Here is a 54,448-nt window from a genome sequence, read left to right as displayed (position 1 = left end):
GAGTCACGTGTAGCAAGAGTGGTTGTCTCCTCAGGGTGCTTGAATAGACTTCTATGGGCAAAACTTGTCTGTTTGCATGTGGTTATAAACATGTTAATATGCTGCAGCAGAATTTGATCTTCACAAAGCCTGCTGTGTTACTGGGTGAAAATCTATAGGAGACCCAGAGGTGTATTAGAATAATGTTATTTTTTCCTGTCTAAATAATACTTTACAGGTTTTCTCATGCTCTTTGTCCAAGAGACTCGTGCCTAAAGAACCTTCCATTTGTTTAGAAACAACAGATGTTTAGACAGAAAGGAATTTGCTTACAGTCTATGGTAGTTGACATGACACAACTGACTTATGTTGCAGCACAGTTGGGACCAGCAAGATAATGTGATGAGAAGTTACAGATGATAATGATGTGACTTAAGTCAGGGTGTGCATCAGGAAAGAATAGATTCTGTGTTCTTGTTTTTCATTTGTTTATTTGGTTGCTTGCTTGCTTTGAAGATTGACATGGCACAGGGTCTTCTGCTTATCAACCTGCCTGTGTAGGATTTATGACAAACTTCAAATCTTGCGTTCATCCTAGTAGCTACAGTTGAATACCATGATAAATAAATGCTTGGGAATGTTATTGAGCTTCTACCTTATATGCTGAAAGGTTGCAGGCAGAAGTCAGAAGCTTTTAAAGTTTTTCTACTAGGCCTTCCACAGTGTTATCTCTGGACGAACCAGTAATTAAATGCTTGGAAGCCAGGACAGAAATATGCATTTGTTTTTCTTCTACCAACTAAGGCAGAATCAGTTCTGTCTGAACCCCTGTACCGATGACTGATGATAGCTCAAAGTACCAGTTTTAGGATGTGTTCCTAAATTTGCTTTTTTATCACATCTACAAACAAAGCAGAATCTCTTGACCCTTGATTAGAATAGTCTGAATCTACTGTACCTGAGGCTTAATTAGATAACAAGTTTAATGGCTATGTAGGAGCTATATGGTATCGATATGGCAAAATATGGAACTGTTAGCAGTGTAAAATAATACCAAGGCTAAAATGTAAAATCTCCACTATTTAGTAAGATGAAATGGCTACTGAATAAGCTGAAAATGAGATGATATCACCAGGCTTGTCTCCTTCCTTAGCCCAAGTTTCCTGGCTTGTAATGAGTTTGCCCTTTCCACTGTGCTTAGTGAAGTTTCTGTCCTGCTGTTTCTTTTTGCATCTCATTCCTTCTGACTTTAAGACTTATCTTTGAAGTAATGTAGTTAGTTTTGCAGGCAATATCTGTGAAAAAGGAAATGGAGATAAACTGCATCTGTGTATTTGCTCTCATGTTCACATATACAATTATACATAAAGCACATAGTGTCGATAACAGTACTTCATAATAATCTCAGTGAAGTACTTTTTTAGACATGTTCTTCACAGACCTACTATCTATCTAGAAAGTCTTTATCAAGTAAACCTTCTTATTTGATGTGCGGTAAATGGCAGTTCTGAGCTTGGGATGAGGCAGAACAGGATGGCATCTCACCAGGTCTTTTACTCAGCTTATTCACTGTCCTGGTTGGCATCTGCTTTTTCACTTACCTTGAACTGATTTTTGACCTGCATTTCAACCTGTCCAATTTGGCCTTTGCTCAGGGGCGTAGGTGATATCTGCCAGTAAGTTTTCATGGCAACTGTTTCTTGCTGTTTGGATGGAAGATACATGTCCTAGTTTAGACAAGTAGGTTGGTATGAAAGATTCTTCTAAATTCTGTTTTTTTTTCCTGCCCATTGTAGGTAAACAATTTATCTAGTCAAAAAATAACAGTCACAGATGGCATTTGCACACACTAGTATTGCTGGGGAAGGTAAAATGGCCATGGTCCTACTGGTGCTGGGGTGTGAGTAGACGACACAAGGCAAGGGGTGGGTGAAAGGGAGCAGTCAAATGAACATGCAGTCACCCATTAGAAGGAGGAAAAACAGAGTGGTGGGAGTGATAGAATACAAAATCTTTCACAAAAGGTACTGTAGCTTTTTTATATCAAAACTTGATGCAGCTCTGGAAGGTAATCACTGAATAAGCACAAACTGGGTTCATTAAAAAGGACAAATGGTTTAGAAAATTTGGCCCAGGTGGTATTATCAGAGATCTGAGTGACCCAGATTCTCTAGCCTACAAAAACAGGGAACAATCAAAAGGAGAGAAAGAGATAACAGGATAATTGTCCATAGTTTTAGATTGACTGAACTGGCACATGTTGGCAAACTGCTCTTATCCTTTCCAGTGTCCTCCGAGACTGCTGTTTGCAGACAAAATGATCCACATTTCAATCAGTTTTGTGAATGCTGTTATGGTGCTGACATCCTTCAACACAATCAAAATCCATTAATAAACCTCTCTCTTCATTATGAACTTTTAAATGGATTTGTCCATCAGAAAGATTCCAATAACAGGGCTTGTCTAGAGACCAAGTGGAATTGGTGTTAGCAACCATAAACTATGCAAACCTTTACATTAGGGAGGTAGAAACTTTAAGCCCTCCCATCAATCTGTTTTAGCGGTTTCATTCCAGACAACATTGTTGAGGACATCATCTCACCAGTAGATTGAAAAATTGTCTTGTTTTCTTACATTTCATTTTTTCTTTACTCCCAAGAGGCCTTATGAATGCTGGCTGGACGCAGCTGGAGCTGTGATACAGGTTAGATGAAAAATTATTTTTGCGTTACAGAAATGCTGCCTACAATATTAAGGTCACACCGTCCTAACTCGATTCTACCACAGAGATGAATACAGATTCTGATGCACTGTGCTATGCTGCGTCGTACTAAATTAACTGAGGGCAGTTTGCCCCAGGGTCTGCCGATTCATCTGTTCATCAGAGCTCGCGCTGAATTAACATAAAACAAAATCGAAAGATTCTTCCACGACAAACAGCCTGCTCATTCATCTGTTGTTTCGCTGCAGTGCTGCTCTTGTTACCATATTTGATTTAGTTTGTGTGCGTACTAGCTGTGGAAAAAATAATCAAAATGCTTTGGGGTATGAAAGGACAACAAAGGAAAGAGCTGCTGCCTTTTGGGGCAATCAAAACACACCATGTGAGATGTATTTGGAACAACTTGCAAATGCTGTACGTTAGAGCTAAAGAGGTTTTAATTCTCACTTAGAAGTGTGAGCTTTTGTAAATTAATTTACAAAAGAATCCTGTGCCATGAATTCCTTATCATATATTCCCCTTTCAAAATCCAGTATTTCGGATTGATATCAAGAGAATAATGATATCAGATCTATGTTCCGAGGAGTGCTATTTGCTAAAATGAAGAGGTATTCAGTGCATTAACTTGAGCAGTGATCACAGTAGGTGGGATCGTATAAGCACTTATGAGGAACAAGTGAACTGTCATACGGTGGATTAAAACCTTAATTTCTATTACTAGTTTCAGTTCCAGTTCATGTAGAAATAATCTTATTTACTCTGCAATTTTTAAAATACTTTGAATCAATAATATGACATTCAGAAATTCTCTACTGTTGTGTTTAAACTGCTGAAGTGTTTTCTTTTCCAATAGCTTTGTAAGTTTAGCACTGTCAATTGGAAAGACATAGTAAAGTAGATCAAAGTATGGAGGTTCCCTGAAAATTGTTCCTCTTTAGCAAAAAGTAAAATCTTATTTATATAATGACAACTGGCAACTAAGGTTCTGTTTTAATTGGCTTGTGAGAATATTCTGACAGTATAAAGATCAATGTGGAAAAAATTAAATTGCCCTTAAAGCCTTGCTTACCAGGGTAGGGGGAGCACGTAACCACCCAACCAGTGTTTTGTTCCCAACTGTTAGTAGGCACTTAGCAAGACTCTTAGAGATCTTTTTCCCTCAGTGAAATGAAGATTAAGCTCTCTCTTCTAGGTAGAGAGGAATACCTATTTTGCTTAGTACCACCTCTGCTGTATTTCACAATAGTTTATAGCCTCTGACTTTTACTTTCAAGGTAATAAGGATGTAATTTTAACAAGTAAAAGTGACAAATGGTACAAACTGGAATTTATTTAATTCATAATGTACAACAAGGAATATAAGAACTTCTGTTATTTCTCAGTACGAAAAAAAATCCACGGTTTTGCTTACCATGGCTATAAAACTTAACATGCAGTAAGAAAGTATAGAAAGTATACTACTAAAAGCCAAGTCTGAAGACTAGTTACAAACCATCCTTATTCTGCGCAGCTCAGCAGACTGTCACACAAGAATGTATGAAAACTTCCTTTTCTACATAAAAGTCAGGAAAAAAATCTTCACAAATGTTTATTAATATTAAATGCAGACTTATTTGTTAATAGATCAGATAACTAGTTTAAAGTTTTCATACCAGCAATATCCTGCTACTTCTGTGTTCTCAGTGGTATGGAAGTGAAACATGTTTTCTAGCTGTTTTAAGATAACAGAAGCTAATGAGGACTCCCAAACCTTTCCTGCTACTCTACGTAGCATAGGTTTACAACAGGAATGCATTAACTACAGTTTACCTATTTAGAATAAAATATTTGGGACATTAGCAAACTTTAAGCTAATTTAACACGTTCAAAAATACATCATCAGAGCATAGCAAATCGCTCTTTTAGTTGTTTGATGAGTTGTTGTGTATCAACGTGGCCTGGAAATGCTTCCTCTGATTTCTGAGAAGCCATGTAACTCCTCTGAAAATCTCCAACCTGTACAATAGACAAAATAGTTTTGTAAATACAAGTATGATGCAAACATTGTCATACAGTGCAGTATATTTCTGATGCTCACTAACATTTAAATGTAGCTGGTCCTGAGAATGACCTCATACTTAATTCAAGAGGTCAAGACAGAAATGTGATTGATTTATTTTTAAAGGGAGGGGCACACCAAAACAGTACCTTCGTATCTTACCTGATTTGGAGAACAAACAACATACACTGTGCTCACTACTTAAAGGGGAAGACCTGATTTAAATTTCATTGAAGTGCTGTCTTATTAATAGAGAAAGAGAGAGCCGATCTGGCACTTGCAATGGTCACAACTTCATGTGACTTCCTGCTTCCTCACAGACAGGGACAGCATCAGAGATCTGATTAGGTGTATATTAGTCCTTTGCTGTTTTTAGAACTATGTTTGCACACAGTTTACAACTTTATTTTTTTTCCACCGGTTTTTGGGAAGAGGGAAATGTGTGCAAGGAGAGCATCTTAGAAAGTGGGTTCAAAAAAAAAGCACCAAATGTTTGGGATCCCATCTAGAAAAACTGATAGCTTCTGGATGGGAAGTGAGACCTTCATTGCCTGTGTGTCAGTCTACACACAGTTTTAGTACAGCAATAATTCTGTGAAGAGAAGAAAAACAGTCCTGGCCAGAGAAGTTCAGTCTTGCAAACCATCCCTTACACTGGATCTGTTATCACACTGCATTAACAGCTTGCATTAAGATCTTGCCATCTGTCTCCTACAACCAATGCAGTTCTTCTGGGCAAAAAAAAAATACATAACGTTTGCAAACTAGGATTTACTCCTTAATCAGTAATTATAGAATGCAATTATTAAAGTCTTCCATTTCACAATGAAGGTATGTTTACAAATTAATCCTCTCCTTGATGCATGTAGTTAAGGAGTTGTGCTGCCACACAAACGGACTCATCACGGAATCTTGAAGTTGTGGGCTCAAGCCAAGGAGGATTGTTCCCTCGTTTTAGGACATTCTGGAACAAGTTTCTCTTTATTAGTGGTACTGCCAGACACCGTTAATTCAGTGTCTGAGACCTCATTATGAAAAAAACTATCAGCACTCAAAATTCAGTGGTCATCAATCTAAAGAACAGAAGTTCCATTTGAGATCACTAAAATTATGAGTTTAATAACTGATGTTCTTTCAATAGTCAACGATAAATCATTTGATACTGTATCAGTTCATATTCTGAAAAAGTTGCTGACTGTAAAGATGTGGAAATATTAATGGATCATTCATCTTCCATGCATATTTATACAATTACACCCTGTATCTAGTTGGCTCCTCTTGAAAGCAAATATCTGAACGACTACTTTTACACAAACCTTCTGGGGATTAAAATGAAAATGTAACTTAAGTTTTATCTTGAGTTTATGCATTTTGTTTTCTTTTATCCTACTTATCTAGAAAGAAAAACATAAAAAACCCAAACCCACAAAGGCTCAATATTTAGATTTTGAGGACAGGACAGAGCCTTACCTTCTCTGAGAGAACTGCAAAATTAAAGTGGGGCTCATACATATGAGGTGCTAAATATGAAGCAGTCTGCAGCAAAGCTCTTGCCTGGGTACAGAAACAAACAAAAATGTCAAAAAATCTGTGAGGGAAGGGAGGATGCATAACAAGAATCTAATACAATCTATATAACTCTTGAAAGAAATAATTTGGAGATCTCTTTTATTAAGCCTTAACAGACACCCAAATATTTTGCTCAGCCTAAATTGCCCATACATTTTGAAGAATATGGTAAATAGTCTCTCCTGTGAAAGAAAGAAAGAAAAAGGATCTCTGGGCCTAGGATGTACTTTTAAACAAATCACTGAAGGAATGTGAAGCTGTAAAACTTGACTCTGGTTAAGTACTGAACAATTTACTTGCTAGAGTCAGTCCTTTTTCTGACCAGTGTTAAAAACTAATAAAAATTAATTACCAGCATGCATTTACATGCTATAAATTCAATAGAAAATTTGGATCAGCTTGGGAGCACATTCACTGTAACACAGAGAATATGGAAATAGATCAAATCTTTTAAAAACAATAATATCTGTATCGTGGAAAGGAAGTGAGCATAGAATTCATTAAAATTCCCTCAATCCAGCAGCTCCATGCACGTGCATGCAATAACAGCATGAATCAAAATTCATGGAGCAAGATGTCTTCATATTTTTCCATACTTTTTGCTCTGAACAATTCTGAATTTTTATTATGCATGTGATGCAAGAAGAAAATTTTAGGCTGTAAAACAAAATACAAAGCATTTGATTACAGTGTAAAGGCTCTTTAGTCCTAGTTGTTACCAGTGACTTTCTCTACAATGGATAGAAGATATACCCAGGATTTAAATGTCAGTAGTATGACTGGATATGAAACTGAAACCAAAACTGAATTTCATTTGTCACTGAAACCATCCAGTGCTGGGCTCATTTCAATGGTGATCGCCAGTCTACCTGAATAAAGCTAATTTCAGTATGATTTGCTCTTAAAAATGTATTTTAAAAAGTCATTATAGTACATTGTCACTCTCTGATGTTTACATGAGTCCCACCAAAATAGTCTTGTTCCCAGGCAGAAAGGTTAAATTGTCCCCAGCAGTTCTAATGGTTCAGCTAACAGATACTATCTTTCCCTGTATGCATATAAAAGTGATTGCTTTCAGCCAACTGTGTTTGTCAATTACACACTTAACTGCAATATAACATAGCACACTCAATTTAGGTAAAAAGGACCACCAAACTTACTGACATGGTCAAGTATAGGCAGGCCAGAGGATGCATTCTGCTTAGGTACATCTTTAACACCAACCTGTTCAATGTGACCTTTTTGCACTTCCAGCACAGCCAAGTTGTTGTAAGCTTCTGCATAGTCGTTATTGTTGATTAAGGTCAGTTTGAAACACTGGTAAGCCAGGTTCAGGTCTCCTATTCCCTAAAAGTAAGACTGCATTTTAATTTGTCAATATACTGGAAACAACACGCATCTGTTTTGCTGTCTTGGTTATCTTTTCATCCATATGTACTACCATGAAATGCAAACTGCAATACAAGCATGCTGATCAGAACCATGTGTGCTTTCTTCCCAGACTGTCCCATTTGCTTCCCATTCTTTATCCAGACAGCACTGTTCCTCTCCAGTACAAATTTCCACACTTCAAGTGAGATTCAGTTCATCCAATTTAACTTAGATGGCAACAGTATCACCTAAAAACCATACAATATGATACCTTTTATAGCAAGGTATAAAAAACAGAGATGTCTCCAGGCAAAAATCATCCTGCTTCTCAGTCTCTTCATGGATTTGAAAAAAAAAAAAAAAAAAAAAAAAAAAAAAAAAAAAAAAAAAAAAAGCTATATAAAGCTACTTGTTACAAGATAGAAAAGGGAGATTAATCTCTTTGTATGGAGCCACTGACTGCTTTAGTGCTCTAGTTTTAGGACAAGACTGATACGGCATTAGGTTAAACCTTCTAACTGTAAAATGCTGAAAAATACATGCCGATCAGTTCAAATTTCAGTGTTTTAGGCAGTATAAATTATTTCATTTATCTCAATTGCTGTACAAACAAGTTGAACAGCTGAGTTTCTCTCTGGCTTAAGTTAAACAGTAATTGACATTTGGACAGAACCTGTATGAGAAAGCTAACAAAAACGCTATTTAGTAACCCTACCCTGGGCAGCTAAGCAAATATCTGACACAGCTTCTAGAAGAGCATCCATAAAAATGCACACTTAATGCAAATTAGTGCACAAACTTAACACATTTTATTACATAATTTCAAAATATTTCTGTTGCCTACCCTAAGAGGATAATGTGCCTCCTCAGCTACCCACTGCTCAGCATTTTTGATGACCAGAAAATCAATCTAATGCTTTATGTCATGTAAGTTACAGCCCAGAGAAAAATATCTTGAATTCAATTTTTATGTCAGACTAGCTTGTATTGCAGCTAAAGCCCCTGAGGGCTGGGACATATTGCAGATTTTCAGAAAGAATGGAAGGTTGAAGATGGCTGGGGAGGGAGTGTCTTTCAGCAGGAGTAAATTCCATTCTGTGATCATGTACAAAACTTCTTTCTTTTATCTCTTCTTCTCTCCTGAACTGCAAATAAACCCTTAGTCTAGCCTATAGTGTACTTTATCCAGGACAATATTGGTTTTTGTATTTCAAAGTAGGACAATGATTCTTTCCAAGCTATTTTCCAGTTTCTGTAAAATAATACTTTTTCAGAAGAACTGTTAATATTTTTCATACCACAGCCAGGTGTCCCAAGTTGTACCACACATCTGCTGTCTCCTCTTCATTTTCAGCCAAAAACAGTGCACGTTCAAATGAAGTTAGTGTCATATCGTACTGCTGGGCATAGAAGCAACAGAGGCCCAGATTGTTAAAAAGCTGGTAGTTATAAACACCCATCTGCAGGAGCCGTCTAGATTGAAAGAAAATATTAACTTATTTTTATGACCAATTTAAAATATGAGTTCTATTCTAAATGACAAATCTTCTCCTTACTCCCTATTCTGAAACAGCATGATAACCATGTAAGTTAACTTTATCTTGTGCTCTCAGATGATTTTGTTGCAGTCCACTTGGTAAAGGTTTAGTGAAGGGCAGCACAGAGCATTTCTGCTTAGTAGAATTATAGCTGTACCAAACGGTCTTCATGTAAATTAGATAAGTTCTGGCATTTTGACAGTGTCATGTGATCTGACTTTACTGTAAAAAAGGGCTGTACACAGACTTTCTCCATTTCCTCTTTCCAGTCCCTTAACCTCAATCAGACTGTAATTTGCTCCAGCTGCTCTTCATAACTCTTCAGATTTCAAATTTTTGCTCGATTCCTGTCCCTCAGTGCTGGTAATCATTACCACAACATCTAGTATGTGAATACACACTGACCTTACTTTTGAAGCATAAGTCAAGTTTTGATTCAAATTGATCTTGTTTATTTGTCTTTTAGGATGAAGGTGTTTTATAAAATTCTGCTAATTTATATTCATAGGGAAACACATATGCTAGGAGGACATGGGTTTAAGAGGGCTGATGTCATTGGTATTACTGAGTTTCCAAACTCAAAGCATAAAGTGGCACAGGGTACAACAGAAATGACGTAGCAGAGCTTGTACTGACTTCAGTCTGCTCTTAGAATTAGGAGCATGAGTCAGACTCCTTTGCAATCTGGCAGTATTAAAATAACAAACAGGCAGCATTTAGATGTCTTTTTATTGCTTGGAAGAAAACACAAGGGAACCTCAGTCCACATTCAAGTAAAAGGTTTGGTGATCACAACTACCCATGCATTCAGATAGTTTTTCAAAGCCCTCTACTTCTCCAAAGGCTGAACTGGAAGCCCATATGCTCCCTGAAAACAAATGGAATTGAGAATAAGGCACAATGTTCTTAAACTGCCTCATGCTGAGAGAGATCATTTCTGGTCTATTAATCAAACAATCAATGATTTAAATAACCTCTTGATACCTCTATAAGCTTCATGTGCAACAACGAGAAATTTTTGAAAGAGACATAATTACCACTAGCAGAAAAGATATATAAATTGGTGTGCTGATTTTATGGTGATCTTTATCCAAAAGCTTTATCAATGTCCATCTCCTAGCATTCTTGTTTTGCTATCAGCATTACAAAAGCCAACCCTATCAACCTCCCACGCATCCAGTTCCTCCTCCCTCCCCACAAGAATAGATACCTATAGAACCGCAGAGCTACCTCAGGCTGGTCTGAATAAAAACGGTTACTGCCAATGCATGCAATTGCTTCCACATGAGTATTGTCTTGTTTTAAGACCTCTTTATAGTACTCTGCAGCTGAAGATATATCGTTCATTTCCTATATAAGGTAGAAAAATCAGATTAATTTTACTCTTATCAGCAATTTTTATAATAAAATTTACCAGAATGTCTATCTACTGAGTGCTTTATCTGTGTCCCGCACAGTACTTAACTGAGATTAATACTGTGTGTTCTTACAGTTCACTAATTGCACAATGCTAAATCACTGATCAGCAACTTCCAAAGTGATGCACATCCATAGGAAGAATGCATCTATCAGTGCTAGCTGTACTTGTCATATTTCTATGCCATTGGTACAAATAAGGTATTTTTAAGGAAGAAAGACTGGTTATAAGCTCAGCATGTACAATAGGTATTTGCTAGTTTTTGTACAGTGCCTTAAGATACAAAGTTCTGTCCAGTTGATTTCCCAGTGTGGAATCATACAGAAAACTTACTTCCCCAGTCAATGTCTCAATTATTTTCAGTGTTTTTTAAGTCAACTCATGAATTGCTTTGAACTTAAACGAGATTATAATTGTATATGAGGAATTAGTGTGTGCCCTTGAAAACAGGAATCATGCATTTATTACCAAAACTTGGACTTGCTAGGATATGCTAATTAAAAGCACTATATTTTATTTCAAAATAGCTTGGATATATGCTAGTTGGCCAATGAATCAGGGTGGAATCTTTGCTGTAAACAACATCGCTGTTTCTGACGAATGCAAGTCACCACAGAACCTTGTTCCATATTAGAAGAAAATAAAGTAGTTAAAAACACACTTTTGTGTTTAGAGAGGAATATTTTCTACCTGCGTGCTGTAGACAGATTGTCTGGAGAAAGAACAAGCTTCTATTTAACCTTACCAGTACAGTTAGCCATTAAAAATATATTTCCTGCAATTAAAGGAAACAATACTAAAGCTGTACCCATACAAATAATGCTTTTTTAAAACAAATAAGGTCCATAACTCTTTCTGCAACCAGAAGGTAGTGGCAGACAAAAGAAAACTCTGATTAAGGTTCCTGATGCATGCATTCCATTTATGACTGTGTAGTAAGACCAGCCCTCTGCTGCAGCACAAATCTTTGCTAATAAAGCTATAATCCTGCACTCAGGCGTCAGTGTAAAACTATATCCTGTCAGCTGTAGGCTTCTCATTAATAATTCCTTAAAGGGTTATGCAATGTTATGTATATGGTTCTGCAAAATCATATCCATACTGAAAACTGTTTAACAATTCAGAAAGACTCCAAAATTATGCAGCTGTTTTCTTCCTTGCTGAAGGACAAAAGGGATTTAATATGAAAATGGATTAATGCTTAGGGGTTAGATGAAAATGATGAGAATAGGAAAGAATGCTAGATATGAGTGTAGAAAAAAGAACACCTTGTGACTTTGTTTTACACATTGATTTGGGAATAGAATCATTAAATCCACTGCTTAGCGTGAAGGTACACATTTCAAAAATGCAAAACATGTGGGTATCAAGCTAAACTGAAACAACTCCTTCAAAGCTAACCCGACTTAAAGTTAACAACTATTTCCTTAACTAAGAAAAAACATTCCAACTGTTCTCACTGGCTTAATAAGTCAACAGTGACTTATGGGACAATAAAGACAGCACTTCTTAGTAGTCTATCTCACTGCTTCATCCTGCCAGCAGGCTGTTGGTGACTCAAACCGTTTTAGTCCTATTTAAAATACCTGTATATGAGCTAGACCTGGATACCTGGAACACTTGACTTAATGTGGTTTTGCTTCCGCATGTCTGAACACATGAAAATAGGATCTCACTGTTGTGATGAACCACTGAAATAAGTGTCCAAGTGTCCCTGAAACTACTTTGGAATCTTAGATTAGATTTTTGCATTCATGATACTGTAGATCAGTGTACTTAATTTTTGATGCCTTTCCGCTTATTTTTGACTGTTGTCTCTTTTACTTGCTCAGGCAGCTAACCTTGGCCACAATTATATAGTGCATGCATACCTCGTAGATTCTGGCAATTCCACAAATAAGAGTCACTTCTCCTGGAAATCGTTCTAAACCTTGCTTGAAAAGGTTTAGTGCTGTTACAGGCTGATCCAAACGCAAATACACCTAAGAAAATAAAGTGTATAAAAAATTCAAATGTCTTTTTATACTCATATTCTACAAGGGAGGTTAATTGGAAGGAATGAATCACATTAGCTGTGATTGTGGATAATACTACAGAAATAAGTCAGCTAATACTGAATAAAGATAAAACAGGCTAACTAAGATAGTTAAATTTGAACGCATATCAACTAGACATTAATAATTAATCTGGACATTACTAATAAACTAAAGAAGTTATTTATCACCGTATCAAAATAATAAAACTTTGACACTGAGATGCAGGCATTACCTTGAATATATTCATGTTTAATATAGTTTTAAAAATGTATATTTGGGCTTGAAAGTACTGGATGTTCAGGTTGATAGTGCTGAAATAACAAAATATTTTACTTAGTCTAATTAGACTGCACTGCACCAGGCAGTGATGCTGTCAAATTTTCTTACTGCTCTGCCAACTTTTCCTCTCATAAATAATAAAATCCGTTAGCAGCAAGAGGACATTTCAGTCCCTGTGATTTTGGCTTCTATGCTGATTATGACCACATTTGATATGGATAACTTTGTGTGATAATTAGGTAGAAGATGTCAATGTGTTGATGGGGACCACCTCTGCAGCGGTCTGAGAGTACAAATCCAAAGCCCTCCTGTTGCGGGATATCTTAAAAAGCAGCTTCAGCAAAGGTACCCCCCCTCCCTTTCCCCCACTCACCTACTTTGGGAAACTAGATGACTACAGTGACTAATCTCTCTCCCACTGAGTGGAAAAGTCTTTTGAGTGCTCCTGATGGAAAAATATTACATTTAGTACTAACACTTGATATAATTGCTGGAGGTTTTGTTTGTTTGTTTGCATGTTTGGTTTTTGACCTAATCTAGCTATGGAGCAGAGCTATCTTCATATTCTTACAATAGGAACTGTAAAAAGAGGAGGAGATAAACTCAATAAGACATGTTTCTTTTCAAAATACTTTTTATCTTTGTTTATGAAGTACATTTTATCTTTTACCCTGGTATAAAAATCCTATTCCCAGCCAGTCTGGGTCATGAAATACTTTGTAACTTCTCAATAATCTTGATTTGTTTAAATGGCCTTTTTTAGTTTTCAATCTTAGTTTCAATCTTCTAACCTTTCTTTTATAAACAGCAATTCAAAGGAAAGTTATCTTTCAAGAAAATCTGAAATAAACTGTTGCTAACTGTTGTTACAGAGAATATAACAAGAAAACTAATAGGGACTGTGGTATTGGTCAGTTTACACTGAACTCGAGGTAGTCCTATTAGTCTTTTAATAGCTGCTTAACTCAAGATTTATCTTTTCAGTATTGTCAGATTGAGATATAACTCAGTGTCCTACTCTATTGCCTGTCCACCCACAGTCACTAACTCATGCTATGTGATGCCTTCTACTTGAGCTAGCTAGTCCATGGAGTGGGAAGTGTAAGTTCAAACCTGCTCTTACATGAGCTAGTGGTGAGAGGTGGCAGTACATATCACCCATAATAAATCACTGTTTGTTAGTACAATCCACTGTTGGTTGAATCATTCTGTGTAGATAATGTATTTTGCAGAGCGGCTCCTGTTAGTGACACAATTCTAAAATGACTAAACTCAACTGAATAACTCAAACTGCTGTACTGAAGACAAGGCCAGATGTAAATGATGGTAATTTACATCCTAAAAGTAAACAGCTCAAGAAATATGAAGGTACAGCAAGTATCATAATATGAATATCTGAATTATCTGTTGCTAATGAGGATTTTTAGTTGGATTTGATACAGCTGCCTTGACAAGAGCTGACAGTGAAACTGATTTAATCTCTTTTTAGGACTAGAGGATGAAAAATGCAGGTTTAGTTTCTCAGAGGCAATCTCGCTTTGAATGTCTTGGAAAATGCTTGGAGTATGATGTGTGAGAGATCTGCAAACAAGTAATGCTGGGGCTCAGCTGTGCTATTTGTTTTCTTAAGGATTTTAACGTCTTTATTTAAACAGAACATTCTCTGCTTCGAGGTCTCAAACTGCTTTCTTTAAGCTCAGTTTGTTTTGGTTTTGCTTGTGAAACTATGATTTTGATCTTTACTTTTCACTTGCTGATTGCATTGGTTTCCAAGGAGACCACGGATAGCTACACTATTCCTCATACTGAAACTCCAAAAATTATTTAGCAGTGTAATCCTCACTGGACTTTAGAGCAAAGAACAGAGTAAGGTACTGGAAAGGATATTTTTTTTAATGAAATCTGGAAGGTTCAAAATCTTTTTCAAACTATAGATTTCAGTTTCAACTGTAAGCATCTTTTGTCTCAGGTCTATGCAGAGATCATACACTATAAACTCAACAGTGTTATCGAGCTCAATACTCAGCTCTTCTGGTGCATAGATAAGTTTTGATTTCAATTCATTCTGAAATAAGCAAGTGACTTACTTTTGCCAAATACAAGATTGTATCAACCATGTCCTGTTGCTTGAGAGCTGACTTAAACTGTTTTTCAGCTTCTCGATATAATCCTAACCTAAAGAGACAATAGAGAGTTGTAGAAAGTTGATTTTTTGTTGTTTTGTTTTTCTTTTTTTAAAAAAAAGCTTATTAATTAATGAAGCAGGGCACACCAAACCAAAAAGGAATGGCCCCAAACCATACTTCAAGGACATGCAAACAAAATTCATGCTGTTGAATATATAGAGATTATAAAGACAAGCATTTAAAATTATTCACAACATCATAACTCTAAGGAAGACGACAATAAGCAATCCTGGTTGTCTGATATAAGTGCAATGACTGTAAAAAATATTTTTGACTCAACATATAAAATCAACATTTTTTTAGTATTAGTCATTCATTGCTCTTTCTTGAAAAAAAATAAATAGAAAACCATAGATATTCCTGTCATGAAAATTTATATTGCTAAATTAGAACATTATCAGTCTTTTTTCATCTACGGTTGCCATATGTTTCCCAGTGAATACAAAGAACGCTACTTAGCATTTTTAATCTCACTAACAATAGTTCTCTCTCCTCATTTATGTAAATACTCTTAAAAATAATGCATAGTCCTACGTGAAACCTACTGCTTTATAAATAGCAGTGGAGACCTCTGCTTCTTTGGACAGATAATTGGAAGGACAGTAGGACATTGATTGCTGCTTTTCTTACACAAGTTTGCAGAGAAAGTGAGAATTTCTGGGTCTTGTTCAAGTCCCCAGATGGGACTGTATCCTGCTGTATATTGTTAATAATAACAGTATGATAACACTGGTTTGGGTTTCCATACTTCTGGAACAGACTTAACAGAGGGCCTCTCTGTTACTATCATCTCATAATCCTGCATTTCTACTGCTTGAGTCTTCCTGCCCGATACAAAGCTGTCTTGTTTAACTGTTACTTCTTTCAACACCCATGATCATTCTATCTACATTTGCTCTCCTTAAGCTTTCTTTCAAAATATTTCAAAATATTTTTCAGTTTGTTTTGAAAAAACAACGACTTCAAAAAACTTTAATGAAGTCGAAGCTGCAAATGATATGGTTACTTAAAGGTACTCAATACTGGCACTTTTACCTTCAGCGGCAGACCATAACCTCATTGTATTAAAGTACAAACCTTTCTAACTAAAAATACTGAACTATTTTTGAATCTTCAGCACACAGCAGCTCAGGTCCTGCACTTCTGCTCACTGATTACTACAGAAATGAACAATGGCTTACCTATAGAAGCACTTCCCAATTTGGACTTTCCACCACCAGTCCTTGAACTGTGCATGTTCAGTGGCAAGGGCTGCCAAATCTAGAGCCTTCCAAAACAAACCCATCATCTTAACGTTAGTATCTTCAGTGTTTACATAAAGAAAAAAGAAGCATGAAACAAACAACAAAAAAGACTTTTCTAAAGAGAAAACACTGAACAAACAGTCCTGGTAAACCTGAGGTGGGTGCACAGATTTGTTTACTATTATTACGGTATGTTACATAAAGTAGCTAAAAGGATGACTTTTTTTCCTAATAGTTTCTAGTAGTGCAAGGAGAAAATACAAAATTAATTTGATTAGAGTTCTAAATTGCAGTTTCAGACCTCCAGACTTCCCCTCTTGGTTCACAAAAAGTTGCTGAAAACAAGTAGAAATACACTAAAGAAATTGTTCTGCCAGTTTGAAATACTGCAGAAATTGTCATCTCATTACTAATACCAGGCTGCCTCCTCTTCTTGGAACTGTCAGATGCATACAGTGGGTAATGATTCTTCCTTTAAAAAGTCTACGATGTAAATAATAATTACACTGTAGTAAAAATAGACAAATAGTCTCAAGAAATACCTATTGATAAGGGTGGAACTCTAGAATGTCTTCTACCTGGTACACTGGAAACGTAGCTGTGTTAATTGATGTGCTGTCATTGGCCATCACATACAGAATCTGTGGCTTTTTGTGTTTTAGCAACCAACAAAGAGTGGCAAAGTCAGTGAGCTGCATCAACTTAAACACGTTGCTCTCTTTTGCCTATGTGAAAAAGAATATTTTTTGTAGCAAGCCAGTTTAAGTTGTTGCACTCATAATGTCCTCAAACTGAGAGACAGTTGTCACTTCTGTGACAGAAGTGAGAAAACTGAGGAAGGCTTACAATTCTGAAGTCACTATTTGTTTCAGGTATGTGGAATCCCAGAAGTCCTCAGATGGCCGAGGGTGAAACATCATTTTGTTGAGTTTTGAATTGGTAAAGAATGTGTGCATCTGTCAGATACCACACCTGTTTCAAATAGGTCACAAGCAGTCACATAAAACAAATAAGGATCATACTATAAATAACATACTTTAAAGAGCCTTCCTTAGAGCGCTCTGGTGACAAGGATTCAAGGAGAAGGCCTGAATTTCAAACAGCCATGCCTTCCATAGCCACACATCCAGCCTTCTTCCTGGTACCCTAATTATTTCTGAAAACTATTTTATGCAAGGCTAACATTTCTGGCTGCTAGTGGAGAGTAGGAACTAAAAGTGCTTCAGGCGTAGTAGACCATAACAAGAGTCCTCTTGCTGTTAGTGCAGACCTTAGAATCTTACTGTGATCTTATTGTTAGCACCAAGAAACAAAGCTCAACCTCATTCTGAAATTAGTTTCTAAAACTCAGTAAGTCTTGTTTTTATACTTTTATGTTAAGGAAATTGGAAAGGAGTAGGAATATCCTATTCCTGGTCTTTTTCATGTAATCACAAAACCCACAGATGTTATCAACATTTCTGAAGTGTTTGCCAAAAAAGTATTTATGCATGTCAGCATCAGATTTCTGCACACCAGTAGTAAGACTTTCTGATGGTATTACAATGAATTCTTTTGACAACGTGGCCTTTGAAATGTTAATTTGTTAAAACAGACTTTCAAAATATTTCATCTTCATTCTGATGTGAACTTCTTTTTCAATTACACAGTTTAGGTACAAACCAATGTTCAACCTGCACAGCGTGTTAATTTAAAAACAGTAATAACAGTACTAAGTGTTCAAGCTGACCTGAAGCCCTGTGCATTTCTGAGTATTGGTACAGTCATACTAATATCTAGTAGTGAAAGACAGTGAAGACTGTAGATTGACAGATAATGTAACCTACTTTCATGGATTTTCACTTGTATGTAGCAGGAAAAAAAAAAAAAAAGACTGTCCAAATAGTTTTAATTGATTTTAGGATAAACTTATAAACTAGTCTATATCATCTGGGAACACTGATCAGCTGAGATTGTGACTCTTAGAGCACTTACCATATTTATTCATGAATGCAGGAGTCTCTATTCAATAGCCTTAATCCTGAGAAGTCTTCCATGCTATATTTAGCATGACCATGAGACTTTTTAAAAAGTCTAAATTTAAGGCTAAATTAATTTTTTTCAATGATTAAATAATTATTCTCCTTAACTAAACTATGCTATATTACTACAGCCCTACAAGCTGTATTATGCTATGGTACTGCAAAATTAAATCAGTAAACTTATATTTGTTTCAACCTCAGTAATTTCATTCCTGGCATAGCGTATGCACTGATAAATTATATAAATGGAAACAATAGGAGGCATCTATTGCTTCTTTCACATGCTGTTGGATAGAAACAATTCTTTCAGCGTTTGTTATTGACTGAACTTGTAGGCAACCTGACACAGGATAAACTAGGAATTTAAGTCAATTTAAAACAATTTCTTTTGATGAATGTCTTCTGAAATTCCGTGGTTTGTAAATCTTACATAATTCCATTATAAATAGATTTCTATCAGAGAGCATAAACTTCAAACTATTACAAAGAACTAGAGTGTATCACAGGTCTTAATTTCTGGACCCAAGGACATATTGTACATTCTTTGTTCTTTCTCAAGACAAATATATTGTTATCATCACCCACCTATGAATAATGGTAGGATACAATGTCACAGCCTACTGCTGAAACAAGTAGAAGCTGAGCTATTTCTGGACAAGTTTTTTAAACTGCTCTTCTCTAACTGCACGTAGATCATAAAATGGCATTTAGAAATAGTCAAGGAATATAGAAAGTGTATGTCTTCAAAGCAGGACAAGTCAAGAACAATAATGGATAGGGTAATATGAGTTTCTTCAGAGAAATATTTAATCTTTCATTACAGTAGATGAAAGAACTTTGAATGCGTTTTCAAGAGCTGAATAAGCTCACTGCTCTCCTTCCTTCCCCCAAGTTATGACAAATGATAGATTATAGATGTACTTACTGTTAATTTAAACTGAGTTCCTAGCATTATTTGTGTGGCTGAATGCACACTGATTAATAATATTTCCAACTGAGATCGCCACAACATTTTTTTTTCTTTCTACAGACTGGTTGAATACTAAACAGAAGCAAATATATATATAATATAATATATATATGAAAATATAATAGAACTGCCGCCTTTGCTTTTTCAGTAATGCAGTTGAAAACACATTGTTTCAGATCAGCAGGGTGACAAAGGAACATACCCTCGCTATTACACCTGTGTTTTATTTATCAAACTGCAGGAATTGTCTTCAGATTCTAGCCATGCAGATAGACTGCTAGTAGAGGCTTTTCCATCACTACAGTCACATTGAGCTATGTTCCCAAGGTGTGATATAAGCTCTTTCCATGCTTTTTCATATCATTTTATGCAGAAAGCTTTTTTGTCCAAAAGTGCAAGAGATATCACTGAATGTAAAATGATCAAGTGAGATTCCAATCAACTTTTAAACCATTAACACATCTACTGAATCCAAAATGATCACAGTCTTTTAAGGGAGAAGGGAGAAAACATATCAGTGAAATGTGTTTGTTAGGAAGGGTGAATAAATAGTGACACAGCTGAGTTAAAGCAAAAATTATTTATTTTTGAGTTTATGAATATTTTGTACAGATGAGATTCAAAAGGAAGGGAGGACAGTTTGGAGAGCTGTACTGTATTGTAAATAGTAGAGAAGAAAGTGCAGAACAGAAGAGAAATTAATTAAAGCATGAGAAAGCAAACTGAACAGTCCCAAAAAAACTTTAGTAAAACCCACTGCAAACTAAAGGCACCTTGTTCTGTCAACTAAGACATATTTTTGTTCATGGACAAGATGATATCATGAACCAAAAGTGACAATCTCTCTATCATTATACAATAAACAGTGGTGACTAAGCTGACACTGACACTTCTTTGCTTAAAGATTTACTGTAGTGGCTAGGCAACGTATAAAACCACAGTCAAAAATCTCTTATAGGTCAGTCAGTAATCCTGGAATCTCAGCAGAGTTTTCAAAGCACATGCAATAGAATATAAGAGCTTTATTTTGGTGTGCTTGGAAAATTACTTGCATTAAATGAATTTATCTGACCAGTCTAAGGATCCTGGCATGTCCTTAAAGTACAGGTTATGTTCTGTGACCAATTCTTAGTGAACAGAGTTCCAAGTAACAAAGAGGATTCTAATTATTAGAGGCATAAAAACAGGCCCTTGATGTGGAGTATGAGAGTATGTAAATGCTAATTGCAGTTTCTCTCTGATGTATCTGACAATTGCACTTACTGGTTCGACCACGTTTTGGATTAACAGTGCATTGCAATTCAATCCTCTTAGAAAAATGCTATGCAATAAATTGACAGTGTACTGCTATAATCATTTGATACTAGATTAAAAGCTCCAAACAGCAGTACATTCGAAATTGGTTTTGATCTGCACTGTCAACAATGAAATATATGTATGTTATGAACTGCTGAAAATGACACTATTTAATTATTTAACTTCATATTTAATCACACACCAGTTACTAGTCCAGCAGAATGCACTCTTTACTAGCAATTCTCTGATAGATACTTCAAACAGGAATTTTGATTCTATTTCAACTTGACGTATATATCCATAGAGTACAGAAATATTCTGCCACTTTATTTATTCAGTAAACCAATTATTTCCCTGGATGAGCTGCCAAAAAATATCTGCAACCTTTATTTCTGAAAGTTTAAACAATATGTACTCCAATTTGATCTTCCTACTCAGTGCAACAACATGAGAGGAATAGCAGAAGAAAGTTTTTGGACAGCATAAGAGGCAAACTATATCATTAGGAAAACTTTTGGAGAAAAAATGTTATTGACAATGGTATGGATGATGTACTCTCTCCCTTGAGGCTACAGAACACCTCTCTGCTATGGAATTACAGTTCTAACATAAGGGTCCAAACTGTTATGGATATTTTATTTTTCTGTAGTTAATACATTTCATTTCCACTCACTCAAATACATGAGCAACAATCTCAGTGGTTCCAAATGGCAAACAGTGCTCATGACAGTAACTAGCAACTTGTACTTATCAAATATTTTCACCTCTTCTTGTAATAGGCTATCTATGTCCTATCACTTAATGACAGGACTTGAATGTTCTGATGCTTCTAGACAGTTCAATACCCTGATGTGTGCTACTGCTCAGACTCCAGTAAATTCTGCAAATGTGAAATCATTAAATATGGGAATCTTGCCATATTGATAGACAAGGGATCTGATCTAATTTTACAATATTAGAAGCTTTTGCTTTTCAGAAAATAAAAAGAGAATAATCAGTACTTTGGAATTTTCGCTTCTGTATTAAGATATGATGTACTACCTGGATCCTTAGGTTAATAGAATAGAATACTAACAGAAATAACTTAATACTTAAAAACTGAAAATGGAATATATGAATTACTCACATTTTTTACATCATTTTCATGGTGAAAGATATATTCAAACAGTGCCTGTTGGAAGAATATTTAAAACAGTTATAATTGAAGGTAAAAAATATGAAATGCAATAGTAATTCAGAATCTTGATTACACCATGTAGAAAATAATTCTTTGTGCAAGCAATTACATTTACACATTTTAGCAGCTGAAATAGACATTTCACTAAGACCTGAACAGACAAAATCTGTAGATTTTCTACATTGTCATTACAGGAAATTATTTTACTCTTGCTGCAAGCATTCAGTGTTTTAAGCTTTGGTCCTTAAAACTACCTTAAAAAATAAAAATAAAAAAAATAGCTGTAACTCGAAAATGAATGTAAATTTGAAAACCTGTTACCATTTTCATTACTTTTGGATGGTAGAATCAAAAAATGATCTAACAAAGACTTTTTGCATTGTTTAATTATGTGCTTCCATACAGCTAAATCTAATTAAATTAAATGTATATTTGTTAGAAATGTAAGCTGAAAAAATTATGTCTTAAGAAAAAAACAACCAAAACACTCTATAAGCTATGTAATTTGGGGAGCTGTAAAAGAAAAAATGCCCTTTTACTCATAAATGATAAATGCTAACAATATCACATTTCTGAAATTCATACACACCATAATTATAACAAAGCTTTAAAATGTAACATTTCTGTGCTATGCTAACTGCTAGTAATACTACAATAATTGCAAGGCAATATAACTTCATTTTTGATTAGCCCTTTATAAAACTAAATGACCATTCCTACCTTCCAGCTGTACTAAACTGGAATAGTAACAGGTAACAGATAAACAGAGTTGGTATTTGAAGTGAGTATAATGATATTGGAAGAAACTGGATTTCTGAAGGGAGTCTTGAAGCCAGAATAGTAGTGAGGCAGTAGTGACTGAGTAGAGTGATTTTTTTTGAACGCTGACCCTTCTGAGAATGCAAATCTCAAGTCTTAATTGCTGCTCAGAGTATCAATTAAAACAAAAACCTAAACTTCCCTAGATGAAAATGTTAGCCCAGATCCACCTTCAGGAAATGAGAAAATTACAAGTAAGTGGTCATGTCTGTTGAGGAAGTAAACCACAACTTTGTTTCTGTTCAGAAATGCATCTGCACAGACGATCAAAAGAAATGATTACTAAAAATGCATTTACAGGAAAATTAGAATAGACGTTTATTTATAAGGTAAATAGAAGTGAAAATAGCAAAAGAATGGAAAATTAAGAAGTAGCAGCACACCTCCTACACTAGTTCAATAATAAGGAAAAAAATCAGTAAAAGTGAGTGAATCTGGAAGTGATTAAGATGGTATTTTCTTGGTTGGCTAGCATAAGTAATTTACTGTGGCTATCTATCTATACTCATGACCTTCAAACAGATTTAAATGACTCAACATTTATGTAGATGAAAATAACTAGAATTATCTTAGTAACTCAATTAAAACCTCAAAAGTTAATGAAGATAAAACTTCCTATTTCCTAGCAGAAACTAACTGCTAACTGAGACTGAATAGTGGTTCTCTCTGGGGACATGTGATAAGTCCTATGTCTAATACGGCGTTTCCTGCAATAGTCCTAAACAGGGCTGATGTTAAGGCAGAGACAAGTGACTTAACAAACTTTGTTTGTCCATTCCTTTATACTTCAAAAGCTAGGAAGAAATAGTCAAGAAATTTAAAATTAGATATTCTACTTTTAAAAGAGGTATGAAACATGTACTTTCCAAACATAAGGAAGAAGTATATAGGAGAGGTAAATACCAGCATGAATACAAAGACTAGTTATGTGAATTTAAGAACTGGAAGATTTATTGTCTGCTTGCACCTCAGAGAGGTGACAGCTCAAAGAGTTTTAAAACTTCAATCAAAGTTTCTCAGCACAAAAGTACAGTCTGTAGTCTCACCTCCTCCTTTGGCTTTAGCTTTAATGCTGTCTTATTCTGTTAAAAACAAGGTTATAAATCCATGTAGATCCAAATTTAAACTTAGATCTTACATTCTGTGCGAAACATTAATGTCATAATGTATTAGCTTTGTAATACTCACAAGTACACTTGCTGCCTATGGATGTTTCCATGAGGACTCTTGATTTATATTTTCTGGCTTAAGCTTCTTTTCACATGAAATTGACTCTGTCTTCCCAGAAAATGCCGATTAAAAAATTGTTGAAAATCTATGTTTTACATTCTTGAGAGCTGTTGCTGAGAATAAATATTTCATCTGAAAGCTAACCTACCTACTTAAATAGTATACACATTTATCAAAGGAAAAATAAAACCCAGCTGTCTTTAAGAAGATCTAAGCTTAATTTCCTAGAGACATATCGTGTGATCCTTAATCCTTCCAGGTTTCTTACATTCTCCCTATTTTATAAACTCTAGTGGGTTTAGAATAATGTGTGTGCTGAGTGATTGCTAACAAGAGCATAACTGAACAAAAGGCCTGCAGTTTCTTCCAAAATGGGAAACAACTGGCTTGTAGCTGCCTGCAGTGGAGAGTTTGCAAGTCTTTTGCCTGGCAAGAGTAGAAATTACTATCTGAATCGAGTTTTAAAAAGCAGCTTGAGAAAGCAAATGAATTGCTAACCATATATCAAAAAATAGTAACCAATGTTTTAGAATGGGGAAGCTAACACTGGAGTATTCTGCTGTGTTTTTTTCCTCTTCACTCTTTTTTAGTTGCCCTTCATCACTCATGTAGTCACAGTTCAAGGCAATTTATTAGTATTTTTTTCTATCCAGATGTTTTTACCAGCCTAAATTTATTAACTATGTTGCTTCACACATACTTTTCAATTTCAAGTCTGGTAACCACTGCCTGAGCATAAAAGATAAGTAAGGTAAAATTTCTCTCAATTTTACAACTTGAACACAGTTCACCATTGTTTCAATCTGCAATCCCATGTACAGCTTAATAAGAATGATGCCAGAAAATCAGAAACAGATACCACAATGATTACCAAAATAGTTACGTACCTTTGCCAATTCGGGTTTTTGAGCATACTTTGATAAATTCAGTCGAGACACGTTTATGAAAGGGCCATCTGGATTTGTTATCATTGAAGCCTGACAGAAAGAAACATGCTTAAGTGGGAAGAGCCCCTAAACTTTTCCAGAACTTTCTCAAAATATTAGCAATATACCAAAAAGACTAAAAACAATGCAGTTGTAGATGTATTCTTCTGCTTTGTGACAGGGAATTTTATTCACAATTTCCATCTTTTCTGAAAGGCAGGAATCTGTCCTACTCCCATACGCTTCCTGAAAAAGGTTGCATGAACTACATTCTGGAATTACTTTTTACTTCCCTCTCTTCACTATTTCCACAGTGTGCCATGGCATGTAGCTTGCACAGTTACAGGGACTGAAGTCGGGTAAGATATGGAACAAAAAAAATCTTTCACAAAGTTTTAAGGAGATCGGTTCATACTCATGATAGTGAGAATCTGTAAATAACATAATGTTAATTAGTTTTAAACATTCATGCCAGTTGCAGCGTGTTAATTTGGCCAACAGAACAGAATCAAACTAATACACTTTATTTTCTTAGTCTGGTGAAGTGGTAGATATTGAGAGATTAGTAAATGCTTTGCAGTAAACTAAAAACTTGAAGGTTTAAGCATGCTTATGGCAAAGTCATGTTATAGTCATTTCACTAATCTTCAGTGATTAAGAACTGGTCTCACAAAACTTGTAAATTTTTGGATTTCTCTTAATTTTTGTGAACCTGTGGACTGATGTACATTTTTTCTATGAACAGAATAGCAAATTAATGAGGTAATGAGGAATAATAATGAGGAACTCTGACTCTGGAAACATTTTAAATAAAAATGCTGACGTCCCTCAAACTTGAGATTAGATGCAGCTTTGTGTCAAGTACAAAGTCCCAGACACTATGATCAAGAAAGCAGTCTTGCAAAGAACAGCCAGCCAACTTACCGTTCCTAGCCTGACATATCTCCCAGAAGCACTACTGATTGGACGAGCTGTTAGAGCTGTTCGAGGTGTTTTTATAGCCTGTTCCATAGTACTTGGCCGTCCGCTTTGTGTACTTGGTCTCACAAATCCTGTAATAGGTCTTCCTGACTGAGTTACTGGCCTGAAGATATTAAGCACATTATCCTCGTGTCAACTGGAATTTACTGATAGAGAGTTTATGCACTTATATCTGAAATATTTCATTTTTCAGAAGCTAAATTTAGGATTTGCTTGTGTACAACTGATCATATTTAAAAAAAAAAAAACAACCACATACCTAACTGCTGGGCTGGGGCCTCCACCTTGGCTAGTTCCAGGGAGTTTCAAAGATGTTCCTGGTCCTACAAAATAAGAACATTTCTGACTGCAGCTGGAGATACTGCACACTTGTCTAAGGGGCTTTAAAAAATGCTTATGTCTTACAGTAAGTCATAGCACTAGACAAGGAAGACAGGAACAAACTGCACTATCAGTAAATTGTTAGATTATTCCTAGAAACCTGCCATGACAAACATGGGAAAAAGTAATCTTCTATGTACTACTTTTCTTCTTCTGCCCTTCCTTTCATCCTTTTTCTATAGATGTTAAGCAGGTGCTGTTCCTCTTTACTTTTCCTAAAGAAATGGTACTGATTTCAAATTTCTCTAGTACTTGTACAACATCTATTTCATTAGGTTAAATTATTATTTGAAACCTTCTCCTCAGGGAAGGCAGGCAATTTTGTCATTGTACACATACTACAGACTGTAGTAAGATGTAGCAAGAACATCTCAGAACTGCATTTAAGAAATAAAGGCTATTGGAATTATAAGATGACGCTGTTTTAAAAAGGTTTATTTTCTACCTGGGGTTAGAATAACACCCGGACTTGATTAACTAAGGCAAAAGCCTTCAGCTACAGGGCAGGTATTCTCCCAGTTTCCTGTTTTGACATTAGTTCATTAAGAATTGCTAGATAACGAATATAGATTTTCCATCACCTTTGTTGGTTTTGAAAGCATGATAGGATATATTTGTTTGCTGGAATGTCTGCTGCTTTGTCAACATGTATGGAAGGAAATGAGATTTATGTTAAAAGAGGCAGTTTCTGACCAATCATCTATCTGTGTACTCATGACCAGCCCCACTTCAAACATTTCAAAGAACTGAAGTTATACTGATACGTATATAGTTTTTTTACTTCATTTTTTCACCAGTGTAATACCTCACATCTGCCCTTTTTTCAGTCTTCTCTCTTTTTCCCATCTTCAGGATGTAATTACCTCTGAGATGCTGCCATTTCACTGCTTAAGCAAAAAGATAGACTTGTCCAAACAGATAACCTTTAACTCGATCTGAGCACTTTCTAGTATTCTTAAACCAAGCTGTCATCAAGCATTCCTGCCTCTCATCTTGTAATAGTCACTGGAAAAGTGGTTTTCAGCTTTTCAGGTTAGCAGACAATGAACCAGTCTTCTACGTTTTCTTAAAACTACCACAGTGTCCCAGTTTCATCTGGGACAGAGTTGATTTTTCCTTCATAGCATCTGGTATGATGCTGTTTTGGCTTTGGGAGAAAAATGTTTAACACATACTGATGTTTCAGTTGTTGCTGAGCAGTGCTGAAGCCAAGCATATTTCAACTTCTTGTACTGTCCTGCTAGAAAGGGGAGTTGAGGGGGTATAAGGAGCTGGTAGGATGCAGAATGAGGACAACTGGCCTAAACTGACCAAAGGGATATCCCATACAGTATGGAATCATATGAAAACTATAAAACTGAAGGCAGTTGGCTGGGGGGTAGCAGCTGTGGCCTGGGGATTGGCTGGGCACTGGCTGGTAGGCAGCGAACGACTGCTTTGTGCATCGCTGTTTTTGTAAATATATATTTTATTATTATCTCTACTATTATTATTTTCCTTTCCCTTCATTTACTGTTATGGTAAATAGGTGGGTTTTTTTATCTCAACATATGAGTTCTACTTTTTTTTTTTTTCTTCCCAATTCTCTCCGCTATCCCACTGAGAGAGGAGAGTGAGCAAACAACTGTATGGTACATAACTGCCTGCCAGGTTAAACCTCAACACACAGTTAAGTTAGAAAAGGCATTAAAATTCATTTTTCAGATACGTTTTTAAATAACAGTGATTGTTATGTGCTCTCAGCATACTTGGAGAACACTTGCCAGATTAGTTCCCTTGATTTCACCTCAGACTACTCAATTTTGAGTCCTGCTTTGAGAATCCCAGTTGAACTAGATATGAACAGGAATCAAGAGGAAAAAGTTTGTGTGGCCACTAGCAGCTATAGAATTTAAGAGCTTAATTTCAGCAGTGAAGGATAACTGCAGAGGATTCCTTTAACTCCCTAGTTAATAGGGTAGTTGATAGTATTTTGTGTCCAAAGGTAATACACTACAATTTTTCTTTAAAATGATGCTATAGGGTGTTTGTATTAATAAACAAGAATGCTGGAAAATTCACATGGCAAAACAATAAGAATTAAAAAAATGTGTAGAATACAAATTCCAGTACTGAAGTAGAGCCATAGAAAAATAGCTATTTCTAGTGGATCCCATGTAATTATTTGATGTTGTAAGAAAGAGAAAATCATTAGTAAAGTGGTTCTGTTTGGAGACTGAGATAGGGATAGATGCCAAAATTAAGTAGATATGTATCTGATGCAAAAGATTTTGAAACGTAAAATTATGTAAGCGAACTATGAACATTAAGAGCCATAATGCAGTAGATATGACGTGTCTTTAGGATTGTAAGCCATAACAAGATTATGGGAGGATAGCTTGAAAGATTAGTTTCAGTAGAAGACCCTGAATCAAGCAAGACAAAGAAGCAATAGATGGAGATTCAATTCATAGTTCCTGCTAGAGATATATATTGTGAAAAGCAAATGCACTGTTTTACAAAAGACTGTAGTGGGTTTGCTCTTCATGGAAATCTTTTAGACTTTCCCACAAAACAGCATACTAGCACAGGCATATCCAGTGGTTTTGAAGCAATTACAGCAAAGTCTTATTTATCTCAATGGCTCATGACTATAGGCTATACTATCAATATGATTTCCTTTGGCTTTGAAATCTGTGACATAGTATCCAGAAAGTCACCACTTTTTTAGTTTAAGCATAGTGCAAAATGACATTTTCCAAATAATCGCCCATTTCTCAAAATATTCATCAAATGATTTTTCTTGGCAGGTAGTCATTACTACAGGGTGCATAAAGTCGAAGCGATATTATATATTGTATGTTATATTATGCTGTTCTGAGGCAAGTACACATAACATAATTAGACTATCAAAAAGTATAAACATAACTTGAGTACTGCTTTACTTTTTATATGTGACGAAGCATGTAATGACAGCTTTTAAAAATGAAAAGGATAGATATAAGTATGCAGTTGCCTACTTCTATTCTGATAAAAAAACAATAACTTTTAATGATTCAAGTATTAGTTCTAGTCTATGTTCAGTTCTTCCACTGAATTCTCAGAGCATGGTAGTTGGTTGAGTGGTTGAGAGATGCGCCTAATAAAATGTATAAAATTTCCTATATCAATCATACTGGCAAAAAAGAGCAAACAGAAACGATGCAAAAAAAAAACCAAAAACAAAATGTAGTGGAATGACTGCACATTTAGACAGGAACTGACAAAACTGAGAAGAGTTGCATGCAAGAAACAGTCATAGGGCTGAAGAGCTGCCCTGGAAAGGAAGAGGAGAAAAGAAAAAGAAAAGAAAAAGAAAGAGAAGAGAAGAGAAGAGAAGAGAAGAGAAGAGAAGAGAAGAGAAGAGAAGAGAAGAGAAGAGAAGAGAAGAGAAGAGAAGNCTCTCTATGAAAACTGAGCATAGGAAGGTAAAAGCCCACAGTAAATATAGCTGGATTCATTAAGGCAAGGCAGAAAATCCTGAAGAGAAAGAGAAAGAGAAGAGAAGAGAAGAGAAGAGAAGAGAAGAGAAGAGAAAAGAAAAGAAAAGAAAAGAAAAGAAAAGAAAAGAAAAGAAAAGAAAAGAAAAGCAGAAGGAGTGGTACACAAAGGTGATGTCATATTTAGCATATTAGCATATTTAACAGTACAGGCACAGGCATGGGATTCATAGTACATCAAGGACATATATTTCTCTCATTTCTCAGTGGAGAAGAAACCAGAAAGGAGTTTAAGAAATAAATGCTTAGGGGAAAAAAAAAACCAAAAACCACAACACTAGTGAGTATAGAAATTTAGAAGAAAAACTGACAAAACACTGTCTAAATTCCAGGCCTAAGCCTATCAAAATCATGTGATCATTACAATCAGAAACAACTGAAAACTACTCTTGCAACAATAGCTAAAAGCCATAGTACGTCACCTCAGCACGAACCCTTTTACGATTGATGGCAATCCTGACAAAAACAGCTCCTGTTGCTACAACATACTTAAGAGAAAGCTGTTCTTACGTGGGACTTGAGCAATGGCATTTTCATCCAGCATCATCTCTGCTATTCCTTCTTGATCCATCTCAATTTCATCTACATACACCATTTCTGTCAAAGCTCGTGTTTTCAGGCTCCAGGCAGCCTGAATAAGGATAAAGCAAAAGGAAAAGCATCTTCAATTAAATAATCTAAACAGCAATTTTGTCTTCTAAAATAAAATTATTATTACTTCCTTAAAAGCCCTAATAAGTTTGAATAAGCTACTGATTTTAACAATTGGGTACAGCTGAACATTCACTGTAGGCAGACCCAATGTTGTGCATACAGTCATGGCCGCTTAACATGCACGACAAAAGTGCAGCTTTATGTGTAGCCTGAGCATCTTTGGAAAAGCACTAGGGGTGTCTATATGCTCAGATAGGTCCAGCAGGCTCATGCACTGCTTGTCCTGCTCATCAAGGTAAACATGCTAGTGGCTTCCCTGCTACTCTAGCCATATAGTTGCTTGATGGAGTTAAACAGGGGATTAGACATTAGACAACTCTTCTGGAGTGGAACAGCTAGTCACTGAATGTGGAGGACAGAATTTCATGCCTGATGAAAGTCAGGACTAATTTATATCATGGGCAACTGAGATCTCATGTTTTTGAAGATGTCCTCAGCTACCAGTGCTTTTCAAAATCTACAGCTGACAGACACCTTATTTGTACTGGATGGGAAAGGAAGGTAAGTAAAGCCATTATAATGCAAAGTAATGCCTTTCCAAGGCATCAGTGGAGAAAGAAGGAAAATCTTTTAACCAGTAATCTTTTAATTACTGTAGCATTAAGTATTTACAAGCCTTTAAAAAGATAATCTAAAACTCCTTTGTTCAGAGCTATAGACAGCATATCTCAGATTGTGAGATTACTGGAGAACTTGTTAGTGACCTTAACTGACAAATTGCTACATTAAATGTCTTGGGGGACAGTGTGGAAAGGCAAGTATAACTCTCGACTATGTGACAACTCTCATGTAGTCTACAGAAACAGCAAATCAGAGGGGAGGAAACAAACAGTTGGGAATTCATACATCAGTACCAACAAAATAACCATAAATCCAATCACTTCCTCGATAACTTGATATGTGTGTAATGTACTCATAGAACTGTTGTGATAAAGGGAGCCAGAAGATCAACCACTGATCTTCCTTCAGATATTGAACAGATCATCGTAAATTTTCTGAAGTAAATTTTTCTACCAAAACAATCTGATTTGTTGCTTTTCTGACATGGGCTACAGGATAAGCACCATTAATATTTGCTAAGGAAGCATTTCAAAATAGAAATAGGATGATACTACTCTTAACGGAACTGAAGGTCAAATACATAGAAGTGCTTATTCTTTAAATAACAGATAGATTTAATGATGTAACTCGTTACTTAATGGGACACCTCTTGTTCATCAGTTCTCAGATCATGCCTACTTCTACCTTTATGTCATGTAATTTTTCTATGCAGCGTTATAACTGCCTGCCCCCCCCCCCCAAAAAAAAAAGTAAATTTAAAAATGTTAAAATATTTATCTCTAGTTTTCTTCCAAGCAGAAGCTAAGGAGGCATTTAGGCAACCACCTCAGGCACAATTAGAAACCTTTGTTCAAGTAAGAAGAGAAAGGAAGAGGGCTGGATGATTTGAATCTAGGCCAGACAGATATAATCCAGATTTGCTTTATCATCTTTTTGTTTATTCTTATGTTGGCTGACAGTCTGTAATTATCATTGATATTTGCAGTTACATGTCCAGTATCCTCAACCATTTTTCATTATTCTAGAAAACTACTTAGGTTTGAGCTTGTTTTAAAAAAAAAAAACCTTCATGCTACTCTGCTTTTTTTGAAGACATACATGTCTAAAGTGAACAATTGAGTCTATATAGAGAACATGCTGAAATTAGAGCTCTCAGAATAGTCAAATGCTTATCTATTAATAGAGATATAAAAAGCTGCTCATAGGAAGGATCTTTTTCTGGGAAGTGGAAGTAGCAACTTCTCTGATCACTAAAAGAGGACGGTTCTTAACAGACACAGGTGTATCATTCTGATTTTCCCAATAACAAAGATCAGAGAACATGTTTTTAAAAGCAGTATGTCTCCTTCTGATTATCAGACACAAATCTGTGATGAAAAAATAGGTTCTTAGACTGTTCTTACAGTCTTCAGCTCCTATTCTGGGGCTCCACAGCTAACAACCTTGAATTTCATGCACTATTCCTTAAGAAGTAACTAGACTGTAGATCAGAGCATTGCCTATAGCAATATTTGTGTAAGGACCCCTGATCAGAGCAGCAAGACGGAGAAAAATGTCAAATTCATTATTTAAACTACAGAAAGATGACATTTACCTTAGGAAAAAATCTTAACTTCTAGTAATATGACCCATTTGAAGTATCAAATTATAATGATAATGTTTCATTATCACAAATTTTATACCATGCATTATGAAATCTTAAAAAATAAAAAATAAATAGAACGCAGCAACTACCTTGTGAAGCATAGTCTTCACAGTTACAAATATATCCATCAGTATTTCATTAAAATAATCTTGTATGCAGACAGCTTACTTTACTGGAATTAGTAGGAGACTTATAAAATATAATATTGTGTGCTAGAGCTAAAAGAAGCCACAATCTGCACATTGCCATTCTTCCCACTGCAGTAATCTAGCAGTAATATAGGCAGAATGAAAACTATTCAAATACCCTGTCTTTCATCCATTGAGCAAAGTATCATCATGGAGCTTCAGGATTTCCTAATCTACACAAAACGGGTGCTAGGAGAATGAGCTGTAGGATCAGGAAGGAGAGGTCTAACAGCCCGCCATTACACTGGATTACAGGAAACATAAACCTGAACCCTAAAGAAATACACATTGTATTTTTTCCTAATCTCACCAGCTGATGAAGGCCGTTCTTTTTGATGCAGATTCAGAGGTGAGCTACTGAACTGCTGAATAAATCTAAAGAAATATGAGACAAATAACTTTATTTAAAAACCTGCCTATTTAAAATACCCCTTATTAAATCTGTTGCCAATGATGAAAAACAAACATATGTCGCTAAGGTTGTAACAATAAAAGTATTATTCAATATATTCAATTTTTTTCTTAATTATAATTAATTATATTTATATACTATAAATATATATTTATTATATATACTATATACTATTATAATTATAGTAATGGGAAGAGTTTTACCTGAAAAGCAGAGTATCCAGTATCATGCTCCTGACAAGAGAAGACAGAGAAATTAAAGAACAGAAATGGTGAGGGCAAGCTCCTTACTTCCCCGTGTAGTATGAGGCATGGGCTACATGTCTTCCAATCTGACCATCTTTTACCCCATCAGTTCCATGACAGCAGGGAACTGGAGCACTAGCAATGCTCTCACATCTTTCTCCATGCTGCATTTGTAATAAATTTGTTCAGCAGTGCCAGAGTGTGAAACTAAACTAACCATTAATGGAAAACATGGAACTAAACATTAATGGAGGGATTAATCTCGGTTGTCTGGTGTACCTGTACTTGTGTAAGCTAACTCAGAAATGCCTTGATGTTACAGCTATGTATCTTAATTCAGGCACTGCCCATTAGCTTAAAGAAAATAAATTAATCAGCTGAATGCGGCTACATAGGAACATTCACAGTGCTAAGAAATTCAAAAAATGAAAACCTTCATCACTGAAAAAATAAAGCTGATCAACTGTATTTCCTAAAAAACATCGTTCTGTCTTAACTGTAGGTGTAAATGTGTGTTCACATATTCTGATAAACTAATGCAGGAAATAACAAGATTTTAAATGGAAACAACAGAAATAACATTAAAATGCAACATCTTTTAACATAGGTGGATCCAGTAGTTGCAACTCATGCAAGTAATCCAGTGGAACTAGATTCAGAGTAAAGATTTCTTTGAGAGGATTAACATGTAGCGCTGCCCTATAAGCTTGTACCTCAAAACAAAAGGTCAAATTTATTCTTCATTTACACATATAAAGCTCCTTTGAAATTAATAAGATTGCAAAAGCAATGAAGGAAGGATTTAACCCAGATCTCTAAATCCACTAAGGGCATTTTAAAATTAAAGTTAATGTGTAGAGTCAGTTTATTTTAAGAACAAAAATATTTAGAAAAATGATGTCTTCTGATGCTTGTAGCCTAGAAGAAAGAATGAAACAAGATTACATACCCTCTATTCTAAAAACAAACCCCCAAACCTTCACTTTATAATCAGTTTTTTAGTTGGATATGATTTAATACATGCTGAATATTACATTCGGTACAACTGAAAAATACCTCTCTAGAGCAGAAACACAAAATACATGAGCTAGAACCAGCGACATCTGTATGCATCACTAGTTTTTATGCATAAACTTAGTAATTAGTCTTTTGAACCCATAAGTTATTTTGGTTGAAGATATTTTTTCACATCACATTCCATGTAAATGCATTATTTTTATCATGACCTTACAGAAAACAGTATGCAAGTAATAGTAGTTGACATTGCACCTTAGGAGAAGAAAGGACAAATGAACAAGAGCAAATCCTTACAGTATACAATTAATCAAGTTAAAGGCTGGACACCCACTGTATATTCATTAATGATATTAAGTAATTTATTATTTTTTGTTAAACTAGAGCAGACCTCATACATCGGTGCTGGTTTACTGCCTTGAATCTGACATATGGAACACAAAGAACGGTAATCAGATTAGGTAACTAATCAGGATGATAAACAGAGACAGTCACGGATTGTATTTCCTCTAGGTCATTCTATTACTATAAACATAGAAGACGGTTTACTTGGTTACAATAGAAAATAATTAAATTGAACATCAGTGCTTTCTGTATTTGTATTCCCAAGTGCTAGTCAAAGAACATGCTGTTTTATCTATCCTGAGATAATATTTTATAAGCAATAAAATTAACTTCAATAATTTTCTTACTTTTTAAATGAAGAAATTCAGAAAAGCTTGTACAGAAAAAGTACTTTTGTCTTCCATAAAATCTAACTCAATAGGAGGTAATTATTGTTCTATAAAAATGTTAAGTTTTTGTAACGAAAATCTCTTTATGATTACATAAATGATTTTATAGCATTTCAACTTAATTGATGTGTTTTATAAGAATGTGTGTTTATAATGGCATTTGATACTGCTGCAAAAGGAAATTCCTGATTTTAACTCAGTTGGCTAAGAGGTCTATATGATATATCTAAAAGCTTCTAATACCTACTGCATCTGATGAGAGTTCAAAGAGTACTACACCAATTAAATGTAATTGCCAATTATATTAATTGTAAATGTAGCTATTAATTAGATCATCCATCAGTAAACTTATTTTTCAGCTCTCTTTATGTTCTAAAGCACATTCTGAATAGTAAGATACATGTATAGAGAGCAACAAATTAGGAGCAAGCCAAGAAAATGTATTTATTACATTTATGACTGGCAAAAAATACAGGATACTCTAAAGAGCTGATTTCAGCTGTTTGCAGCTTTCTGACAGTTTTGCAGTTGCAAGGGAGAAGGAGTGATGATATCATTTAGCGGACCAGCTGACGTGGCTAGGAAATACAGGCTGTCAAAAATACGGGGTCTTTCAGGCATGAAAACAGATTATGCACTGTTAGTCTCTTCTTTTACTTACCAGTGTCAAATCATGTCTTACAAGGGATTATGCTAGCTGCCTGAGCATGAAAAAAGTTCTAGTCCATAACACAGTTTAACTCAGCCCTTCCTGGGTATCTCTTTAAACGATACCATCTCCCATGGCTCAGTATGTATCACCTCCTAATGCTGTTCAAAGTGACTCTCTGAACAGGCTACTGCTCCGAGGTCCTTCTGTCACTGGTTGCAGAGATTGGGATGCACGTGCTTAGTGAAATATGGGACAACAGGATGAGAGCAGATGGCGCTGTGATTACAGCAGTTGAGTATTGCCTTGCAGGGCACAACAGCTCACTTAATCCAAGCTTTCCATAAGTGTTATCATTTGTCTATTTGCTTTCCTGGTGTCCAGGATAACGTATCTTGGGCCTGATTTGCAGAACTACTTCCATAATTCAAGATGGGGTTTCCTCATCAAAGGATTTAGAACTGTTATGTGCTTTCTAAGCATAATAAATGAGATATTTCACTTTAGGTACCAAAAATTATATGCATACTTAGTTCTAAATGTTTTTGTACATCATAACAAAATACTACTAATTTAATTTACATGAATAGACAACAGCACCATTTTCCTGCTAGGAGGTTAAGGAGATCACTTTTATTGAATTCATAGCTTCAGAAATGTAACTGATTCACTACCTTTAGAATAAACACAGAATGATGTAAAACCTGCAAGGCTTTACATGAGAAACAAAAAAATTAAATACGGGCTTTATTTTTAGTGCTTATCTGTCCAAGGAGGATTTCGTGTTGACTACAATAGTAGGTAAAGTAATATGACCACATTTGACTGAAAAAAAAAAATTCCATTCTATGTTAACTCCGCCATGAACATTAAAGCTGTATTTTAACTTAGATCATTAGAAAATGTTTAACTTAGAGATTTCAAGAGTAAGATCTTGTATGTCAAGCCAGTTTGAGTCTGGTTCAAGCTGCACACTTGAGAATGAACCAATGTTCTGTTTTTTCCCACCTGTAGCACCACAACAAATGGGATATAAATAATGGACATTTTCTCCTGTCAGGAGCAGCATTCTTTATTTAGATTAACAGGTAGGAACAACAGCAAAAAAACAAAAAACAAAAATCCAACTTGTGTAACCATTACATTTTGAGAATACACCATGAAGCACAATTCATAATCCTTCCAAAGAAACACTGATTGGATGAATTTCCCCTTAAACAGCTCTCCATTCATATTTTTTCTAAGAGTCTGAACTGTTATGAACCTGTAACATGAAGTGTTTATATAAAGCAAAATCTACTTGCTGGTGTCTGCACACTTGCCATATGCTTTACTTGAACACTATGCTATGAAATCTATTTCTAGAGAAAGACTGAAATAGTGTTTCAAGCATTTTTTAAATGTTAAAACATGTTTTTCTAGTCTTAGGAAGAAGCATTTAAAAAAAAATTTAAGTTATTAATTGCTGCTTAAACAGGATTCTTCATGAAGATTAAATGAGGCAACAGCCAAACTAATTGTAATTCAAGTTCACAGAAACCGAAGACATGCTGCACAGAAGTCATGCTAAATCCTACTTGTTGTTCCAGACCAGTTTTCTTGGAATGCCTTCTTTAGTGAGTTTTTCATAGAGTCGTTTGAGTTAAAAGGGACACTTCAAGGCCATCTGGCCCAACTCCCCTGCAATGAACAGGGACACCACAGCTAAATCAGGTTGCTCAGAGCCCTGTCCAGCCTGACCTTGAATGTCTCCAGGGACAGGGGATCTACATCACCTTTGGACAGCCTGTTCCAGTGCTTCACCACCCTTATGTAAAATACTTCTTCCTAATATCCAATTTAAATTTCCCCTTCTTCAGTTTGAAACCATTTCCCCATGTCCAATCTGCTCATGGCTCTCTACTGGTGCCTTACAATACATACCATAAACAAAAGCACCTTTTATATATCAGCCCTAAAATGGTGTAAATTACACAGCCATCTGACTGTGTAGCTTTCTTTAAAGATTTTTTACCCGTGATGAAAGAGATCACCTTCAAAATTCTTACAATCTATAGCCATAGGATACTTTGGAGATGCAGTTTATGTAATATAAAGTGTTTGTGATGATAAAGTCCAATTACTGGAGACATTTACTGGAGACATTTTCTAAAACTAGCAATACAGTTTTTTCATGCATACAAAAACTAATCTAGAAACATCATTCACAAACTTATACTTTCTGCATAGCAGTAAAAAATGCAGGTGCTTAACAACACATCCAACGTTTCTAGACTTGGCATTTGGAGAGTTAACGGAGCAGGACAACAACACCTTTTGGTGGGTGGTAATGCTTGTACCTGGGATGAGGTAAAACATGTATCTCTTATGCAGTTTAGTCCACACAGCAATACACAAACATCTATATAAAATCGCCAGCAACACCTGTAAGCAGATTTTCTTCTGGTCGTGGCTTTTCCTCTCTTAACAGCTCAAACTCATCGGTGGTGTGGGAAGTCCTGGGACGTGCTGGCTTCCAGCAGCCCCACTCACCTGTCGCTCCATCACTGCTCCACGCCCTATTGGGACTGGGAGGGCACCCAGCGGGGCACATCTGAGGCGGCATGCCCACCGCCTGCAGCCTGCAGGGAGAACTGGGCAGCTCGGCGAGAAGCAGAACCTCGCCCAGCGCTGATCGATGCCCCTCGGCCCGCGCTGGAGCCGGTCACACGATGGCTCTGGCGGAGGCCCCTCACTGACCCTCTAACGGCAGATCGCGGCGCGTTTCTCTGGCAGCAGCAACAGGTAGCCCCGTCCCTCGGCCTCCCGGCCCGGCTCCCTACCTGCTCGCTGGGCGCCCCCTCCAGCAGCTGCGAGCACAGCTCCGAACACTGCCGGAACTTCCTCCGCCTGAAGTAGCTCCAGGCCTGGAACAGCGGCTCCGTCTCCAACCCCATCCCGCCGGCGGAATGGCTGAGGGTCCGGCGGGGCCCTCCGCTCTTCCCGGCCCTCGGCTTGCCGAGCGGGTCCGAGGCGGAGCGGGGAGGGGGAGCCGGGCCGCAGCGGCGAAAGCGGCAGGCCCCGCCTCAGCCTGGCCGGGCCTGCGCGTCGCGTCGAGCCGGGAGGGACTGAGGAGACGGGCGGTGCTGTAAGAGGGTGGGTAGACGGATCCTGCTCCATGGATCCTGAATGTGAAATCCTAAAATGTGAAATCAGTGAGAGCCATTTGGAATGAGCATATATGGCTGAAAAATAATGCGGTCTTTTAATCATCGTTTGAGTAAAAAGTCCTCTAGAGCTGTGGGAATTCAGTTGGGAAGAGCACACACTGCTCTGATCAGGTCTTTCAGGCTCCATTAGTCTGTTATTTCGTTAAGTATGCAAAGGTAAAACTAGACGTGTTTAGAGAAGAAAAAAGCAGGATTATGACTCTTTCTATGTATGTTTTGTTGAGTGTTGGTTGCAACCATTAGCCCAAGGAAGAAAAGTTCCCTAGGGATGCTTGGAGAAATAATTAAAAAAAAAAAAAAAAAAAAAAGGGGTTTTGAAGCAAAAATATCTGATGGATGAACAATAATGTGATAGCTAAAATCGTGTCACTGGTAATTTAACAAATCATTCTGAATTTAATCCTATTGTTTCACCTCAACCCTCAGTTCATTCAAAGTGGAAGCCTCTTGAAGCAGGTACCCAGGCTAAGCTGGCAAGCTGAATGTGGAATGGAAGGTTTTAGAAATAACCAACCCTCAGACTGTTTGTTCTAATAGGGGAGTAAAATGACTCAAACTATCATCTATGGATGGCTGGGTTTTGCTTGTCCCACAGAGAGTGCTCAGGGAAGGAGTGTTCTGAGTGGTGTGTTCTGAGACCACGCCATTCCCAGGAGGGACTGGTGGAACGGTAGTAGCATAACAGTCTCTTTAATTTGTTGTGTGAGACAGTATGTACTGCATTCCCACAGAATGTGCTGGAGGCCTGCACAAGGACACTCAGTCTGTACTTTGGGTTGGTCAGAAGGTTGAGCAGTATTTCTTGTTGCTGTGATACTGCTCTATACCTGTAGTACTGCGGCTGAGAACCTGTTGGCACCTAAAATAGTATCTGATTTTTCTATATGTTCTTTAGCCTGGCAAATACTTTGCATTTTATGGTTAAGCCAGGGAGGTGGTTGAATCGCCATCCCTGGGTGTGTTTAAGAGCTGTTTGGATGTGGTGCTCAGGGATATGATTTAGTGGAGGTTTTTTAGAGTTAGGGTACTGGTCAGGCTGTGGTTGAACTTGATGATCTTCAAGGTTTTTTCCAACCTGGGTAATTCTATGATTCTATGATCAGAGAGATTGCGAACACTGGCCAGAATCTACAGATTTATTTAAAAAAACTAAACTAAAGTTCTTCCAACTACCTTTGTAAACAATAATGTGATGGTTTGTTATTAAATGCTTCAAATGCTTGCTGTTATCACCATGTTATTACCAGAATTTAGCATGTTCGAACGGTTACTTTTTTAATAGAATGTAATATGAAGGGCATTTCTAGATTGTGGGGACGCATCTTGAAGTCAGTCCAATAGATCCAGTGTTGTTAGATTAAAATGTCAAGCAGGAGATAGTTTGTTGGCCAGAGACAAATAATGAGGGAATGTTGTTTTGTACTTCCTGTTTTTAAAAGGCAATTCAGTTTTGTGAACAGCAGTTAAACACCCCATTTATCTGTGCAGGAAAACAAAGACCAGTAGCTCCTAAATGTCATTGACTCCAACACAATCTTATTAAAAACCTCATAGTTAAAGCACTGCATGTAAATTTTAATTTGTGGGCAATTATTTTAAGCCTTAATATCTTAATGACAACCCACAGGCTACGAAGTAAATTACCTGTTTAATGTTTGATTCTAGCAATTCCATTTTGAGTTAGTGAAACAAACAGAAACACAGTGAAATGGTAATTATGGGCAAACTCAGCAGGTGAAGGTTCCCAGGTGCTCTGCTAAGCTGAATGCTGTGCTTTCCTCTGAGCAAAGCCATGGATTAGTGATAGGTACCATCAACTACTCCATGCTTTGGCACACCTGAAGGTGTTTGGCTTGACAAGGAAACAGGTTTCTGTGTCCTGGAATCTTCAAGATGACTTGGCTTTCCAGCTGAAAGGAATGGAAAGCCAGAAAAAAAGCAGGAAGCTTAATGTTTTATGTGGGGAATGAACTTGGAGTTCTTTTTAATAAAGCTAATGACTTTTCAGAAGGAAAAAAAAAAAAAGAAAAGAAAGTTGCATCTTTATACTTAGAAAATGAATGGAAACAAATTGTGAATCACGTGAGCTGCCAGTATTTGGTCCCTGGTTGTGGGAGGTTGCTTCTTAAAGGAGGAAACGCAGTAAGCATTTCATATATCTCTCTTGGGAGGACAGTGGAGGTGGGAAGAGAATGTTTTTTGTATAAAATAATTGCTTTATCATATATCAGTAATACATACCACTGGTTTTCTGCCATATTTTTTTTTAGTTCTGAGATTCTGCCTATAGTAAAAGAAGTCACAGTCTTCCAAAGTTTGTCTATGCATCAAAAATTTTGGTAACAGACTTCTTTTTTGTAGACATTTCTGAACGGTAGCTATTTGAACTGGAGGCTGAGGGTAATGTTATGTGACCATTCATTCACCTTTCTGTTAGCTACTTCTGTAACAAATGGCTTCTTGGCAAAATAAAGAGGAAGACAGTCCCTGTGCAATTTTTATTTGTTACACTGTTGGGAAAGGCATTCATTACAGTTGGAGATGAAGCCAAAGTGATGTTCTCCTAGTAGGTCAAGATGCATAATGTGCTTCAAGAATGATCACTTCTGGACTGTGTGTGCATAGTGTCTGGAAAAAAAGTTACTATGTATGTAAAAGCTGCTTTTTCTCATTCTTGTAGCTTGGGGTAATACATTTTTTTTAGTAGCTTGCTATAGCTATCTGCTCCTTGTAACACCTCTCCCCCAACTTGAGAAAAATCCAATCTGTGGAGAGTTGGACAAAATAACTTTGGTTAATTATCTCTGAGATGTAATTGATGTGTGGGAGAAAAACAAATTTCCTCTTCTACATTGATAAGAAAAAAAAGATAGTAACATAGCAACATCCTCACAGAGATTTTATGGGTTCAAGATGGATTTCACTGTTTGAAAGGCTTGTCTGCATTCTTTTTCAGAAGTTTTGGCATCTATTATTTGGTCTCTTCTATTAGTTTGTTAGGGCCAAATTATGCACTACTTACTCTACTGTCCTCAAACTATAATGGATCACTCCATGGTCATTGTGTTGATGCTTCTTGAGACAATAACATAGTTGTGATAAAGCTATAGAAGTCACCAGTATTTCTTTTAAAAAAGTTGCGTGCTTGTCTTGTGTCACTAAATATCAGGAATCCTGTTATTATTCATCTTTATTCATAAACACATGGGTTTGTATAATTTCTTTTTAGAAATGATGGGTTTTATTGACAAAATATAGTTTTGTGTAGTGGATTTGTTATTTTTCAGTTAATTGTTAAATTTTTTGTCAAGTTTAAATGCAACTTAGGGATTTAAATGTGCTTCTTATTTTCATCTTACATTTTAGCAGCTTTTCTCTTCTACTGACAAGGTTCTCTGAACCAGTACTGACAACAAGCTCTGAAAGGGTAGATTTATTTATTAATAATAATAGCATTAACAATTAATGTTGTCCTTATTTGTGTACCTGATGCTTTGTATTTTTCAAATATTCTTATGACCCTTCTGCAAAATTCTCTTAAACTATGAATGTAAGGTACATGAAATGGCCTCTTAGAAGGTATGTATGGAAGAGTAGGACAAGCCCACCAGTATCTAAGGCCTGTTTCATTTAAAAAACATAGGAGCTGTAAGCTGCCTTTGCCTTTTGAAGCCATCTATTGGGGTCTTCTATGCACCAAACTATTCCTCTTGTTTCTTAAGTAGGAATGCTAATTCTCAGGCCTCATATCTCCATCATGAACTCACACTGTTATCATAAAAGCCAAAATAGAATCTCAATTCCTTATTCCCAAAATTCTGTTGATATCCAGATATATTGATATCTGGTGTCCCCCAGACAGTAGCTGTCATACAGACGCAATCTGTTTCTTCTGTCTTTTGACTTGCCTCTCTCCAGATGTAAGAATATTGGCAAGAAGCATGATCAGCAGCTCAATATAATTAACAAAGGCTGAGATGAAGCACTGCTCTTACCACATATCTACCTGGAGGGGGCCTCAGCTGGAGACAACCAAACTTGCCTTCAAACAAGGCATCAAGAAGAATGAATGCATGAAGGGTTCATTCTAGTGATTGAGATGTATTGAATACTGAAAGAACAGAGAGCAATAGACTGTAGAGCAAATTATTGTTTGTGTGCTTTGAGTAATCCCAAAGAGGATTACAGATCAGACCCCCTCTCTGGGAAGGCACGTAGCAGTGGAGGAAGAACACACCCTCTTCACATGGTATTTTTGGGAAGAATCTTGCCATCCAAATTTGAGTTGATGTAGTTTTTGCTCATAGAACCCATGTCTTGCTGATCATAGGAAATTAGGAGGGGGTTACAAGTGAAACCATGTGAAGAACGGAGTTTTGTGCTGAGGCTTAAATTCAGTATCAGGGTATTTGGTATCTGAAATAACAGCTACAGGTTTCATTCTGTGATGAGCCAAGGCAACAACATTCATCAATACCAACCATTCCTATCATAAATAAGAATACTGCTGTTTCCTGCTGATCATACAGGTTATCATAACCATGGTCACCATGGTCTAGAGGAAAAGGGATCATCCAGTAGCTGATAACAGAATTTAGGTGGCAATACTGTTCAGGTCCCAAGCTATTAACCTTCCAAGAGCTTAGATGTGCCCTTTTCTACTTAGGAGTTGACTGAATAGTCTTTGTGATCAGATCCACAACTTCATTAGTGCACAGGAGGAACAGGAGACTTTTCAAGCAAGATACTTACTTTCCTTTTTGTCTTTTGTGTTTCATATGAGGCACTATTTCTTGTTTGTTGCAGATACTCTGTATGCTGTGCTGAATATAGATTGTTGTTCACCTCACTGACAAAAACCTATGCAGCTATTAGAAAAAAAAAAAAAAAAGCAGCATATGAAAAAGGCTGCTAGGTCATTTACATGTAAACACAGCTTGCAAAAATTTACAAAGAATGCCCTGATGACTGGATGTTCAGTGTTTCTTTTCAGGTTTAGAGCATCTTCTGAGCACCAAGAGCTCAATCTAAATTGCAGTAGATACTGAAGACTGAGGTAGGAACACTTAAAGTAATGCTAAGTTCTCAGTCATGTCAGAGAAACATCTTGTAAATGGGTTTTTGTATATATATATATATAACCCATTTATATATATATATATATATATAAACTACATACATGAAAGTGGAAGAGAGAGTACTCAGTCTGCTGTATTAATAACAAAACTGTTCCAGCGACATTATTTATTACATACTTGTTAATTCATACAAAAAATGATTTTGGCATCCTGTAAATCTACTGTCTTTTTTTCCAACGTTGTTATTCTCTTACATTATTTATTTATGCTTTCTAAAAGGAAAATGTGGGCTATTTTATATAGCAGCTTGTACACAGTTTGCTACCATAAATAAATAAATAAATAAATAAATAAATGACTGAAGTGTGGTACTACAACACTTAGAATCTGAATCACAGTTTGATTTAAGTTGAAATGGATCTTTGTGAGTTAATTCAACCTCCTATTCTAAACAGGGTTAACTTCCAAGTTGAATGGCATCGCTCAGGGCCTTGTCCAGTTGAGATAAGACAATCTCTGAGGATGGAGAATCCACAGCCTCTTTAGGCCACCCCTTGTGATCCTTAGCCAGTCTGCTCCAGGACTGAGTCAAATAAGATAGAATGGAGTCAAATAATTAAATTAACTGTGTAAAAAGGCATCATCTTGACTTGACAATTTTTAATCTAACAGCTTGCATCAGCGACTTGAAATATTCTTCTTACCATACAAAATATTACCTGCATGCTTTGGACTTGATCATCATATAATCCATCCTAGTCATAAAGAACTAAATTGAAAATGGGTAGAAAAATATCCCTGCCTGCAAGCAAGGTGTTGCTTCCCATCATTTTAGATCATATTGAAAGATGGAGTCAGGGATGACTGTCACATAGGAAGAATTTGAAATAAATTGCATTATGTAGTTTAGCCAACAGTTGAAATCAGTCTTGAGAGTTCAGAATCAGATTTCCATCAAAAGTCTATTGATAGAAAATGCATTGGGATTTCATCACCCTCTCTTTATATCCTTCATTTAAGCCTGCTTAGGTTGTCAAATGTTATATAAAATGTTGATGCTTGATGCTTCTTCAAATCACCTAGATGAATTACTTCCGTACTCATGTAATTGTGCATAACATGCAAACTGAAAAAAGCTGTTTAAATCTAAATGTGTGTGTGGTGAGTAGACACGTTGTATAAACAGTGTATCAATGCTGAGAAAAACCTGAGTGCTCCACTGAGCAGCTTCAAAATGCATTATAATGTCAGGTTGTTGGCAGTCTGAAACATAGTGCTTTCTTCATCATTTGTAGAATCATTCCTTTCATAAACCTGTTTATTTCTGCTATTGAATGTCCAAAATAAGTTGTTGCCTTCTATTCTAATGATGGATTAATTTAATTTCAATGTTTGTATCTTGTCTATCCCTTTTCCTGCCCTCTTTTAGGAAACCATTATGTGAGGACATTTCTAAATTAAAGTTCTGTGAATAAATCCGTAATGAAGCCTTGATTGATATCTATATTGTGATAATTACATGTTCATTATTTTCTCAACAGGATGCTTATTTCTTCCAGTGCCCAGAATGAATGTTTACTAAATGAACACAATTTCTATGATTATCAAAGTGTAATTTATGATTGCAGAAGCAATAATAATAATAATATCTGTAGTACTTACTTTCATGCATGTGTAATTGTTCTCTTTACATCCCAACCCTTGTATCTGTTGTGTCAATCAGTACCAAAAGACAGCATATAGATTTATAGTTACCAAGTTTATAGAACCTTCTTATAAAATAATAAAGATGTTGGATACTGCTTCAACATAAGACATTTTAAAGGTTTAAAAGACCTCATCAGAGAATGTCAGCTAAAACATTTTGATTTTTTTCAGGTTACAACATAATGCATTCATGACTTGCTGCTCTTTAATTTTTTGTTTTCCTGCACCTTGCCCTAACATCTCCATCCAACTATTTCTTGTATTTACTCACAGTCTGTATTTCCTAGAATTTTCTATGTTGAGGAGAGAGGTGAAGAAATCAGTAACTGTTCTTCTGCACCACTTTGTTTTTCTTAATTGGTTGCTTTGCTTCTGATGATTGTAGTAGACTTACTGATCGTTTTCAAGGCTTCCTACTTCTATTTAAAAAAAATAATTTTACATCTCTTGTTAAAGGACTAATAGCTTAGTCCTTTAAAACTCCAATACAACTTGCGTCTTATGAATTGGCTGGTGTGGTATATAGTCTCATTTTTTTATTTTTTTATTTTTTTTTTCATTTTCTGAAGGAGAGTTAGCTAAGCGTTTCAAACTTTGCCATGCTGGGTGTTATATGTTTTGTTTTGTTTTTTACCTTCTTACTTTTATCCAGTAGTAAACAGGCTTTTGTGATCCTTAGCTTATGCCTCAGTGCAATTAAATGGTAGCAGGTAATTCTCCTGACAGTCCTTAGGCACTTTCTCTCTTAAATAGGTTACTTAGTTTTGATAAACCTTATTTTCAGACACTGTGTTCCCATAGCAGACTGAGACCATTCTATCCCCAAGGATGTTGAAATTAATGTTGTCACTGTTGCTTGTCTGTCTCATATTTTATAATTACTACTTGAACTGGCTACTCTGTATTACTTAGGGCTTAACAGAGAATAATCCCTTGTCTTGTACTCTGGAATTAGCTGTTCCAAGAGCATTTGTTTAAGAAATTACTTCTTTAAGCCTTGTTCCATTTAGTGGAACAAGATGCATTTGGTAAATATGTTTACAGTATACTAGGAAGTACATCTTAGGTGTTTTGCGACACTAAAATGTCAGTTATTTGATTTTATTTAGAAAAGTAATGCACTTGTGTCATTGTATACTAACAAAATTTAATTTGCAGCGATTTCTCCAACATCATAGAAAAAATAGAAAACCTGTCATAGGCAGCTGAGGCAAAACACTTCGTTTACCTTATAAAAAGCCCTTTTGGGAGCACATCAAATGTCTTATTTACCTAAAAGCTTGCTCATATCTCAGCCTGTCGGCTATAAACTTGTGTATTCCTCCAGTACGAGCAGGCCACGTGGAAACGTGCACATCGAGCTCAGCACCACGGAGAGCTCCGGAGGTGACACACGGCCAAGAGATGACATGCAGACACGGGCTTGTAAGGGACAGGCCATGCCGAGACTGCCAAGAAAAAAGAAAGGAGAGAGATTAGTGTGAGAGGCCTGCTGGGCATGTGTAATGTATAGAAGAGCACAGTGCTGACTGAGGGTGCTCCTTCCTGAGGCTACTCCGTACCTGTTGTGCTGGGAGAAAGTGTCTGGCTGGTAGATGCCAGAGGAGTTCTCTGTGTCAGAGGTGAGTGGGAGTAGTAGGCAGGGTACAGGAGAAGAAGGAGTTGTGATGCTCCTGGCAAAAACAGATGCCAAATGCATGAAATTTCACTTGCATCCTTCATGTGTAGGCGTAAGTTAGCTAACGATGCCTACAAATAGTTTTTCTCTTGGAATTTTCTCTCAGGCATTTCCTTATCTGAGAGACAGTAGTCAATTCTGGAATAATCAAATGGAAATATTGGCTGTTTGTGTGGTGTTGACATGCCGTTGCCCCCTTGCATTGCATAAGCATATTTTTTCCAACTTCACTTTTGTGTTCTGGTAATCAGAGGAAATAAGACCCAAAATTTACAGTTAGTAGCTAGTGTCGTTGCATATTAAAGTTTCTTCCTGAATGCTATTTTCTCTTTTCAGCTTTAGTCAGTAACAGTATTTTTTGAATGCGTGGCTGAAAACAGCCTTTTCACTTTCATTAAGTAGCCAAATAGTCTTGTTCCAATTTGAGTTATGCATAAGACATAAAGATTAGAATTTTAGATCCATCTGCTTCAGCTTATGAATGAATTAGTCTTACAGTTGTAATTTCTTATATTTTGCTAAAAAAATCCTACTAGAAATTTGCCTAAATGTATATCAACATTAAAAACGTTCTGCGGAATTTAAGGGGGAGCAATTCAATTATGCTTTAAAAAAAAAAAAAAGAAGGGAACAGGAATGCTTTTGATGTTGTGGATGTAACATTTGCTTTATCTGTTAGTGAATATATATGACTTTTTGTTATGATTTCTTTCTCTCTTTCAGGAAAAAAATGAAATAAAATTCATGGAAAGGGGAGTTTCCTTGGCTGTATACTTGAGTCAGGTTTCTCTCTGAAGACTTCTGTTATGTGCTTTGTGTTCACTTCAGTGAACATGTGGGACTGAAAGCTGCATCTGATCCTGGTGTCATAATCCTTATTGTCAGTGCTTGAGATAAATACTGTCTCTTGGTGTTCTAGACTGTGAGAACATGTTGACGTTAAGCTAAGTGTCTGGAATTCTTAAGTACATGTTCTTACATGCCTTTTTAAAACATTTAAAGGAATATTAAATTTTCAGGAAAGGTTTGAAAAAAAAAACACTTCTATTGATTGGAATAGAAATAGAGTAGCACAGAAGAATGTCTCCAACATGAAGAAACTCATCATGGGCTTCATGGCAAAACATGTCAGTATAACTGATAAAATAACAGAAGAGAAATAGAAGTAAAAGAAATGTAGATAAATCCTGACAGCCCACAAACACCTATGAAGATAAATCTGTGCTGAAAGTACTAGGAAAATGATTGGTTTTATTTTCAATCATCAAACCAGGGTAGCTATCAGGGAATTTTTAGTACAGCTGTTCGGTGTTGTAGAGCAGAGTTGTTTGTATGATCATGGACTGCACAGTTGGGTGGCCAACTGCATCCTCTGTAGTTTGACAGAAGTGTGAGGGAGCATGTCCTCTGGACCAAAATTTTGGGTATGGTGAGGGGTTCCCCTGCAAGGGCATCTTGTCCAACACAGAGCAGTTACTCCCACCTGTAACATAGATAAATGACATCTTTTCTTTGTGAAAAAGATTGGATAATTTAATAATTTTATTTTTTTTAATGGCAAGGGTGGTGAGGCTCAGGCTGCCCAGAGATATGGTGGATTCCCCCTGGAGACGTTCAAGGTCAGACTGGACAGGGCTCTGAGCAACCTGATGTAGCTGTGGTGTTCCTGTGCATTGCAGGGGTGTTGAACTAGATAGCCTCTAAGTGTCCCTTCCAAATGAATCTATGATTCTATAAAAATAGCAACTTTCTGGTGGCTTTGTGATCTGCGGGTGAGAGATGGAGTGCTCTTCTTGCATAGGTGAAGAAATTAAGGCATGGATGAAGGAGTAACTGTTGCGTGGTGCGTGACACAGGCAGTGGGGTTAATGACTAGTCATTAAAAATTACAGTTGACCTTTCTTTCTTGGATGAGATTCAGGCAGCGTGCTGGGCAAACAGTGACAGTGTGAGGCGACTGGTGAGAACTGGGGGGTGGTGGGTTGGCAGGGAAAGCAAGGTGCCCAAATCCAGCTGGGGGGAGGGAGAAGACACAGAGCCCAGCCAACAAAGATAAATATTGGACGTAAAAGCTCAGCAAAACCATGAGCCAAGACAGCGCGATATGAGGCGCTTCGTTTCCTTCCCTTCGCCCTCGCAGTCCTCGCGCCCCCATCTCCGCCGCCCTTTCCGGCCGCCTGACGGCGCTGCCCTCGGCGCAGGCGCAGGCCGGGACGCGGAGTTGGGGGGGGCCGAAGCGGCGACGCGCCTCGCCCTCGCTCCGCGTCCCGGGCGGTGTCTCAGTGCAGCCATGTCTGGCGGCGCGAAGCAGCGAGTCGGGCTCGGTCGGCGGCGCCCTCTGTGAGGCGGCGGCGGACGAGCGGCGGCGGCGGGCATTCATGTCGGCGGGCAGGGATTAGCGCGGCGGATCGCGAGCCGAGAGGAGGGGGCGGCCGACCGAGCCGTCTCCCCCTTCCCGCGGGGTCTCCGGCGGGAGAGAGCCGTACCTGCGTGGCGGGGGCGGGAGGACATGGCTGACCGGAGCGCGCCGAGCTGCCACCTGCGGCTGGAGTGGGTCTACGGTTACCGGGGTCACCAGTGCCGCAACAACCTGTACTACACGGCCGCCAAGGAGATCGTCTACTTCGTGGCTGGGGTCGGCGTGGTCTACAGCCCTCGGGAGCACCGGCAGAAATTCTACCTGGGGCACCAGGACGACATCATCAGGTACCGCCGCTGCGGGTGCCGGCCCCGTCCTCCGTTTTCCCCCGTGGCTCCGCGCGTCCCCCCTCGCCCTTCTCCTCCCGCGTCCGTCGGGGCACGGACGGAGGCGGCTGAAGGACGGACGGGCGGCGCGGCGCTGCCCCGGAGCTCGGCGGGGCACGGCCCGGCGGCGGCTCGCGAACCCGGCTCGTGCCTCGCCGCGTCCTAGAGCCGGGCCGAAAGTTGTGTGGGCGCCCGGGCGTCGGGAGGGCCCCCCTGGGTGCTGTTGGGAGGAGAGGAGGAAGCCTCGTGCGCTCGCCGCCGCGCTGTGGGGGAGGTTAATCTGCGGCAGCGGACGGCTGGCTCGGTGCTGGCAGGCAGTGAGTGCCTGCGGGATTAGCGGCCTGCCTGCAACTCGTGCAACTTTTGGGGTAATCTCGAGTGAGAGCGCAGCCTTTCCTGCAGAATCGGGGCTTCTACAGATCGGGAATTCACCTGCAGTGAGAGTTACAATGCGCTGAACTTCTTAAAAAACGTAACTGATATTGCAAAGGAAATCTGTTGTTGTTGTTTCTTAAGTGTGTTTTCGCCCAGGGGTGCTTTTGTGTGCTCGGTGGTGCTGTGAGATCGGTGAGAGAACGCGAGGAGTGTGAAGGGCAGATGTGAGCCTGAGTCATCAGCCCTCTCCAGTAGGTGTCATTGCGGATGGGTTTTAAATTCCCATATCGTTGCTTTTCCCGTTTGGGTAAGAGCTGCGACCAGTTTTGTCATTTACAGCACATTTGGGTGGTTTTTTTTTTTTTGTTTTTTGTTTTTGGTTTTGTTTTTTTTTTTTTGGTTACTTAATGCTCCAGTTCATGCCTTCCATATGTATTACTCATGAGTATCAGGCAAGGAGAGCAGAGAGCAAAGCAGATGCTGTGTCTGTCATCCATTGTTTTATGTGCATTGGAAAACTTGGCTGTAACTGCCACATTTTTCTGCATTTAAGTCTGCATGAAGAGCTTTCAAGACGTTTGAAGTGTGTCTGTGGCCGCCCCTTACAAGGCTGTCGTGCCTGTGGTGTATTTGTCCATGGTGCTGAAAATGTAACGAGAAGGTTAGCGAGCCCTTGTAGGTTGTTCTACTTGAAATGTTGAATATTGAATCAGAAGTTTGAATTGCTTCTATGTCCTTCAATGCTTTAACGTTCTCACCTGCATCCAGTAAGAGGTATTTCTTTAGCGGTGCCTTAGCCACTTCTTATGTCATGTGCTGCGGGAAATCCAGATCCACAACAGTCAGCAGCGGCTGATTACTGGCTACAATATAAAATCCAAGGTTGCCATAATTGAACGTTTTGATACTGTGTATCCATGACTGCTTCTGTGTAACTGTTCCAGCATAACTTCCCATAAGAACAGTGACAACGACCTCATGAGGTTTCTTTTTATGGGATATACTTTGATGGAACCAGGAACCTGCATGCTGGAGTTACTCCTGCTTTGACTTGTACTAATGTTGACAGGAAATAAATATCTTAAAGCATTTCAACTTTACACAGTAAGAATTTTGCATGTTTCTTATGTAGAAGTTCTAGTATGCTTAAGGAATCATTCTCTGTCTATAGCCACTTGTCTATTTCTAATGGTAAGATTAGCCTTGCATTGATTGGTATTTCACTTCTATCTTTTTTGAAAAGCAACATGGTGCCATTTAAATGTAATCATCACATATTTTTCTTGACCAAACTTGCATACCAAAGCAGATTTTCAATTAAAAATAAAAAAATGTAGAAAATTATAGTGTTAATTTAAAAAATACGAGAAAATGAGGGGGGCAAAAGTGTGATTATATAATGCAGTAATTTATTTTATGCAAGTTGAGTTGTTTTGTATTAAAAAAAAATAATAATGTAGTATATTTTAGTTTTCTCAGCAAGTACCTCCTGAATGCTAAGACATTTCTGATAGTTCAGGAAAAGCAGCTACAGGACTGATCATCTTTTTGCATGGAATCTCCTTTGTGAAAGCAGGTCTGATATCTGAAAAACTTAATGTGTTTAAAGAATCAAACTACAGAGTGCAGTTCTGTAGCTAGAAGCAGTACAAGACTGAGCAGTATAAGCTGCATGCTACATGGTGATATTATTAGTACTCCTCATTATGAGAACTTCAGCATCATTAACATGCTTTGAATGACATTCTAATTTTAAGCAGCCGTCAGGAAGAGAGGAATTGCAATTTTTAAGTCAGAGACTAGTTCTTTAGTAATAGACAGTGGTATTAGATGAATGGACAGCATGTTTTCCTATTGAAAATTTTCTTTCTAGCACTAGCAGTTACTTTGGCTTTTGTCTGCTGAGGAGTTTAACATCTTTTTATTAGACAAAAAACTATACACTGTAAGATTATTATTTTTTTAAATGAGATTAAATGTTAAATTTACTTCCAATCTAATCTCAATTTTAATCACAATTCCACCCCTAGCCTCAGTGTAACTGTGAGTACTGAAAAGAGAAGAGTTTGGTACTTTTTATCTAGTTCTATTGAATGATCCTTTGTTTAGAAGAGGGTAATTAGGGTCACTGAGGGACTCTTCTATTGGTTTTGTTCTAGTTGGTGGTTTTGTTTTTGTTTTTTTTTTTAATTGAACAATTTCAGTTATTCAGCTTCAGTCTGTTTCTAAAGGGACCTATCTTGCTTTCTGGTAACTTTTTATTACATTTTTATTTTTTAATCTCTTCTGCAAATTATTTTCTGGAAATCAAGCCACTGTTTTGGAGGATGGAGAGTATTGTGTTTTTGCTCTTAATTCTATTGCTTTTTTATGTGTCAGTGCACTGTTTTGTTTTTTGTTGTTGTTGTTCTGGTTTTTGTTTGTTTTTGTGTTGAGATCATCTCTGTGTATGGATACTTGTGCATGATGGCACTTAGCTGTGGAAGTACTTTTGGGAATGCTGGTGAATTATGGTGGTTTTTTTTTGGGGGGGGGGAGGGTGGTGGTTTGTTTTTTGAAGGTATTTTATTGGGGTTACGTGTAATCTCAGCAAACTTAATTCAGTAGTGTTACCTGGTGGCAGCAGCATAACTTGGTGAATGTCCATTCTGTTTGCAGAAGATAAGATCCACCCTGGGCTATGTGTAGGAGATGCTGATTTTGTAAAAATATGTGAATTATCACTGCAAGGGCAATGATTCAGAGTGTAGGATTTAATAAACTGCAAAACTAGATTGTGAGTTGTATTTTGGAGCACTTTGTATTAGAGGAGGAAGAAACAATGTCTTGGTAACTTCATGTTAGATCATTTCTTCATAATTTTAGTTGTTTATAGAAGCATGAGTTATTTAATATAGACAGATTGTCTTTCCCTTATCTGAGAGACTGTAGAGAGATCATATTCAATCCTGATCTGTATAAAGATTTCAGAAAAAGCCTCTGTGGGGCATAATATAAACTGAAGCTCATGTTGAGGCTCTTTATTTTTCTGAGACAGCTGAAGTGTTTTTCTGTACTTCCTCTGATGGAAGTTATAAATGCTCAAATGTCTGGACTGTTTCACCTTTTTAAATGTCTGTCTACTGCCCTTTGTTATTACCAGTGCATCTTGCATGCTCCAAGCAAACTTTTAGATTGTTTATTCCTATATATATATAAAATTTATATTTACTGCCCTGTGAACTTTGGAGTATTGGAATTTTATTAGGAATTATTTTTTTTTACCTGAAACCGTGGTTTCTAGTTAAAAGGAAAAGCAAATCCTGAGATCAATCCAGTGTTTATTTCTGTTGCTCTGGACTATACATGAATTGTTTTGGACTCTCTTGTTCCCAGAGAACAAGAAGTAGCCAAAACTCCTTCCGCTCTGAAATGTGGTCTTCATGGGCATTTTATTTCTCTCTGTTATCCTTTTATATGTCAGAATTAGGCTCAGTCTACAAGAGATTATCCTGCTTGTGATTCTGTGGTCTTCCTCTTATATTCCAGGCAGAATAATGTGTGGTTTTTTTCCTAGCATCAACATTTCTGCAGTTGTGGAAATAAAAACCACTGCAATCATGTCTACTCTCTGGAGTTAGTACTGCCCACCAACCCATTTTGAAAGAGATCTTTCTACCAACTGTTGCACTCTCAAAGTCTGTCCAAACATCAGTATCTGAGAAGTTGTTAGACTCTTGTCAGCAGCTTTTTGAATCTGCTACGGAATCACAGAATCACAGAATTATCAAGGTTGGAAAAGACCTAGAAGATCATC

General features: G+C 37.1%; 2 protein-coding genes across 7 annotated transcripts in view; one reads left to right on the top strand and one right to left on the bottom strand.

Moving 5' to 3' along the window:
- Positions 1–4,006: 4,006 nt before the first annotated feature.
- On the bottom strand, positions 4,007–38,922 carry TTC8 (tetratricopeptide repeat domain 8). Of its 2 annotated transcripts, none has more exons than XM_015865296.2 (15): positions 38,683–38,922; positions 33,422–33,451; positions 30,209–30,329; positions 26,059–26,122; positions 25,743–25,902; positions 24,780–24,869; positions 21,793–21,837; positions 16,317–16,402; positions 15,037–15,124; positions 12,506–12,616; positions 10,428–10,567; positions 8,978–9,152; positions 7,533–7,655; positions 6,210–6,293; positions 4,007–4,696 (listed from the first exon to the last, which is right to left on the bottom strand). In XM_015865296.2, exons 1-15 carry the CDS (start codon positions 38,794–38,796, stop codon positions 4,580–4,582), a joined length of 1,548 nt encoding a protein of 515 aa, XP_015720782.1. In that variant the 5' UTR covers positions 38,797–38,922; the 3' UTR covers positions 4,007–4,579. The 2 variants fall into 2 exon arrangements, with proteins under 2 accessions (XP_015720782.1, XP_032300967.1); XM_032445076.1 differs by lacking the exon at positions 38,683–38,922 and adding an exon at positions 38,393–38,608.
- A 10,833-nt stretch (positions 38,923–49,755) lies between these two features.
- Positions 49,756–54,448, top strand: part of EML5 (EMAP like 5) — a 90,973-nt gene continuing 86,280 nt past the window's right edge. For 4 of the 5 annotated variants that reach the window (XM_015865293.2, XM_015865292.2, XM_015865291.2 and 1 more), the window contains exon 1: positions 49,757–50,238. In XM_015865293.2, the coding sequence (XP_015720779.1) occupies positions 50,042–50,238 (197 nt within the window). In that variant the 5' untranslated portion in view covers positions 49,757–50,041. Of the gene's footprint in view, positions 50,239–54,448 lie in introns of all 5 variants that reach the window. The other variant, XM_015865290.2, reaches the window with a different exon arrangement.

The sequence above is a fragment of the Coturnix japonica genome, chromosome 5, assembly GCF_001577835.2.
Source record: "Coturnix japonica isolate 7356 chromosome 5, Coturnix japonica 2.1, whole genome shotgun sequence".
Lineage (NCBI taxonomy): Eukaryota > Metazoa > Chordata > Aves > Galliformes > Phasianidae > Coturnix > Coturnix japonica.
The sequence above is the reverse complement of the archived record's forward strand: the minus strand, read 5'-3'. Positions and strand labels throughout refer to the sequence as shown.

Coding starts and splice junctions, on each gene's coding strand:
- TTC8 (XM_015865296.2), bottom strand. CDS start 38,796: ATGGGGTTGGAGACGGAGCCGCTGTTCCAGGCCTGGAGCTACTTCAGG. Junction 21,838..24,779: donor AAAAACCCGAATTGGCAAAG/GTACGTAACTAT, acceptor TTCTTCCAACAG/GCACTGTTTGAATATATCTT. Junction 16,403..21,792: donor ATGAAAATGATGTAAAAAAT/GTGAGTAATTCA, acceptor TTGTTTTGGAAG/GCTCTAGATTTGGCAGCCCT.